The following is a 72,089-nucleotide window of genomic DNA, read 5'->3' on the forward strand; positions in this document are numbered from 1 at the left end:
ATATCTAACCATGGCATGAATATTAAGACATAAGTGGTTCAAAGCAATAGTTTATAATTTGACATAAAGACATCAATACTCAGGCATGCCAACAAACAATCATGTCTTTCAAAATATCAACGCTAAAGAAAGCTATCCCTACAAAATCATATAGTATTGTCATGCTCTGTCTTCTTAACACAAAGTATTTATCATGCACAACCCCGATGACAAGCCGAGCAATTGGTTCATACTTTTTAACATGCTTCATCTTTTTCAGCCCTCACGCAATACATGAGCACGAGCCATGGATATAGCACTACGGGTGGAATAGAGTATGATGATAGGGGTAAATATAGAGAAGACAAAAAGTAAGAAAGTCTCACATCGACGCAGCTAACCAACGGGCTATGGAGATGCCCATCAATCGATACCAATGCAAGGAGTAAGGATTGCCATGCAACAAATGCACTAAGAGCTATAAGTAAATGAAAGCTCAATATGAAAACTTAGTGGGTGTGCATCTAATCCTATAATGAAAAATTCCCACTAGTATATGAGAGTGACAACATAGGAGACTCTCCATATGAAAAACATGGTGCTACTTTGAAGCACAAGTGTGGTAAAGGATACTAACAATGCCCCTTCTCTCTTTGTTTATGTTTTCACTTTTCACTTTTTCCCTTTTCTTTCTTTCTTCTTTAGTTTATTTTTTCTTTTTTTTCTTTTTTCTCTCTCATTGTCCGGAGTCTCATCCCGAATTGCGGGGGAATCATAGTCTCCATCATCCTTTCCTCACTGGGGCACTGCTCTAAAAATGAAAATTGATGATCATCCAACTTCTATTTACTTATAACTCAAAAGAAATAAAAATTACAACTCGATACCTATGACAAAGTATGACTCTATATGAATGCCTCTGGCAGTGTACCAGGATGTGCAATGATCTAGCATAACATGTATGAAAAATGATGAACGATGGCTAAGCCACAGCTGCTATGTCAGCTATATGATCATGCAAAGCAGTATGACAATGAATGCTCAAGTAATCAAAATGGAAGCGATGGAAGTTGCATGGCAATATATCTCGAAATGTCTATGGAAGGGTCGTAATAGGTAGGTATGGTGGCTGTTTTGAGGAAGATATAATAAGGCTTATGTGTGATAGAGCGAATCATATCACGGGGTTTGGATGCACCGGCGAAGTTTGCACCGACTCTCGAGGTGAGAAAGGGTAATGCACGGTACTATAGAGGCTAGCAAATTGCAGAAAGGTAAGAGTGTGTATATTCCATGGACTCACATTAGTCATAAAGAACTCAAAAGTTTATTAGCCCTCGAAGCAAAGTACTACTACGCATGCCCCTAGGGGTATAGGTTGGTAGGAAAAGACCATCGCTCGTCCCCGACCGCCACTCATAAGGAAGACAATCAATAATAAATCATGCTCCAACATCATAGCATAACGAGAGACTATACATGCATGCTTCGGTAATCACAAACCTTAACACCAATATTCTTACTAACCACAAACATTTACTAGTACCTCCCACATATTCCATCTCTATATCGCAAAATTATTGCATGGAGTGAAAAATATCATATTCAGTGATCCATAAGTTTTATGTAGGATTTTATGACTAACCATGCAATTTGACCAATTCCTTTTGACTCTCTAAATAGATATAAGTGAAGCACGAGAGTTTAATTCTTTCGACAAAATACCAAGCTCTAATAAATATAAGTGAAGCAAAAGAGCATTCTACAAACAACGGTTTTCTATGTGAAGAGAAATAGGCAATCCAAACTTCAAATGATATAAGTGAATAAGGACATGAAGCATTCTATAAAGCCACACTCAAAATATATAAGTGAAGTGCAATGAGAATTCTCTAAATCAACGATGGAATATCTCATACCGGCATGGTGCATAAAAGAAAAATTAAAATCAAACACAAAAGACGCTCAAAGATCTGCACATATGACATGAACGGAACAAAGATGAAAACATACTGATACTTGTTGATGAAAGATGGGATGCCTTCCAGGGCATCCCCAACCTTAGACGCTTGAGTATTCTTGGATATTTATTTGGGGTTCCTTGGTAATCCCCAAGATTGAGCTATTTCCTCTCCTCCTTCTCCTCATATCGAGACCTCCTCGATCTTTGATCACTTCATCCACACAAAACTCAATAGAAAACTCGGTAAGATGCGTTAGTATAATAAAGCAAATCAATACTCTAAGTACCATTGCAAACCAATTCATATTTTGTTTTTGCATTTTCACTACTGTAATATAAATTTTCCATGGCTTATACCACAGATAAAAATCGATAGTTTCATCAAAACAAGCAAAACAATGTATCAAAAACAGAATCCGTCTTAAACAGGACAGTCTGTAGTAATCTGAACATTCACCATACTTATGTTACACCAAAAATTCTAAAAAATTAGGAAAAAATAAACAATTTGTATAGGAAGGCTGCACAAAATGTTTCAGAACCTTTTGACGTTCCAGTAAAAAATGAAAATTCACACGCTACAGCCAAAGTTTCTGTTTTTGCACTGCACATACCAACAAGCAATCTACTCATCCTAAAGGAAAATCTTGGCACATTATTTTTATAATACAATGGAATTGTACAAGGGATAATTATTTTTTTTTGAAAAGTTTCTGCAATTCGATATTCACAAAGTTTCCATGGGCATGAACAAAGTTCAAGGCATGCTCCCGATTCCACGGTGCTCGTCTTTCTCACTTTCACTTTCATTTTTGTGAAGTTTTAATTTCCCCTCTATATTTTCTCGTTTTTAGACTTTATAAAAGCACGCAACAGAAATAAATGACTCTCTAAAACTTCCCGCTTGTCTCCCTGGCAGCGCTTTCTTTAAGGCCATTAAGCTAGGCATAAGGTGCTCAAGTAATGGATCCACCCGGATCCCAAGGTATATCAAACCCAATTTTAATTAACAATGATTTGGCATTTAGTAGTGAGCACAAAGCAACATATATCATGCAATGACGAAGTCTAACTCTCTTCCTATGCATCGATATGTCATACAATAACAATTCATGCACATCAAGTAAAGGCCAATACATAGCATAAGCAGTTTCTTGCAATTTTATCGTGTTGGAAACATAGAGAGGTGGAGATATAGTTCCTCTCACATAATAATTACAAGTAGGAGCAGCAAGCACATGCATATTATATTCATCAAAATTATCATGTGCAACGGTAAAAGGCAACCCATCAATGTAGTCCTTATTAAGAGTAAACTTCTCCGATATAGTGTAGTTTGGAGAATTCAAATATATACTAGGACTATCATGTGTGGGTGCAATAGCAACAATTTCATTCTCAACATAAGGAACTATAACAAGTTCATCTCCATAAGCATAATTCATATTGGCGTCATGGACACAAGCATAGCGAGCATCAAGTTCATCGAAAAGGGATATTTCAAATGAATCAACGGGATCATAGCAACTATCATAGGATTCATCCTTCGGTAAGAACGAAGGAAGTTAAACAATGTATGAGTTGAAGAGTTACTCTCATTAGAAGGTGGGCATGGGTGATCAATCCGCTCTTCCTCCACTTGTTCTTCGCTCTCCTCATCATCTACTTCATCCAAGGAGCTCACGGTTTCATCAATTCCTTCTTCCATAGACTCCTACAAAATATTAGTCTCTTCTTGGACAGTAGAGACTTTCTCAACAAATGCATCAATATTGGAATTGTATTTATAATTATCATAGCAATATTTAAGGATAGAAAAAATTTCAGGTCTATAAACTGAATTATCAAAATCTTCAAACTTTTCAAACAACGATTCAATTTCATAAGCACCCTTAAAAGAAACAAATTCTTCTATTTGTTCCACATCATAATAATCATATATACCTCTAGCATAAGAATCCAAGGTTTCATTATCATTAAATTCACATGAAAAGGGAAGATGTGGAGCGTTCATCCTAGAGCAACAAGTATAATCATATCTCAAGCATAGCACCCGAGCATACCAATGCAACATATGAATTTGATCCCATAACATTTTCCCTTTATGAGTCAAGCAATAATCCCTAAAGTATTCACGTTGATCCAACGTTACTCCCATTATATAGTTGGATGGGGTTTTCACAGGATTATAAAAGTAGTGCATAATATTTAACGAGCGTTGAGGGTTTTAGGAGGTTTCTCATCTCCATGAGTAGCAAGTACAACTAAAGTTTTCTGGTGTTTCGTGCTCCATATCCATAACTAAAGATAGATAACAACTTAGAACATGAAATAAAAACTACTTAGTGATAAAGCAAACAAGCACACATGAGAATATTCACCCCACGCTATTGCTCCCTGGCAACGGCGCCGGAAATAGGTCTTGATAACCCACAAGTATAGGGGATCGTTTGTAGCTTTCTTTGATAAATAAGAGTGTCGAACCCAACGAGGAGCTAAAGGCAGAACGAATATTCCCTCAAGTTCTATCGACCACCGATACAACTCTACGCACACTTGACATTTGCTTTACCGAAAACTAGTATGAAACTATTTTGAAAGAATAAAACTACGAGTACTTTGCGAGAATAAAACTATGAATAAATTGCAAGGTAATAAAAGTTGATAGCCTTTGTCAACAAGAAAGTCATTTGTCCCTAGGCAGTCGATAACAAGTACCGGTAATTAGTCTTGTAATTTTACATGAGGGAGAGGCATGATTGGACCCCTAGCAAGCATCCGCAACTATTAAAGATCATTAAGGCCGTGAAACCCAAACATAGAATTAAGTATCAAGTCCACTTTACTCCCATATGCCATGACCGACTTATCCGCGTTTAGGCTGTTGTCACCCCCGCAACACCAACAATAAGCAAACCATGGACATATTGCAACACCCTACAGTAGGACAGCACCATAAATAAAATACACAATCATACCAACCAAGATCAAAATTAACCCATAGGACAAAATGGATCTCCTCAAACATCATAGGATAACCATAGATCATTGGGAAATAATATATGGAGTTGAGCACCATGTTTAAGTAGATATTACAGCGGGGGGAAGAGGTGTTACACCACTTCATAGATAGGGATAAAGTTGGTGTTGATGGTAGCAAGGTTGTTGATGTAGATTGCCGTCATGATCCTTGCCCCGGCGGTGTTCCAGCGCCACCGGGAGAGAGGGGGAGAGAGCCACCCTCCTCCTTCTTCTTACTTGGCCTCCCCCCTAGATGGGAGGAGAGTTCCCCCTCTGGTCCATGGCCTCCTTGGCGGCAGAGGGGCGGGATCCCCTTCGAGATTGGATCTCCCTCTCTGTTCTCTTCTATTTCGTGCCCACAGATCTGGCCGAAAACCATTTCTTATACTCCGGGAGATCCGTAACTCCGATTGCGCTGAGATTTTAACACGATTTTTTTCCGGATATAAGCTACCTTGCGCCCGAAGTAAAGCTCCAACCAACATACGGGGTGAGCACAACCCACCACCATGCGCCTGGCTCCTGGGTCGCGCCATGGTGTCTTGTGGGCTGTGTGGGCCTCTATTTGCATTGATTCCAAGTCCCAAAAATCACATATATTCCAAAATAATTCTCCGTAAAAATTTATTGCATTTGGACTTCGTTTGATATGGATTTTCTGCAATACAAAAAACATGCAAAAAACAGGAACTGGCAGTGGACACTAGATCAATAGGTTAGTCCAATAAATCATATAAAAGTTGCCAAAAAAATATGAAAGTTGTATAATATTGGCGTGAAACAATCAAAAGTTATAGATACGATGGAGATGTATCACTTATCTGTGGTGACAATAGGATATTCACGTGATCTACTTGATGTATGTTTTGGTATTCAACTTGCGGGTTCTGTGACCATGTGCTTATGCATAGGGGTTGGCACACGTTTTCGTCTTGACTCTCTAGTAGAAACTTTAGGGCACTCTTTGAAGTTCTTTGTGTTTTTTTGAATAGATGAATCTGAGATTATGTTATGCATATCGTATAATCAACCCCGCGGATACTTCTGGTGACAATGGAGTATCTAGGTGACATTAGGGTTTTGGTTGATGTGTGTCTGAAGGTGTTAATTGAGTACGAACTCCAGGGCTGTTTGTGACACTAATAGGAATAGCCCAATAGATCGGTCTGAAGATAACTTTGAGGTGGTTTCGTACCCTACAATAATCTCTTCGTTTATTCTCCACTATTAGTGACTTTGGAGTGACTCTTTGTTGCACATTGAGGGAATGTCATATGATCTAATTATGTTATCATTGTTGAGAGAACTTGCACTAGTGAAAGTATGAACCCTAGGCCTTGTTTCCAAGCATTGCAATACCATTTTTGCTCACTTTGCTACCTTGCTGTTTTTATATTTTTAGATTACAAAAACCCATATCTACTATCCATATTGCACTTGTATCACCATCTCTTCGCCGAACTAGTGCACCCATACAATTTACCATTATATTGGGTGTGTTGGGGACACAAGAGACTCTTTGTTATTTGGTTGCAGGGTTGTTTGAGAGAGACCATCTTCATCCTGTGCCTCCCACAGATTGATAAACCTTAGGTCATCCACTTGAGGGAAATTTGCTACTTTCCTACAAAACTCTGCACTTGGAGGCCCAACAACATCTACCAGGATAAAGTTGCAGAGTAGACATCAAGCTCTTTTCTGGTGCTATTGTCGGGGAGGTTAGTGCTTGACGGTATATCTTTAGATCTTGCAATCAAATCTTTTTGTTTCTTGTTTTATCACTAGTTTAGTCTATAAAAGAAAACTACAAAAAAATTGGAATTGAGGTTGCCTCATATGCTTCATCTTTTTGATGTCTTTCGTGAAAATAAGGATTCTGATAATTGTGCCAAAGTGTTAGAAGAAGAATGCATTAAAATGTTTGGCACTAAATCTTTGAATGATGAGCATTATTGCAATGTTGTTAGTATGAATTCTTTGAATATCCATGATGCTAATGATATGAGAAGCCACAAGTTTGGGGATGCTATGTTTGATGAAGATGATATTTTTTGTCCCCCAAGTTTTGATGAGCAAATTTATTATGATGATAGCATGCCTCCTATTTATGATGATTATATTGATGAAAGTGGGTTTGGAAGAGTGTCAACTTTAGGAAGTAATGATCCCACTATTTTGGAGGGTGTTGAATCTTTTCATAATATTGATAAAAGTGGATTTGGAGAGGTCATGACTTTATTTAATGATGATTCCACTATTTCGGAAGAGGTTCCAATTGATTATGAGAACAAAGTTGCTATCTATGATGATTATTGTGATGACATGTATGCTATAAAGAATAATGATAACCATGAAACTTGTCATCATAATTTTAATTTTCAATTGGATTATGCCTCACATGATAGTTATTTTGTTGAGTTTGCTCCCACTACTATGAATGAGAAGAATTTTGCTTATGTGGTGAGTAGTAAAATTTCTATGCTTGTGCATCATGAAAATAATGCTTTATGTGATGGTTATATTGTTGAATTCATTCATGATGCTACTGAAAATTATTATGAGAGAGGAACATATGCTTCTACATATTGCAATAATATCAAATGTCCTCTCTATGTGTTGAAAATCTTGAAGTTGCACTTGTTTTGCCTTCCTATGCTAGATGATTCTTGTCCCCATGAATTGTTTGCTCACAGAATCCCTATGCATAGGAAGAGGATTAGACTTAAATGTGCTAGTCATATTATTCATGATGCTCCCATTATGTTTCAATTCTTATCTTTTATGTGAGCATCATTGAAATCATCATGCCTAGCTGAAAAGGCATTAAAGAAAAGCGCTTTTTCGGAGACAATACAACACCTTTACCTACTGATTTAGTGTGTTCACATGATTATGCTACTGTAGTGATCATGTTTTATAGCTTTTGTTTCAATGAAGTGCCAAGTAAGACCTTTGGGATGATCTATGGTGATAGTTGATTTGATCTTGCTGAAAAACAGAAACTTTTGCGCTCCGGAAAACAATTCTCATTTTTAACATTAGAGTGATAAAATATTGATTCTTTTTGCAGAATATTAATAACAAATTTCTTAGGTCGTCCAAATTTTCAAAATTTTTGGAGTTACAGAAGTATTCGAGAGTCACATATTACTACAGACTTTTCTGTTTTTGACATATTCTATTTTCTATGCGTTCGTTGCTTATTTTGATGAATCTATGAGTAGTATCGGAGGGTATGAACCATGGAGAAGTTGGAGTATAGTAGATATTACACCAATAGAAATAAATAATGAGTTCACAATAGTACCAAAAGTGGTGATTTATTTTCTTATACTAACGGAGCTTATGAGATTTTCTGTTGAGTGTTGTGTTGTGATGTTTTCAAGTTTTGGGTGAAGTTTCGATGGAGTACTGAACAAGGAGTGGAAAATCCTTAGATTGGGGATGCCCAAGGCACCCCAAGTTAATATTCAAGGACAACCAAGCATCTAAGATTGGGGATGCCCCGGATGGCATCCCCTCTTTCGTCTTCGTTCATCGGTAACCTCACTTGAGGCTATATTTTTATTGACCACATGATATGAGTTTTGTTTGGAGTGTCATTTTATTTTATTAGGATTTTCTTGATTATATTTAGAGTAAATTTTTGCATATTTCATTTCAATAAAAAGGTGAAGTATAGCCTTTACCATGCTTATTTTGCAAGTCTATATGCTTCTGTTTGAAAGCAGAAAGTTTGCTATTATGTTTTGAATATTGGGAATAGTCAGAACATGATAAAATCTTGAAGCTTTTACACAATGAGTAACAACAAATTATCTACAGTGTGGTGATTTTTCAGAATTTTTGGAGTTAAAGAAGTATGGTTCCTCCTGCATTCTTTACAGACTGACCTGTTTTCACAGATTGCTATTATGTTTTCATTGTTTGCATGTGTTTGCTTGTTTAATGATTATATTTGAGGATAGGAGTGTTAAATATGCATAGGCATTTAGTAGGAAATATCAAATAATAATTTTAGTGATTTTCTACCATAGAGAATGATAAGGTTTATGCGTTGATTTATACTAACTTATCTCATGAGTTCTTGTTGAGTTTTTATGTGGATGAAGTTTTTAAGATTTAGGGAAACCGCGATATGAAAGGAATTAAGGAGACACAAAATATCAAGCTTGGGGATGCCCAAGGCATCCCTAGTCAATATTTCAAGAAGTCTCAAGCATCTAAGCTTGCAGATTCCCCGGTTGGCATCCCACCTTTCTTCTTCGACAACTATCGGTCAGTTTTGGTTGAACCTAAGTTTTTGCTTCTTCACATGATATGTGCTATCCTTGCAATGTCATTTTATTTTGTTTTGCTCGCTGTTTGAATAAAGTAATTAAGATCTGAAAAAAATTATGAGAAGGAGTATTCACATAGTTACATAATTATTCGACTACTCATTGATGGTCACTTATATCTTTTGGAGTAGTTTGTCAGTTGTTCTAGTGCTTCACTTATATATTTTTAGAGAACGGTGATAGTTTTATTTTGAAGAAATTTATGAACTCTCATGCTTCACTTATATTATTTTGAGAGTCTCTAAACATCATGGCAATTTATTTTGGTTATAAATTTAGTCCTAATATGATAGGCAACCAAGAGGGATATATTAAAAACTTTCATATAAAGTGCATTGAATACTATGAAAAGTTTGATTCCTTCTAATTGTTTTGAGATATAACTATGGTGATATTAGAGTTATGCTAGTGAGTAATTGTGAATTTGAGATATACTTGTGTTAAATTTTGAGATTCCCATAGCATGCAAGTATGGTGAACCGTTATGTGATGAAGTCGGAGCATGATTTATTTATTCATTGTCTTCCTTATGAGTGGCAGTCGGGGACGAGCGATGGTCTTTTCCTACCAATCTATCCCCCTAGGAGCATGCATGTAGTACTTTGTTTCGATAACTAATAGATTTTTGTAATAAGTATGTTAGTTATATATGACTAATGTTGAGTCCATGGATTATACGCACTCTCACCCTTCCACCATTGCTAGCTTCTCTTATGTCGCGCAACTTTGGTCGGTACCATACACCCACCATATACCTTCCTCAAAACAGCCACCATACCTACCTATTATGACATTTCCCTAGCCATTCCGAGATATATTGCCATGCAACTTTCCACCGTTCCGTTTATTATGACACACACCATCATTGTCATATTGCTTTGCATGATCATGTAGTTGACATCATATTTGTGGCAAAGCCAACGTTCATAATTCTTTCATACATGACACTCTTGATTCATTGCACATATCGGTACATCGCCGGAGGCATTCATATAGAGTCATATTTTGTTCTAAGTATCGAGTTGTAATTCTTGAGTTATAAGTAAATAAAAGTGTGATGATCTTCATTACTAGAGCATTGTCCCATGTGAGGAAAGGATGATGGAGACTATGATTCCCACACAAGTCGGTATGAGACTTCCGACGAAAAAAATTAAAAAATAAAAAAGGCAAAAAATGAGAGGGGCCAAAAAAACAAAAAAATGAGAGAAAAAGAGAGAAGGGGCAATGCTACTATCCTTTTACCACACTTGTGCTTCAAAGTAGAACCATCATTTTCATGATATAGAGTCTCCTATGTTGTCACTTTCATATACTAGTGGGAATTTTTCATTATAGAACTTGTCTTGTATATTCCAATGATGGGCTTCCTCAAATTGCTCTAGGTCTTCGTGAGCAAGCAAGTTGGATGCACACCCACTTACTTTTCTTTTTGAGCTCTCATACACTTATAGCTCTAGTGCATCCGTTGCATGGCAATCCCTACTCACTCACATTGATATCTATTGATGGGCATCTCCATAGCCCGTTGATATGCCTAGTTGATGTGAGACTATCTCCTTCTTTTTGTCTTCTCCACAACCACCATATTCTATTCCACCCATAGTGCTATATTCATGGCTCACGCTCATGTATTGTGTCAAGTTGAAAAAGTTTGAGAACATCAAAATTATGAAACAATTGCTTGGCTTGTCATCGGGGTTGTGCATGATTTAGTTACTTTATGTGATGAAGATGGAGTATAGCCAGACTATATGATTTTGTAGGGATAACTTTCATTGGCCATGTTATTTTGAGAATACATGATTGCTTTATTAGTATGCTTGAAGTATTATTGTTTTTATGTCAATATTAAACTTTTATTTTGAATCTTATGGATCTGAACATTCATGCCACAATAAAGAAGTATTACATGGATAAATATGTTAGGTAGCATTCCACATCAAAAATTCTATTTTTATCATTTCCTACTCGAGGACGAGCAGGAATTAAGCTTGGGAATGCTTGATACGTCTCCAACTTATCTATATTTTTTATTGTTCCATGCTATTATATTATCCATCTTGGATGTTTTATATGCGTTCATATGCTATTTTATATGATTTTTGGGACTAACCTATTAACCTAGAGCCCAGTGCTAGTTTTTGTTTTTTTCCTTGTTTTTGAGTTTCACGGGAAAGTAATATCAAACGGAGTCCAATTGACCTGAAACTTTACGACAATTCTTTATGGACCTAAATAAGCCCACAAAGTACCGGAGATGCACCAGAGGAGTCCTGAGTCCACCACAAGGGTGTGGGCGCACCCCCCTAGGGCGCCCCCAACCTTGTGCGCCCCTCGTGGACTCCTCTGACTTGTTCTCGATGCATACACCTCTTATATATCTCCAAACCTCCAGAACAAAACCTAGATCGGGAGTTCCGCCGCCGCAAGCCTCTGTAGCCACGAAAAACCAATCAGGAGCCTGTTCCAGCACCCTTCCGGAGGGGGAAACCATCACCGGTGGCCATCTTCATCATCCCGGCGCTCTCCATGTCGAGGAGGGAGTAGTTCACCCTCGGAGCTGAGGGTATGTACCAGTAGCTATGTGTTTGATCTCTCTCTCTCTCTCTCTTGTGTTCTTGATTTGGCACGATCTTGATGTACCGCGAGCTTTGCTATTATAGTTTGGTCTTATGATGTTTCTCCCCCTGTAGCTTCTTGGAATGGATTGAGTTTTCCCTTTGAAGTTATCTTATCGGATTGAGTCTTTAAGGATTTGAGAACACTTGATGTATGTCTTGCATGTGCTTATCTGTGGTGACAATGGGATATTCTCGTGATCTACTTGATGTATGTTTTGGTGATCAACTTGCAGGTTCTATGACCATGTGAACTTATGCATAGGGGTTGGCACAGGTTTTCGTCTTGACTCTCCGGTAGAAACTTTAGGGCTGTGTTGGTTTAAATAGATGAATATGAGATTGTGTGATGCATATCGTATAATCAAACCCACGGATACTTGTTGTGACATTGGAGTATCTAGGTGAGATTAGGGTTTTTGTTGATGTGTGTCTTAAGGTGTTATTTTAGTACGAACTCTAGGGCTGTTTGTGACACTTATAGGAATAGCCCAATAGATCGATCAGAAAGAATAACTTTGAGGTGGTTTTGTACCCTACAATAATCTCTTCGTTTATTCTCTGCTCTTAGTGACTTTGGAGTGACTCTTTGTTGCACGTTGAGGGATTGTCATATGATCTAATTATGTTATCATTGTTGAGGGAACTTGCACTAGTGAAAGTATGAACCTTAGGCCTTGTTTCCAAGCATTGCAATACCGTTTTTGCTCAGTTTTGTTACTTGCTACCTTGCTGTTTTTATATTTTCAGATTACAAAAACCGATATCTACTATCCATATTGCACTTGTATCACCATCTCTTCGCCGAACTAGTGCACCTATACAATTTACCATTGTATTGGGTGTGTTGGGGACAGAAAAGACTCTTTGTTATTTGGTTGCAGAGTTGTTTGAGAGAGACCATCTTCATCTGATGTCTCCCACGGATTGATAAACCTTAGGTCATCCACTTGAGGGAAATTTTCTACTCTCCTACAAAACTCTACACTTGGAGGCCCAACAACGTCTACCAGGATAAAGTCGTGTAGTAGACATCAGAGGTGCTCTCCATTTATGTTTTGCGGTCTCAGAAAGGTCTAGTGAGATAACACTATTGTCATATTATATCATGGTTGTTTTGACAAAGTGTTGTTGTTTAAGATATCTTATTTTTGCTCGCTAGTTGATTATGTCATTGATATGAATTAATATAATTTTTAAGAGTTATTGTTGACATGGTTAGTTATAAATTTGGCTAAAAACCTGGGTGCTGTTTAAGCTTATTTATCTAAACAAGAGCAAAAGAGTTCGTAAAAGTTTTTCTTTTTCACTTTTAGTTTATCAACTGAATTTTTTGAAGACAAGCAAAGGTTTAAGCTTGGGGGAGTTGATACGTCTTGTAACATCCCAAATTTTCAATTTGGAATGTTATACATAGATCATTCTTGCATATCATATTTTATTGCATTTCATCTCGTGATCCTCGAAATCCTAAGCAACTCAAGGACCTTTGGAGAGCGTTGGGGATTTCCCAGATTTCATATTTGATTTTTATCAAATATTGAAACAAGGACTTTTGGTTTTAATTATTTTTCTCTCCGAAAATATTTCATATTAAAATATATGAGAGGAGATAATATGACTTCTCCAAAATAATTGAAATATTGGAGTAAAAATATTAAAATCAAATATTTGATTTTATTTGGATTTTATTTGCATTAGAAAAATTGCACGTTTTCAAAATTCCATTTTAGGGCCAAGAAAATGTTCATCTCGTTCTAAATATTTTATTTAGACGGAGAAAATTTGTTTTGGCATTTTTAGATTTTTATTTTATTTTCTAGGATTTTTCTTAGTTTTGGCGGAAATATATATTTTTTAGAAAAAGGTTTTCGGACCCAGCTGGGCCGAAGCTCAGCCGGCCCGTCCCGGCCGTCTCCGTCGCGCGCGCCGCCGTGCGTAGCTCGGACGCCGAGGGGAGTCCCAGCCGGACTCCTCCCCGGGCGCCCCCTCGCCCAAGCAAGCCACCGCCCCCGCCCCCTTTAAAGGCCGCCGCCGAGCCCCGCCACCACCATCACCCCGCTGCCCCGCAGCCCGCTCCCGAGCCGCGCCCTGCCACCTCCCGCGAGCCGCCGCCGCCCTCGCTGCCCCGCGAGCCCTGCCGCCCCGCCACCCGAGCCCTGCCTCGCCGGAGCCACGCCGGAGGTACTCGCCGCCGTTCGGTTTTAAAAAAAACAATCCAGTTTTTTTTAGAAAAACCCTAGCCTGTTTTTTTCGGTTCACCGGTTTTTTTACGGTTTTTCTTTTTCGCGGACGTTCGTCCGGATGTTCGTCCGGACGTTTGTTTTAACGAACGGTTTTCGCCCGTTAGTTACAGACAACGAACGCTCGTTCGTTAGCCTATTCGTCAGTTTCCTTTTATCGGATTATTCCACGATTATTTCTGATCGCGATTTCTGATCCGATTTTCGTTATAGTTTATCTTTTAGCTCGTTAATCGGAATGAGGCGATTCAAGCGCCTAGATCTTTGTCTCGAGACCTTCTTTCCGCTTAACCAACTTGTACAAGTTTTTGCTACTATAAAATTTGACCTAGGTCCAGATTAGTAAACGGATCTTATTTCTTTCGCCGTTTGAGTTTCGTTGCTCCGTTTGATTTGATTCTTTTTGCAAACCGGAGTTCTTAAGTTGAACTTTCTGGTTAGATCTTCTTATTTGAGATTTACTCGTGTTTCTTAACTTGATTGCTTATGTAAGTTATTGTTTGTTTATGATAGAATCCCCGAAGTGCGAAGCGTGTTATTTGGAGTCTCTAGGTTACGCGGATCGTCAGCAAGGCAAGTAACACTTTGATCATATACCTTTATCACCCAGTTTTTATGCATTAGTTCCAATCCTCAAACATTTCATGGTTAGGATGTCATTAACATGTGGGTTGGGAAGTAGCTGATGAGGTAGAACCTATTACCCTGTTACATTCAAACCCCTGGGAGTTACTTCTACCCGTTGCTTATATTGTTATGCTATGCTCGTAGACGTGGTTTGGGTGAGTGAAATCCATGACAGATGTGAGATTGTTAATTAATGGTTCAACTTAAGGTGGCAACTTAAATACACATCTGGGTGGATTGAGGCACCTGGAGTACCCAGTGCTTCCTGTATTTTTGGAAATCCCAGAGTACCCGTGTCATCTTCCTATGGACCGCCACCCAGGCTCAAAGGGAGCTGAGATTATTCATGCTAGAAACTCACGTGTGCAGCCACAAGCTATTATGGGTTCTAGCATAGTTGAGTAAGTTACGTGAAGCTCTTGAAGAGGTGGATCAGCAGGTAGTGGGTTTGTAGGTTTGGTATGGTCTGCCCGGAGTAGAGAGTTAATGTTTCTGAAAGACTGTGTCTCGGTCATCCGTTTCTCAAACACCCTGTAGTGCGAGAAAACCAATGGCGGAGATTGAATCTTGTGGGGAAAAGTGCGCAAACCTCTGCAGAGTGTATAAACTAATCATGGTTAGCCGTGTCCCCGGTTATGGACAATCTTGAGTATCTAGTACTTGGAGTATCTTAAGTATCTCATCACCCTAAAAATAATATTGTTGGGTTGTTAATCACCTTAATTGGGATTGAGTTGGAGGAACCTTCTCAATGATGTTTCAACTACCATGATAGTTAAATTAAAATCTATTCCTTTGTTGTAGGGAAAAATTAGCTTTTCGCAAAACTATAACCATAGAGCTTTCCACCAGCCAAATATGCATGTAGTGATAGCATTATTCCGTTCCTGCTCTACTGTGTTATTTTGCCAGCATATTCCATGTCCTGACCCGTTTTCGGGCTGCAACATATTATGTTGCAGACTTTTCAGATGAGGAGTAAGGTTCGTTAGGTCATTGCCGTGCAACTCAGCTATGCCGTTGGAGTTGATGGACTCACTTTATCTTCCAAGCCTTCCGCTGATATCGTATTATATGGCCTTAAGCCATATTTATTGTAATAAGTTCTCTTTGGAGACATTCGATGTAATAAGTGTGTGATTGCTACTCTGTTATAAATCCTCGAGTATTGTGTGTGTCAGCATTACCGATCCAGGGATGACACTGAAGCACAGAGACTTGACCATTTGAGGTCGGGTCGCTACACGTCTCCATCGTATCTACACCTCCTAATGCTTTTCCTCATGTTTTGGACTCTAATTTGCATGATTTGAATGAAACTAACCCGAATTGATGCTATTTTCAGCAGAACTACCATGGTGTTGTTTTTGTGCAGAAATAAAAGTTCTCGGATTGAAACAGAACTTTGCGAGGACTTTTTATTCAATAAATAAGGATTTCTGGAGCCAGGAACCACCGAAGGGGGCACCTGGGTGGGCACAACCCACCAGGGCGCCCCCCCTCTAGGCGCGTCCAGGTGGGTTGTCCCCACCTGGTGGCCCGCGAACCTCAACCCTGAGACTATAAAATCACATATTTGGAGAGAAAGATCAGGGAGAAAGAATTATTGCGTTTCATGAGACGGAGCCGCCGCCACCTCCTGTTCCTCATTGGGAGGCCAGATCTGGAGTCCGTTTGGGGCTCCAGAGAGAGGGTCTTCGATCTTCGTCATCACCAACCCTTCTCCATTGCTAACTCCATCATGCTCCCCATCGGGAGTGAGTAGTTGCTTCGTAGGCTCGCTGTTCAATGAGGAGTTGGATGAGATTCATCATGTAATCGAGTTAGTTTTGTTAGGGCTTGATCCCTAGTATCCATTATGTTTTGAGATTGATGTTGCTATGACTTTGCCATGCTTAATGATTGTCACTTTGGGCCCGGGTGCCATGATTTTAGATCTGAACCGTGATGACCCACAAGTATAGGGGATCTATCGTAGTCCTTTCGATAAGTAAGAGTGTCGAACCCAACGAGGAGCAGAAGGAAATGACAAGCGGTTTTCAGCAAGGTATTCTCTGCAAGCACAGAAATTATCGGTAACTGATAGTTGTGTGATAAGATAATTCGTAACGAGTAACAAGTAACAAGTAACAAAAGTAAATAAAGTGCAGCAAGGTAGCCCAATCCTTTTTGTAGCAAAGGACAAGCCTGCACGAACTCCTATATAAAGTAAAGCGCTCCCGAGGACACATAGGAATTGCTGTCAAGCTAGTTTTCATCATGCTCATATGATCCGCGTTTGTTACTTTGATAATTTGATATGTGGGTCGACCAGTGCTTGGGTTCTGCCCTTCCTTGGACAATCCTACCACTTATGATTAACCCCTCTCGCAAGCATCCGTAATTACGAAAGAAGAATTAAGATAAATCTAACCATAACATGAAACATATGGATCCAAATCAGCCCCTTACGAAGCAACGCATAAACTAGGGTTTAAGCTTCTATCACTCTAGCAACCCATCATCTACTTATTACTTCCCAATGCCTTCCCCATCATCTATTTATTACTTCCCAATGCCTTCCCCTACTCCACACTTATAGCTCTTAGTGAATTCATTGCATGGCAATCCCTACTCCTCACATTGATACCAATTGATGGGCATCTCCATAGCCCGTTGGTTAGCCGCGTCGGTGTGAGACTTTCTTAATTTTTTGTCTTCTATATATTTACCCCTATCATCATACTCTATTCCGCCCGTAGTGCTATAACCATGGCTTGCGCTCATGTATTGTGTGAGAGTTGAAAACCCTCAAGCGCGTTAAAAAGTATGAACCAATTGCTCGGCTTGTAATCGGGGTTGTGCATGATAAATACTTTGTGTTAAGAAGACAGAGCATGAAAAGACTATATGATTTTGTAGGGATAGCCTACTTTAGCATTGATATTTTGAAAGACATGATTGTTAGTTGGGATGCATGAGTGTTGATGTCTTTATGTCAAATTATAGACTATTGCTTTGAATCACTTATGTCTTAATATTCATGCCATGATTAGATATATGATCAAGTTTATGCTAGGTAGTATTCCACATCAAAAATTATCTTTTTTACCATTTACCTACTCGAGGACGAGCAGGAATTAAGCTTGGGGATGCTGATACGTCTCCGTCGTATCTATATTTTTTGATTATTCCATGCCAATATTATACAACTTTCACATATTTTTGGCAAGTTTTTATATGATTTATTGGACTAACCTATTGATCCAATGCCCAGTGCCACTTCCTGTTTTTTGCATGTTTTTTGTATCACAGAAAATCCATATCAAACGAAGTCCAAATGCAATAAAATTTTACGAAGAATTATTTTGGAATATATATGATTTTTGGGAGTTGGAATCACCGCAAATGGAGGCCCATGATGTCTACTATGCAACTTTATTCTTGTAGACACGTGTTGGGCCTCCAAGCTCAAAATTTTGTAGGATAGTAGCAATTTTCCCTCAAGTGGATGACCTAAGGTTTATCAATCCGTGAGAGGTGTACAATGAAGATGGTCTCTCTCAAAAGACCCTCCAACCAAATACAAGAAATCTCTTGTGTCCCCAACACACCCAATACAATGGCAAATTGTATATGTGCACTAGTTCGGCAAAGAGATGGTGATAAAAGTGTAATATGGATGGTTGAAATATATTTTTATAATCTGAAAATAAAAACAGCAAGGTAGCAAATAGTAAACGGGCACAAAAACGGTATTGCAATGCTTGAAAATGAGGCCTAGGGTCCGTACTTTCGCTAGTGCAATCTCTCAACAATGCTAATATAATTGGATCATATAACCGTCCCTCAACATGAAACGAAGAATCACTCCAAAGTTCCTATTTAGCGGAGAACATAAGACAGAATTGTTTGTAGGGTATGAAACCACCTCAAGGCCATTCTTTCCGATCAATCTATCCTAGAGTTCGTACTAAAATAACATGAAGTTATTCTTTCTGATCGATCTAACCAAGATTTCGTACTAAAATAACACCAAAGAAAATTCAGATTCATAATATTCAATCCAACACAAATAACTTTAAAAAGTGCCCCAAGATTTCTACCGGAGAAACAAAGACAAGAACATGCATCAACCCCTATGCATAGATTACCACAATGTCACCTCGGGAATCCGCGAGTTGAGTGCCAAAACATATATCAAGTGAATCAATACGATAACCCATTGTCACCATGAGTATTCAATTGCAAGACATCTATCAAGTGTTCTAAAATCAATAAAAGTATTCAATCCGATAACAACGAAATCTCAAAGGGAAAAACTCAATTCATCACAACAAGATAGAGAGGGGAAAACACCATATGATCCGACTATATTAACAAAGCCCGTGATACATCAAGATCATGGCATCTCAAGAACACAAGAGAGAGAGAGAGATTAAACGCATAGCTACTGGTACAAACCCTCAGCCCCATGGGTGGACTACTCCCTCCTCATCGAGGTGGCCACCGGGATGATGAAGATGACCACCGGTGATGATTTCCCCCTCCGGCGGAGTGCCGGAACGGGGTCTAGATTGGTTTTCGGTGGCTACAGAACCTTGCGGCGGCGGAACTTCTGATCTACGTTAACCCCAAGGGTTTCTGGAATTTTGGGGAATTTATATGGTAAATAGGGGGTGCGGGAGGCCACCGAGATGGGCACAACCCACCTGGGCGCGCCTGGGCCCCCAGAAGCACCCTGATGGGTTGTGCCCCCCTCGAGGCACCCCCAGGTGCTTCTCCGGCCCATCCTGGGTGCTCTAGTCCATACAAATTTTCCAAAAAGTTTCGCGGTGTTTGGACTCCGTTTGATATTGATTTCCTATGATGTAAAAACAAGCAAAAACAGCAACTGGCACTAGGCACTGGGTCAATAGGTTAGTCCAAAAAAAAGTTGCTATAAAATGATTGTAAAACATCCAAGAATGATAAAATAACAGCATGAGTACTTCATAAATTATAGATACGTTGGAGACATATCAGCCCACACATCCCACAAGACACCAGGGCGCGCCCCAGGCCCCTGGCACGTGGTCGTGGGTTGTGTCCTCCTGGAATGTCGGTTGGAGCTCTACTTAGGGCGCAAGGAAGATTATATACGGAAAAAATCATGTTAAAATATCAGCGCAATCGGAGTTAAGGATCTCCCGGAATATAAGAAACAGTTTTCGGCCATATCAGGGGAACGGGAAGCAGAAGAGAACAAAGAGGGAGATCCAATCTCGGAGGGGCTCCCGCCTCTCCACCACCATGGAGGCCATGGACCAGAGGGGGAACTCTTCTCCCATCTAGGGGGAGGCCAAGGAAGAAGAAGGAGGGGGGCTCTCTCCCCCTCGCTCCCATTGGCGCCGGAGTGCCGATGGGGCTAGGATCGTGATGGTGATTTACATCAACAATCTTTCTATTGTCAACACCAACTTTCTCCTCCTCTATGCAGCGGTGTAACACCCCTTCTCCCCGTTGTAATCTCTACTTAAACATGGTTCTCAACTCCATATATTATTTCCCAATGATCTATGGTTATCCTATGTTGTTTCAGTAGATCCGTTTTGTCCTATGGGTTAATCGTGATCTTGGTTGGTATGATTGTATATTTTATTTATGGTGCTGTCCTACGGTGCCCTCCATCTCACACAAATGTGAGGGGCCCTCGGTGTAGGGTGTTGCAATACGTTCATGATTCCCTTATAGTGGGTTGCGAGAGTGATAGAAGCATAAACCCGAGTAGGTGGGTCATTGCATATGGGATAAAGAGGACTTGATACTTAATGCTATGGTTGGGTTTCACGACCTTAATGATCTTTACTAGTTGCGGATCCTTTCTATAGTTCCAATCATAAGTACATATGATCCAAGTAGAGAAAGTATGTTAGCTCATGCCTCTCCCTCATATAAAATTTTAAGAATGATTACCGGTACTTGTCATGGATTACCTGGGGTCAAATGACTTTCTTGTTGACAAAAGCTATCCACTTTTATTACCTTACAATTTATTTGTAGTTTTATTCACGCAAAGTACTCATAGTTTTATCCTTGCAAAATAGTTTCATACTTGTTTACGGTAAAGCAAACGTCAAGTGTGCATAGAGTTGTATCGGTGGTCGATAGAACTTGAGGTAATATTTGTTCTACCTTTAGCTCCTCGTCGGGTTCGACACTCTTATTTATCAAAGAAGGCTACAAACAATCCCCTATATTTGTGTGTTATCAAGACCTTTCCGCGGATCTAGCCGAAAACCGCTTCTTATATTCTGGGAGATCCGTAACTCCGATTGCACTGAGATTTTAACATGTTTTTTCCGGATATAAGCTTCCTTGCACCCGAAGTAGAGCTCCAACCGACGTTCCAGGAGGGCACAACCCACCACCATGCAGCAGGGGCCTGGGGCACGCCAAGGTGACTTGTGGGCTGTGTGGGCCTCCGTTTGTGGTGATTCCAACTCCCAAAAATCACATATATTCCAAAATAATTCTTCGTAAATTTTTATTGCATTTGGACTTTGTTTGGTATGGATTTTCTGTGATACAAAAACATGCAAAAAACAGGAACTGGCACTGTGCACTGGATCAATAGGTTAGTCCAATAAATCATATAAAAAGTTGCCAAAAATATGTGAAAGTTGTATAATATTGGCATGAAACAATCAAAAATTATAGATACGGGGGAGACGTATTAGCATCCCCAAGCCTAATTCCTACTCGTCCTTGAGTAGGTAAATGATAAAAAAGATAATTTTTGATGTGGCATGCTACCTAGCATAAACTTGATCATATATCTAATCATGGCATGAATATTAAGACATAAGTGATTCAAAGCAATAGTCTAATATTTGACATAAGACATCAATACTCAGGCATCGCAACAAAAAAACATGTCTTTCGAAATATGAACGCTAAAGTAAGCTATCCCTACAAAATCATATAGTCTTGTCATGCTCTATCTTCTTAAGACAACGTATTTATCATGCACAACCCCAATGACAAGCCGAGCAATTGGTTCATACTTTTTAAAATGCTTAAGCTTTTTCAACCCTCACGCAATACATGAGCACAAGCCATGGATATAGCACTACGGGTGGAATAGAGTATGATAATAGGGGTAAATATATACAAGACAAAAAAGCAAGAAAGTCTCACACCGACGCGGCTAACCAACGTGAGGAGTAGGGATTGCCATGCAACGAATGCACTAAGAGCTATAAGTGTGGAGTAGGGGAAGGCATTGGCTGAACAATTGGTGCCGAAATCAAGGCTTTATTAAGTATTTCAACTGCTTCTACAGAATCATCATCGAAAACAAAAGGAACATCTTTTTGCAAGAGATTACTGAGAGGCCTAGAAATTTTAGAGAAATCTTTAATAAACCTCCTATAGAAACCAACATGGCCGAGGAAACTTCTTTTAAGTTTGATATCTTTAGGACACAACATCTTTTCAATAGCATCTACTTTAGCTTTATCAACTTCAATACCTCTTTCAAAAATTTTATGCCCCAAGACAATAACTTCATTAACCATAAAGTGGCACTTCTCCCAATTCAGGACAAGATTAGTTTCTTCACATCTCTGCAAAACTCGGTCAAGATTGCTTAAGCAATCATCAAAATAAGTTTCATAAACGGAGAAGTCATCCATGAAAACCTCAACAATCTTATCACGAAAGTCAGAGAATATAGCAGTCATACATCTTTGAAAGGTAGCAGGTGCATTGCATAAACCAAAAGGCATACGTCTATAACCAAAAGTACCAAAAGGGCAAGTAAAAGTGGTCTTTTCTAGATCATCTTTTGACCCGGGTATTTGAGAGAAACCAAAATAACCATCAAGAAAGCAAAAATGAGTTTTTTGGGCAATCTTTCTAGCATTTGATCAATAAAATGTAGATGGTAATGATCTTTTCTAGTAGCTTTGTTTAATTTGCGAAAATCAATTACCATTCTATATCCTGTAATAATTCTTTGTGGAATCAATTCATTCTTATCATTAGGAACAACAGTAATACCTCCCTTCTTAGGGATACAATGAACATGACTGACCCATCTACTATCAGCAATAGGATAAATTATACATGCCTCCAGAATCTTTAATATTTCATTTCTTACAAGTTCTTTCATCTTGGGATTTAACCGTTGATGATTATCAACAACTGGTTTAGCATCAGGCTCCACATTAATTTTGTGCTGACATAGAGTGGGACTAATTCCCTTAAGATCATCAAGAGTATATCCAATGGAGACATGGTGCTTCTTCAGAGTTTTCTATAATTTGTTACTTCATCTTTGAAAGGTTAGCACTAATAATAACATGATATATCTTCTTTTCATCAAGATAAGCATATTTCAAAGTATTAGGTAATTGTTTAAGCTCAAACACAGGGTCACCCTTGGGTGGAGGAGGATCCCCAAGGATTTCAAAAGGCAAATTGTGCTTCAAAACACGCCCTTGATTAAAGAATATTTCATTTAATTCCTTTCTTTCATTCATAAACATATCATTTCCATGGTCTAGCAAATATTGTTCTAAAGGATGAGTAGGAGGCACGACAATAGAAGCAAGACTAATAATTTCATCTTTATTAGGCAATTCTTTATCATGGGGTTGTCTACGAAATTTAGAGAAATTAAAATCATGAGACATATCCCCTAGACCAACAGTAACAATATCTTTCTCACGGTCTATCTTAGCATTAACAGTATTCAAGAAAGGTCTACCAAATATAATGGGACAAAAGTCATCTTGTGGGGAATCAAGAACAAGAAAGGCTTCCATCTTCTTGATTTCACGCTGAATGCCATGGCGTACATGGCCCTCTTCTCCCACCTCTGCGAGGGCTTTGCCGGAATGCTTCCCAGTGATAACCCACAAGTATAGGGGACCGCAACAGCTTTCGAGGGTAGAGTATTCAACCCAAATTTATTGGTTCGACACAAGGGGAGCCAAAGAATATTCTCAAGTATTAGCAGCTGGGTTGTCAATTCAACCACACCTAGAAACTTAATATCTGCAGCAAGGTATTTAGTAGCAAAATAATATGATAGTAGTGGTAACGGTGGTAAAAGGTAACGGTAGAAAAAGTAATATTTTTGGTGTTTTATAGTGATTGTAATAGTAGCATCGGAAAAGTAAATAAGCAAAGAACAATATATGGATAGCTCATAGGCATTGGATCGGTGAGAGAGAATTATGCCAGATGCAATCGATCATGTAACAGTCATAACCTAGGGTGACACAGAACTAGCTCCAGTTCATCAATGTAATGTAGGCATGTATTCCGAATATAGTCATACATGCTTATGGAAAGAACTTGCATGACATATTTTGTCCTACCCTCCCATGGCAGTGGGGTCCTATTGGAAACTAAGGGATATTAAGGCCTCCTTCTAATAGAGTACCGGACCAAAGGATTACCACATAGTGAATACATGAACTCCTCAAACTATGGTCATCACCGGGAGTGGTCCCGACTGTTTTCACTTCGGGGTTGTCGGATCATAACACATAGTAGGTGACTATAGACTTGCAAGATAGGATCAAGAACTCTCATATATTGATGAAAATATAATAGGTTCAGATCTCAAATCATGGCACTCGGGCCCTAGTGACAAGCATTAAGCATAGCAAAGTCATAGCAACATCAATCTTAGAACATAGTGGGTACTAGGGATCAAACCTTAACAAAACTAACTCAATTACATGATAAATCTCATCCAACCCATCACCGTCCAGCAAGCCTACGATGGAATTACTCACGCACGACGGTGAGCATCATGAAATTGGTGATTGAGGAAGGTTGATGATGACGATGGCGACGGATTCCCCTCTCCGGAGCCCCGAACGGACTCCAGATCAGCCCTCCCAAGAGAGTTTAGGGCTTGGCGGCGGCTCCGTATCGTAAAACGTGATGAATCCTTCTCCCAGATTTTTTCTCCCCGAAAGTGAATATATGGAGTCAAGGTTGAGGTCGGTGGAGTGTCAGGGGGGCCACAAGGCAGGGGGCGCACCCAGGGGGGTAGGGCGCGCCCCCACCCTCGTGGACAGGTGGAGCCCCCCTGACGTGGATCTTCCTTCCAGTATTTTTGATATATTACAAAATAATTCTCCGTTGATTTTCAGGTCATTCCGAGAACTTTTATTTCTGCACAAAAATAACACCATGGCAATTCTGCTGAAAACAGCGTCATTCCGGGTTAGTGCCATTCAAATCATGCAAGTTAGAGTCCAAAACAAGGGCACAAGTGTTTGGAAAAGTAGATACAACGGAGACGTATCAAATCCCCCAAGCTTAAACCTTTGCTTATCCTCAAGCAATTCAGTTGATAAACTGAAATGATAAAGAAAAACTTTTACAAACTCTGTTTGCTCTTGTTGTTGTAAATATGTAAAGCCAGCATTCAAGTTTTCAGCAAAGATTATGAACTAACCATATTCACAATAACATTTAGGTCTCATGTTTACTCATATCAATGGCATAATCAACTAGCGAGCAATAATAATAAATCTCGGATGACAACACTTTCTCAAAACAATCATGATATGATATAACAAGACAGTATCTCGCTAGCCCTTTCTGAGACCACAAAACATAAATGCAGAGCACCTTTAAAGATCAAGGACTGAATAGACATTGTAATTCATGGTAAAAGAGTCCCAGTCAAGTCATACTCAATGTAAACTAATAGTAATGAATGTAAATGACAACGGTGCTCTCCAACTGGTGCTTTTTAATAAGAGGATGATGACTCAACATAAAAGTAAATATATAGGCCCTTCCCAGAGGGAAGAAGGGATTTGTAGAGGTCCGAGAGCTCGGTTTTAAAATAGATATGAATAATATTTTGAGCGGTATACTTTCATTGTCAACATAAACCGAGAGATCTCGATATCTTCCATGCTACACACATTATAGACGGTTCCGAAACAGAATGGTAAAGTTTATACTCCCCCTCCACCAACAAACATCAATCCATGGCTTGCTCGAAACAACGACTGCCTCCAACTAACAAGAGTCCCGGGGGAGTTTTGTTTGCAGTTATTTTGATTTTATTTGCATAAAGCATGGGACTGGGCATCCCGGTGACCAGCCCTTTTCTCGTGAGTGAGGAGTGGAGTCCACTCCTCTTGAGAATAACCCGCCTAGCATGGAAGATACAGACAACCCTAGTTGATACATGAGCTATTCGAGCATACAAAACAGGATGTTTATTTGAAGGTTTAGAGTTTGGCATATACAAATTTACTTGGAACGGTAGGTAGATACCGTATATAGGTAGGTATGGTGGACTCATATGGAATAACTTTGGGGTTTATGGAATTGGATGCACAAGCAGTATTCCCGCTTAGTACAGGTGAAGGCTAGAAAAAGATTGTGAAGCGACCAGCTAGAGAGCGACAACAGTCATGAACATGTATTAAAATTAATCAACACCGAATGCAAGCATGAGTAGGATATAATGCACCATGAACATAAATATCGTAGAGGCTATGTTGATTTTGTTTCAACTACATGCGTGAACATGTGCCAATTCAAGCCACTAGAATCGTTCAAAACAGGATACCACCCTATCATACCACATCACAACCATTTTAATAGCATGTTAGCATGCAAGGTAAACCATTATAAGCTCCTAGCTAATTAAGCATGGCATAAGCAACTATAATCTCTAATTGTCATCGCAAAGATGTTTATTCATAATGTGCTGAATCAGGAACGATGAACTAATCATATTTACAAAAACAAGAGAGGTCGAGTTCATACCAGCTTTTGTCATCTCAATAAGTTCATCATATAATCATCATTATTGCCTTTCACTTGCACGACCGAATAATGTGGATAATAATAATAGTGCACGTGCATTGGACTAAGCTGGAATCTGCATGCATTCAATTCAAGAGAGAAGACAAGGTAATATGGGCTCTTTTGTCAGATCAACAATAATGCATATAAGAGCCACTTTAACATTTTAATCATGGTCTTCTCCTCTCGACCCCCAAAGGAAAGAAAAAAATTAAACTATTTACGCGGGAAAGCTCCCAAAAAACAAAAGAAGAACGAGAAATATTTTTGGGTTTTCTTTTTAATTACTACCACAAGCATGGAAAGTAAACTAATTAAAAGCTACAACTAATTTTTTATTTTTCTTAAGGTTTATTAAACACACAAGAAGAAAGCATAAAAAGGAAAATAAACAAGCATGGATGATACAATGAAAGAGTATGAGCACCGTCAGCTAGCATGAGTGAGTGAACATGAATGTAATGTCGGTGGGAAATACGTACTCCCCCAAGCTTAGGCTTTTGGCCTAAGTTGGTCTATGGCCACGGCTGGCCTGGCGGATATCCAAAGTAATAGTTGGGGTCGTACTGAGAAGAATCCCCCTAGTGCCACTGGTTGGCGATCTCTTCCAGATTCCACTGATAAATAGATTGCCAGTGAGGATCAAATTGTGGTTCCGGCTCTGGCTCTGTAGATGGTGTGGGGTTTTGGTAGGCGTGAATGGCCTCTGGCGGAACAAGGTACTTGCCTGCAGATAAGTCAAACAACGAAGGAGTAGGCAAATTAATAGTCTCAGGGTGATTTTTATCAAATATCAGCTTGTACTTAAGCATCTTTTCATTATTTGTAACGCCCTCGATGCGGCTATATCTCCCAAGTGTCGAAGCACGACTTAGAGGCATAACCGCATTGAAAGCAATGTTGCAAGTGAGGTAATCTTCACACAACCCATGTAATACATAAGGGAAAGAGATACATAGTTGGCTTACAATCGCCACTTCACACAATTACATGAATATAACATTACATCATCCAGATACACACAAGGTCCGACTACAAAACCCAAAATAAAAGAAGACTACCCCAAATGCTAGACAGATCCCCGATCGTCCCAACTGGGCTCCACTACTGATCAACTGGAATGAAACAACACAACGAACAAAGTCTTCATCGAGCTCCTCCTTGAGCTCGGTTGCGTCACCTGCACGGTATCATCGGCACCTACAAACTGGTTTTGGAAGTAATCTGTGAGTCACAGGGACTCAGCAATCTCATACCCTCGCGATCAAGACTATTTAAGCTTATGGGTAAGGTAAAAGGTATGAGGTGGAGCTGCAGCAAGCACTAGCATATATGGTGGCTACCTTACGCAAATGAGAGCGAGAAGAGAAGGAAAAAGCACGGTCGAGAATCTATGATCAAGAAGTGATCCTAGACTACTTACGTTCAAGCATAACTCCAACACCGTGTTCACTTCCCGGACTCCGCCGAGAAGAGACCATCACGGTTACACACACGGTTGATGTATTTTAATTAAGATCAACTTCAGGTTTTCTACAACCGGACATCCAATATGCCCATAACTGCGGGCACGGCTTTTGAAAGTTCAAATCCCTGGAGCGGTGTCCCAACTTAGCCCATCACAAGCTCTCATGGTCTATGAAGGATATTCCTTCTCCCAAGACAATCCGATCAAACTCGGCATCCCGGTTACAAGACATCCTCGACAATGGTAAAACAAGTCCAGCAAGACCGCCCGATGCGCCGACATCTTGATAGGAGCTGCACATATCTCGTTCTTAGGGCAACACCGGATGAGCGCTCCGTACAACTAAAACCATCCCTCAAGTTTCCCCGAGGTGGCGCTGCGAAGGACTCTAGTTCGGACCAACACTTAGACAAGCACTGGCCCGGGGGGGTTAAAATAAAGATGACCCTTGGGCTGGCCTAACCCAAGGGAAAAAGAGGCTAGGTGGCGAATGGTAAAACCAAGGTTGGGCCTTGCTGGAGGAGTTTTATTCAAAGCGAACTGTCAAGGGGTTCCCATTATAACCCAACCGTGTAAGGAACGCAAAATCCGGGAACATAACACCGATATGACGGAAACTAGGGCGGCAAGAGTGGAACAAAACACCAGGCATAAGGCCGAGCCTTCCACCCTTTACCAAGTATATAGATGCATTAATTAAATAAGAGATATTGTGATATCCCAACAAAATATCCATGTTCCAACAAGGAACAAACTCCAATCTTCACCTGCAACTAACAACGCTATAAGAGGGGCTGAGCAAAGCGGTAACATAGCCAAACAATGGTTTGCTAGGACAAGGTGGGTTAGAGGCTTGGCTTAACAATATGCGAGGCATGATTAAGCAAGTGGTAGGTATCGCAGCATAGGCATAGCAAAAGAGCGAGCATCTCGCAAGCAAAGATAGAAGTGATTTCGAGGGTATGGTCATCTTGCCTGAAATCCCGCAAGGAAGAAGAACGAGTCCATGGAGAAGACACACGGACGTAGCCAACGTATCCTCACAAATGCAACGTTACCGGATTACCGAGAAGAAGTTCACTGGAAAGAAAGCAAACAACATAGTGAACAAACATCACATGAACATGGCATGATGCACAAACAAGTATGATGCATGTCCAGTTTAAAGAGGCATGGCATGGCAAAGTGCACAAACAACCCTACAAATTAAGTGGAGCTCAATATGCAACTCCGTTGCATATTGACAAAACACCACCTTGAAACGATGCATGTTATTTTCCTGTTCAATCGTTCTTTGTATGTACACCCTACGCTCAACCGGATAGGCTTCCCGGCACGCGAACCCAAGCTACGACGTTTCGAGGACGGATCCTCGCAACCGGTCGGGTGTGCCTATGGCCAAGTAAACCACCTTGCCGTTCTCGGCACGGCCGCTTGAACTGTTGAGCGGACTCGAAACAGAACAAGGGTGTTGCCAATAGCGGGAAGGCCACCTTACCGTTGTCGACGCGGCCGCTTGGACTGTTGAGCGGACTCGAAATAGAACAAGGGCGTTGCCAATAGTAGAAGGCCCCCATAGCGTGCAGTTTTTTCATACCAAGAGCACGATCTCCAAGGAAAGCAACCTTATAGATAAAAGAATTACTCAAAGTTTCGAATGACTTAGCTTTTTTGTCACCGCACGAGCATTTACTGCGTCCGCAAATGATGCCGCTCATTCGGTCGTCTTCTTCCTTGGGGCGGCGACCACGACAAAACCGTCGCGCCAACTAGACCATATTTCCACAACTGCGCTTCTCCTACCTGGCGCGCTAGAGATGTCAGTGGGAATGACACCTATGGGATCACTGGGACCCCTTCTATGGTTGGCGGGCGCGGGTTGTGCAAAGAGCGGGTCTAGTAGCCAGCGCAAAGATTGTTTACCCAGGTTCGGGCCGCATGGATGTGTAGTACCCTAGTCCTACTTTGGTGTATATTTGAGTGTTCTTGAGCTTCCAAACTAGCTGCGGTGCATGCGTAGTCCAAAATATCCGAATCCTTCTCCATTATGCCTCGGGCCTCCTTTTATAGTCAAAAAGGGGTCGCTAGAGTGGCACACAGGAGGTAGAAAGGTAAACAATGTACAAGCTTATTGCCTGTCATTAAGGGACAAGGCGCATTAAATGTGCCTCTTAGGTGTCCCGTTGCTTTATTGGGGACGGTAATGAGGCCCGTCCCATCCATCGTCGTTTCGCCTTGCTCCGACGCGCGTCTGAGCTGATGAGGCATGCAGCACCACGTAAGCTGGCAGGCTGCTGAGATGGCATGGTGGTAGGGTCTTCACGAAGATCTGCATGCCACCACGTAGGTTCTTGCTGAGTTGGCCTAGAGGCTGCGTGTCTCCATGCAGGTGCCTGCCTAGCTGGTTGGGCTGGCAGCTATATGGGAACGGCGGTGGGGTCTTGGCAGACGTGGGCCTGGCTGTGGCCCCGCAGGTGTCCTTGGCAAGGGTCTTGCCGGGGCCCCAACAAGGTTCTTGCCGTGGCATCGCGGTCGTCCCCGGCAAGGATCTTGCCGGGTGTCTTGTGGATTTCCTCGGCAAGGATCTTGCCGAGGATCGTCGCCTTCTGGTCCTCATCTGATCTTGTGTGCCTATGATCTTCTCGAAGATCTGCATGCCACCATGGAGGTGCCTCCCGAGCCTTGGTTCCAATGTGGTTGGTGGTGTTGGAACCCTTGGGCTCAAGGGTGGCGCGCTCTGTTGGCATTGGGCAAGTTGCCCTGGCAAGGCATTTGCCGGGGCTGTGGAGGCCGCCCCGGCAAGGGTCTTGCCGGGGGAGTCCACCTCGCCCTCTTGCTCTTTGTGTCTCTGGTCTTGGCGTTGTTCTAGTTGTCTTGTGCTTCTGCTTCCTTTGACCCGCTAGGTATGGCCATAGGCGCGGCTCTAATTGTCCGCGCACAAGTAAAGGGGTACAAAAGAGAGCCCCTACTTTTGTGCACCAACTGTCCTACTTGATTGACTTTGATGAGTATAGCGGTTACAAGAGTTGATCTACCACAAGATCGTAAAGGCTAAACCCTAGATGTCTAGCCTGTATGATTATGACTGCCTCTAAGGACGAAACACTCCAGTTTATATAGACACCGGAGGGGGCTAGAGTTATACAAAGTCGGTTTACAGAGAAAGGGATCGTCATATCCAAAAGCCAAGCTTGCCATCCACGCAAAGGAGAGTCCCACCCGGACACGGGAGAAAGTCTTCAATCTTGTATCTTTGCAGCCCATTAGTTCGGCCCATGTTACATAGCCCGGACACCTGAGGACCCCCTAATCCAGGACTCCCTTAGGGGGGCCTAGAGGGCTGGCCGGGGCGGCGACGGACCGGTGGTGGGGAGTGGTTTCGGGGCAGGCGGGGCGGTGATGAGGCATGGAAGCGCCGCCGGCCACGGGCAGTGTGGGCTGGCGGTTCGGCCGGTGGTGGATGGCGGCTCAGGGGGGTGGAGGTTGAAGACGAACTGCAGGCCCTCCCTAAACTACATGTGAAGTGCCTCTCTGCTTCCAGTGCGTTCAGTTTCGACAGTAACATTCAAATTCCATAGTAAATTTCAGTTTCGATAGTTAAGTTCAGAGTCAATAGTTTTTACCTCATCTGTTGTTGTTAGGTGTTTTTTGGTGATGTACATTTTACATCTATCACTTTTTGGTAATGTATTTTACATCATCTATTGGAGATGCTATTAGAACCCCACTTGAGATTGTCGAATTCAGGGCTCCGTAGACCCTTGGTTCGAACACTGGGGTGCGTACGAAGAACTCCTTCTCCCCAACCTACCGGCCCAACGATTCCACAGCTTAACTCGACGAACCCAAGGGACAAGAGACACAACAGTTTATGCTGGTTCGGGCCACCTTGCGGTGTAATACCCTACGCTAGTTTTGTGGTGGATTGCCTCGAGGGGCTGAGGATGAAATAGTACACTGGTAGAACAACCTCAAGAGGTAAGGTGTTCCTGAGCTCGATAAACTGGTGGGTGAGAGCATGGTGTGAATGATCCGCCCGTTCCATGGTGGTGGCTAAGTCCTATTTATAGTGGCCTTGGTCCTCTTCCCAAATGTAGGCGGGAAGGGTGAGGGAGTCCTGGACTAAGGGGTCCTCGGGTGTCCGATCTATTAGATATGGGCCGGACTGATGGGTCGTAAGGATACGAAGACCAAAGACTCCACCCATGTCCGGATAGGACTCTCCTTGGCATGGAAGGTAAGCTTGGCGACAAACTATGAAGATTCCTTTCTTTGTAACCGACCTTGTGTAACCCTAGATCCCTCCCGTGTCTATATAAACCGGAGGGCTAGGTCCGTAGATAGGCTGAATGCTCATAATCATAGCCAGACTAGACTTTTAGGGTTTAGTCATTACGATCTCGTGGTAGATCAACTCTTGAAATATTCATATTCATCAAGATCAATCAAGCAGGATGTAGGGTATTACCTCCATAGAGAGGGCCCGAACCTGGGTAAAACATTGTGTCCTGATGACCCACAAGTATAGGGGATCTATCATAGTCCTTTCGATAAGAGTTTCGAACCCAACGAGGAGCAGAAGGAAATGATAAGCGGTTTTCAGAAAGGTATTCTCTGCAAGCAATGAAATTATCGGTAATAGATAGTTTTGCGATAAAGTAATTGGTAACGAGTAGCCAGTAATAAAAGTAAATAAGTTGCAGCAAGATGGACCAATCCTTTTTGTATCAAAGGACAAGCCTGGACAAACTCTTATATGAAGGAAAGCTCACCCGAGGACACATGGGAATTATCATCAAGCTAGTTTTCATCTCGTTCATATGATTCGCGTTCGGTACTTTGATAATTTGATATGTGGGTGGACCGGTGCTTGGGTACTATCCTTACTTGGACAAGCATCCCACTTATGATTAACCCCCATTGCAAGCATCCGCAACTACAACATAAGTATTAAGGTAAACCTAACCATAGCATGAAACATATGGATCCAAATCAGCCCCTTACGAAGCAACACATAAACGAGGGTTCAAGCTTCTGTCACTCTAGCAACCCATCATCTACTTATTACTTCCCAATGCATCCCTCTAGGCCCAAAAAATGGTGAAGTGTCATGTAGTCGATGTTTACATGACACAACTAGAGGGATGACAACATACATCTCATCAATATATGGAACGAATACCAAATTCACATGACTACTAATAGCAAGACATCTCCCATGTCCCCAGGAACAAACGTAACTACTCACAAAGCATATTCATGTTCATAATCAGAGGGGTATTAAGATGCATAATGGATTTGAACATATGATCTTCCACCAAGTAAACCAACTAGCATCAACTACAAGGAGTAATCAACACTACTAGCAACCCACAGGTACCAATCTGAGGTTTGGATACAAAGATTGGATACAAGAGATGAACTAGGGTTTGAGATGAGATGGTGTTGGTGAAGATGTTGATGGAGATTGACCCCCTCCCGATGAGAGGATCCTTGGTGATGACGATGGTGATGATTTCCCCATCTCGGAGGGAAGTTTCCCTGGCAAAACAGCTCCGCCGGAGCCCTAGATTGGTTCCGCCAAGGATCCGCCTCGTGGCGGCGGAGTTTCGTCCCGTAAGCTTGCTTATGATTTTTTCCTCGACGGAAGACTTGATATAGCAGAAGATGGGCATCAGAGGGCGACCAGGGGGCCCATAAGGCAGGGGGCTCGCCCAGGGGGTAGGGCGCGCCCCCACCCTCGTGGCTGGTGGGTGGCCCCCTCTGGTACTTGCGCTCATTATTTTTTATATATTCTGGAAATAACTTCCGTGAAGTTTCAGGACTTTTGGAGCTCTGCAGAATAGGTGTCTAATATTTGCTCCTTTTCCAGCCCAGAATCCCAGCTGCCAGTATTCTCCCTCTTCATGTAAACCTTGTAAAATAAGAGAGAATAGGCATAAGTATTGTGACATAATGTGTAATAACAACCCATAATGAAATAAATATCGATATAAAAGCATGGTGCAAAATGAACGTATCAATTCCCCCAAGCTTAGACTTCACTTGTCCTCAAGCGAAAGCCGAAATCGAAAAATATGTCCACGTGTTTAGAGATAGAGGTGTCAATAAAAATAAAATACGGACATGAGGGCATCATGATCATTCTTAGAACATCAATATATATATATATTGTCATATGATCTCTTATGCTAAAGTAACAATTCAATCACAATTTCAAGTATGAATTATAAACCTCATTGAAAACTAACAAACTCTAATCTCAGTCATTGAGGCAATTGCAACTTATCATAACATAGGAAAGAGTCGATATAAGAGCTTTTCAACAAGTCCACATACTCAACTATCGTTTAGTCTTTCACAATTGCTAACACTCACGCAATATTTATGGGTATGGTGTTTTAATCGGACACAGAGAAAGATATGGGCTTATAGTTTTGCCTCACAATGTTTTACCTCAAGGGTAATGTCAACAATAATAGCTCATGCAAACTCACATCCAATTAGCTATATGCATCTGGATCTTTCCAACACATTGTGCTTGCCAAAGGATAAAATGTAAAAAGGAAAGGTGAAAATCACCATGACTCTTATATAAGGTAGAAGATAAAAGTAAAAGATAGGCCCTTCACAGAGGGATGCAGAGGTTGTCATGTGCTTTTATGGTTGGATGCATAAAATCTTAATGCAAAAGAACGTCACTTTATATTGCCACTTGTGATATGGACCTTTATTATGCAGTCTGTCACTTTTATTTCTTCCATATCACAAGATCGTATAAAGCTTATTTTCTCCACATTAATAAGTCATACATATTTAGAAAGCAATTTTTATTGCTTGCACCGATGCCAACTTACTTGAAGGATCTTACTCAATCCATAGGTAGATATGGTGGACTCTCATGGCAAAACTGGGTTTAGGGATATTTGGAAGCACAAGTAGTATCTGTACTTGGTGCAAATAAATTGGCTAGCATGAGAGAGAAAGGCAAGCTCAACATGTTGGATGATCCATGACAATATAATTTATCTCAGATGTAAGAAAACATAACCCATTGCGTTGTCTTCCTTGTCCAACGTCAACTCTTAGCATGTCATACTTTAATGAGTGCTCACAATCATAAAAGATGTCCAAGATAGTATATTTATATGTAAACCTATCTTTCTTTATTACTTCCTATTAATTGCAGCAATGACCAAAACTATGTTTGTCAACTCTCAACAACTTTTATTCATCATACTCTTTATATGTGAGCTCATTACTCTCCATAAGATCCATATGATCTCTTTATTTCTTTTTATTTCTTCTCTTTTATTTTATTCCCTCAAGATCATAGAAAAATAATCAAGCCATTGACTCAACACTAATATTTATTATATATAGCTCATGGACTCGATTACATAGAAGGATCATAAAGAAAAACTCACAAATAGATCATACTAAAACTTTATTCTACTAGATCAAGATATTTTCAAAAGGATCGAACTAAGAAAAATGGTAGAGATAAAAGTGATGGTGATACGATACCGGGGCACTCCCCAAGCTTGGCAGTTGCCAAGGGGAGTGCCCATACCCATGTGATTATGTCTCCTTCGGTGGTGATGGTATGATATTCTTGGCGATGATGCCCCTGAGGATACAATTCTCTTCCTCGAGCTTATTGACTTGTTGCCTGAGGTTCATTATTTCCTTATGGAGCTTGCCAGTGACGGCTAAAGCTCCTTTCACCCAAGGATGTTGCATAGCTGCGGGAAAACAAGTAACACTCTTTTTCATAATTTCATAAGAAAGGAATATAACATTGGAAGGGATAACCGAGTTTGGAATAGCTGAGCTCTGTGGTTCCCCCATCGTGAATCCTGCCCAGAAACGAGAACTAACTTCTTGATCCTCCTCCATGGCATCTATCCTTTTCAAGTCAACTTCCATCTCTTCTTCCGTTGAGGGCCCAAAGTGATAGGCATCGATGTTTGCCCCTGGACCTGGTGTCGGATGAGACACCCGACTCTCCCCGACTAACTCTTGAGAAGACATCTTGCTCTAATCTGCGATAGAAATAGCTCAAAACAAAGACAGGAGATATTTGCATGATACGGTGGTCAAAATCTTCGGGAGATTATATAATGAATTTTTACCACCCAAAAGAAGTATTATGCAAGAAAATGGAGTCCGGAGAGCACACGAGGTGCCCACGAGGCAGGGGGCGCGCCCTCCACCCTCGTGAAAGCCCCGTGTCCTTTCCGGTCTGCTTCTTATTTTCCTATTTTTTATATATTCCAAAACGGAGAAATATTTCCATTAGAACTGTTGTGGAGTCGGTTTACTTACCGTACCACGTACCTATTCCTTTTTGGAGTCTAAAACATTTCGGAAAGTGTCCCTTATGTATTCCTCCAGGGTTATGGTTTCAATAATATTAGTTTCAACATTTATGGGATTACCTGAGATATAATGTTTGATTCTTTGACCGTTCACCAACTTCGGATTCGTGCCTTCGAAGTTGTTGCTTTTTATGGCACCAGAACGATAGACCTCCTCGATAACATAAGGACCTTCCCATCTAGAGAGGAGTTTTCCTGCAAAAAATCTTAAACGAGAGTTGTATAGCAATACATAATCGCCTACATTATACTCACGCTTTTGTATCCTTTTGTCATGCCATCGTTTAACCTTTTTCTTTGAATAGTTTGGCATTCTCATAGGCCTGGGTTCTCCATTCACCGAGTGAGCTAATGTCAAATAACCTCTTCTCACAGGCAAGTTTGAAGTCATAGTTGACCTCTTTAATAACCCAATATGCCTTATGTTCTAGTTCAAGAGGTAAGTGACAAGCTTTTCCATAAACCATTTTATATGGAGACATACCCATAGGATTTTTATATGCAGTTCTATAAGCCCATAATGCATCATCAAGTTTCTTGGACCAATTCTTTCTAGATCTATTAACAGTCTTTTGAAAAATTAATTTGAGCTCTCTATTACTGAATTCTACTTAACCACTAGACTGTGGATGATATGGAGATGCAATTCTATGATTAACATCATACTTAGCAAGCATTTTATGAAAGGCGCCATGAATAAAATGTGAACCACCATCAGTCATTAAATATCCAGGGACTCTAAACCTCGGAAAAATAACTTCTTTAAGCATCTTAATAGAGGTGTTATGATCAGCACTACTAGTTGGAATAGCCTCTACCCACTTAGTAACGTAATCAACAGCAACTAAAATATGTGTATACCCATTAGAGGAAGGAAAATGTCCCATATAATCAAAGCCCCAAACATCAAATGGTTCAATAACAAGTGAATAATTCATAGGCATTTCTTGACGTCTACTAATATTACCAATTCTTTGACACTCATCACAAGACAAGACAAACTTACGGGCATCCTTGAAGAGAGTTGGCCAATAAAAACCGGATTGCAATACCTTGTGTGCAGTTCTATGTCCAGCATGGTGCCCTCCATAGGCTTCAGAGTGACACTTGCGTAGGATCTGTTCCTGCTCATGCTCAGGTACACAACGTCTAATAACACCATCTACTCCTTCTTTATAAAGATGTGGGTCATCCCAAAAGTAATGTCTCAAATCATAGAAAAACCTTTTCTTTTGCTGGTATGTGAAACTAGGTGGTATAAATTTAGCAACAATATAATTAGCATAATCAGCATACCATGGAGCAGTATGAGAAGCATTTATGACATTTAGTTGTTCATCAGGAAAGCTATCATCAATAGGTAGTGGGTCATCAAGAAGATTCTCTAGCCTAGACAAGTTGTCTGCAACGGGGTTCTCAGCTCCCTTTGTATCAATGATATGCAAATCAAATTCTCGTAACAGGAGAACCCATCTAATAAGTCTATGTTTAGCATCTTTCTTTTCCATAAGATATTTAATAGCATCAGTGTGAATATTTACTTTAGAACCAACAATATAAGGTCTGAACTTATCACAAGAAAATAAAACTGCTAAGAATTCCTTTTCGGTAATAGCGTAATTTCTTTGGGCATTGTCTAGAGTTTTACTAGCATACTGTATAACATTCAATTTTTTTATCAACTCTTTGTCCTAGAAGAGCCCCTACAGCATAATCACTAGCATAACACATAATTTCAAAGGGTAAATTCCAATTAGGTGGCTGAACAATAGGTGCAGAAATCAAAGCTTTCTTAAGTATTTCAAAAGCTTCTACACAATCATCCTCAAAGACAAAAGAAATATCTTTTTGTAATAGGTTAGTCAGAGGCCGAGTAATTTTTGAGAAGTCTTTAATGAACCTTCTATAAAAACCGGCATGACCCAGAGAACTTCTTATACCTTTGATGTCCTTGGGACATGGCATCTTTCCAATAGCATCAACTTTAGCTTTGTCAACTTCAATACCTCTTTCAGAAATTTTATGCCCTAAGACAATACCTTCATTAACCATAAAGTGGCACTTCTCCCAATTCAAGACAAGGTTAGTTTCTTCAAATCTCTGCAAAACTCGATCAAGGTTGCTGAAGCAATCATCAAAAGAGGATCCATAAACAGAGAAATTGTCCATGAAAACCTCACAAATCTTTTCAGAAAAGTCAGAGAATATAGCCATCATGCATCTTTGAAAGGTAGCAGCTGCATTACATAAACCAAAAGGCATACGTCTATAAGCAAAGGTACCGAAAGGGCAAGTAAAAGCGGTCTTAGCTTGATCATCAGCTGACACAGGTATTTGAGAGAAACGAGAGTAACCGTCTAGAAAGCAAAAATGTGTATGTTTGGACAATCTTTCTAGCATTTGATAAATAAAAGGCAAAGGGTAATGATCCTTTTTAGTATCTTTATTTAATTTTCAAAAATCAATTACCATCCTATAACCTGTAATAATTCTTTGTGGGATCAATTCATCTTTATCATTAGGAACAACGGTAATACCTCCCTTCTTAGGGACACAATGGACATGACTTACCCACTGACTATCAGCAACGGGATAAATTATACATGCCTCAAGAAGCTTTAATATTTCCTTTCTTACCACTTCCTTCATCTTAGGATTTAGCCGTCATTGGTGATCAGTAACTGGTTTGGCATCCTTCTCCAAATTTATTTTGTGTTGACATAGAGTGGGACTAATGCCCTTAAGATCGTCAAGAGTATATCCATTAGCAGCACGGTGCTTCTTCAGAGTTTTCAATAATTTATTTTCTTCATGCTCTGAAAGGTTAGCACTAATAATAATAACAGGATATATCTTCTTTTAATCAAGATAAGCATATTTAAGAGTATCAGGTAACGGTTTAAGCTCAAACACGGGATCACCCTTGGGTGGAGGAGGATCCCCTAGGATTTCAAAAGGCAAGTTGTGTTTTAGAATAGGTCCCTGTTTAAAGAATACTTCATCTATTTCCCTTCTTTCATTCATGAACATATCATTTTCATGGTCGAGCAAATATTGTTCTAAAGGATCATTAGGAGGCATAGCAATAGAAGCAAGACCAATAATTTCATCCTTACTAGGTAATTCCTCATCATGGGGTTGTCTATGAAATTTAGAGAATTTAAACTCATGAGACATATCACCCAGACCAATAGTAATAACATCCTTTTCGCAGTCTATCCTAGCATTAATAGTATTTAAGAATGGTCTACCATATATAATGGGGCAAAAGCTATCTTGTGGGGAATGAAGAACAAGAAAATCAACAGGATATTTAACCTTCCCACACAAGACTTCAACATTTCTAACAATCCCAATCGGTGAAATAGTATCTCTATTGGCAAGCTTAATTGTAACATCGATATCTTCTATCTCAGCAGGTGCAATATCGTGCATAATTTGTTTGTATAAGGTATGAGGTATTGCACTAGCACTAGCACCCATATCACATAAGCCATGATAACAATGATCTCCTATTTTAACAGAAATAACAGGCATGCCTATAACAGGTCTAGGGTTTATCCTTAGCACCAGTCTTTGCAATTCTAGTAGTTTCTTCACAGAAAAAATAACATGCCCATCAATATTATCGGCCAAGAGATCTTTAGCCAGAGCAATATAGGTTCAACTTTAATTTGCTCAGGGGGTTTGTGTGCCCTAATATTACTCTGCTTGACTACAGTTGAAGCTTTAGCATGATCATTAATTCTAACAAGGAAAGGTGGTTTCTCAACATAAGCAGTGGGAACAACAGGATCATCATAAGTGATAGTTTTTTCTTCAACTTTAATAGGTGCAACTACTTTTGTTTCAATGGGAGGATTATATTTAAACCACTTCTCCTTAGGGAGATCAACATGAGTAGAAAAAGATTCATAGAAAGAAGCTACTATCTCAGAGTCAAGTCCATATTTAGTGCTAAACTTACGGAAAACATTAGTATCCATAAAAGATTTAACACAATCAAACTTAGGTGTCATACCTGACTCCTTACCTTCGTCGAGATCCCAACCTTCAGAGTTGTGTTTAATCCTCTCCAATAAATCCCATCTGAATTCAATAGTCTTCATAATAAAATAACCAGCACAAGAAGTATCAAGCATGGAGCGATTGTTGTCAGAAAGCCAAGCATAAATTTTTTGAATAATCATTTCTCTTGAGAGCTCATGATTGGGGCATGAATATAACATTGACTTAAGCCTCCCCCAAGCTTGAGTGATGCTTTCTCCTTCGTGAGGCCAAAATTATATATATAATTACGATCCGATGAACAAGATGCATAGGATAAAACTTCTGGTGAAATTCCAATTTCAACCGCTTATAGTCCCTTGATCCCATATCATCACATAGCCTATACCATGTCAATGCATCTCCCTTCAAAGATAAAGGGAAGACCTTATTGATAACATCATCGGGCATACCTGCAAGCTTAAATAGTCCACAAACTTCATCCACATAGATTAAGTGCAAATCGGGATGCAATGTTCCACCTACAAAAGGATTAGCTAGCAGTTTCTCTATCATACCCGAAGGAATTTCAAAGTAAACATTTTCAGAAGGTTCAGTAGGTTCAGTGGTAACTAATTGTGGTTCCGAACGAGGTGAAGATACCCCAAACAAAGCCCTCAGAGGATTATGTTCCATAGTAACAAGTGACAGTAAATTTAAGAACACTATATAAGTTTTTCCTTACCAAATTCCACCTACCAAAGGCGCTTCACTCCCCGGCAACAGCACCAGACAAGAGTCTTGATGACCCACAAGTATAGGGGATCTATCGTAGTCCTCTAGATAAGTAAGAGTGTCGAACCCAACGAGGAGCAAAAGGAAATGATAAGCGGTTTTCAGCAAGGTATTCTCTGCAAGCACTGAACTTATCGGTAACAGATAGTTTTGTGATAAAGTAATTGGTAACGAGTAGCAAGTAATAAAAGTAAATAAGGTGCAGAAAGATGGCCCAATCCTTTTTGTAGCAAAGGACAAGCCTGGACAAACTCTTATATGAAGGGAAGCGCTCCCGAGGACACATGGGAATTATCGTCAACCTAGTTTTCATCTTGTTCATATGATTCGCGTTTGGTACTTTGATAATTTGATATGTGGATGGACCGGTGCTTGGGTACTGTACTTACTTGAACAAGCATCCCACTTATGATTAACCCCCATTGCAAGCATCCACAACTACAACAGAAGTATTAAGGTAAACCTAACCATAACATGAAACATATGGATCCAAATCAGCCCCTTACGAAGCAACACATAAACGAGGGTTCAAGCTTCTGTCACTCTAGCAACCCATCATCTACTTATTACTTCCCAATGCATCCCTCTAGGCCCAAAAAATGGTGAAGTGTCATGTAGTCGACGTTTACATGACACAACTAGAGGGATGACAACATACATCTCATCAATATATGGAACGAATACCAAATTCACATGACTACTAATAGCAAGACTTCTCCCATGTCCCCAGGAACAAACGTAACTACTCACAAAGCATATTCATGTTCATAATCAGAGGGGTATTAAGATGCATAATGGATTTGAACATATGATCTTCCACCAAGTAAACCAACTAGCATCAACTACAAGGAGTAATCAACACTACTAGCAACCCACAGGTACCAATCTGAGGTTTGGATACAAAGATTGGATACAAGAGATGAACTAGGGTTTGAGATGAGATGTTTTTGGTGAAGATGTTGATGGAGATTGACCCCCTCCCGATGAGAGGATCGTTGGTGATGACGATGGTGATGATTTCCCCCTCCCGCAGGGAAGTTTCCCCGGCAGAACAGCTCCGCCAGAGCCCTAGATTGGTTCCGCCAAGGTTCTGCCTCATGGAGGCGGAGTTTTGTCCCGTAAGCTTGCTTATGATTTTTTCCTCGATGAAAGACTTGATATAGCAGAAGATGGGCATCGGAGGGCCACCAAGGAGCCCACGAGGCAGGGGGCACGCCCAGGGGGTAAGGCACGCCCCCACCCTCATGGCTTGTGGGTGGCCCCCCTCTGGTACTTCTTGCGCTCAGTATTCTTTATATATTCTGGAAATAACTTCCGTGAAGTTTTAGGACTTTTGGAGCTGTGCAGAATAGGTCTCTAATATTTTCTCCTTTTCCAGCCTAGAATCCCAGCTGCCGGCATTCTCCCTCTTCATGTAAACCTTGTAAAATAAGAGAGAATATGCATAAGTATTGTGACATAATGTGTAATAACAGCCCATAATGCAATAAATATCAATATAAAAGCATGATGCAAAATGGACGTATCATGTCCCCTGTCTCCTGTTACCATCGATCCTAGGCGCACAGTTCGGGACCCCCTAGCCGAGATCCGCAGGTTTTGACACCGACATTGGTGCTTTCATTGAGAGTTCCACTGTGCCGTCCCCAAAAGGTTTGATGCCCCTTCAATCATCAACAACGATGCTGTCCAAGGTGAGACCTTCCTCCCTGGATTGACAGATCTTCACGTTCGGCAGCTTCGCACTACGGGCCAACTCGCTTGGCCATCTGGAACCGATCGATAGCTATGCCCCTAGCCACTAGGTCAGATTTGGGAGCTTGAACTACGTTGAGAACATCCGTGGAGACTAGGTCTTCACCGGATTCGAGACCGCGGCAACCACTCCTGGTCACCCCGATGGACATGACCTAAATTTGTCATCGGACCGCATCCAGGAGATAGCTCCTGTAATCGCTCTGGCCTTAGATCCGGAGCATACTGCGCCATCCAAGGACCGGAGGCTCAAGCCCACCATAGAGGCCACAGATTCCCCGGTGTTGGAGCCGCACATGGACTTAACCTCACACGATATCTATGTCACTGGAACTCTAGACTCGTCTCCTGCAATAAGTTCTGAACCGTGTGAGTGCGCGGACGCCGAACTTGATTGTTTATCGATCTTCGAATTCAGTGCCGCAGACATCTTCCAGCACTCGCCTTTGGGCGACGTGCTAAACTCATTAAAAAATATATCCTTAGCGGGGAGTTCGCAGCCGAACTATATCCGGTTCGAGCTAGAAGCTGATGACAGGGAATTTCGTGATAAATCTATCCTTAGCGGGGACATACTAGATCGATCTACGGATCGCGAGGACATGCCCGGACACACGACGACAGCCACCTGTTCGGACGTGACAAACCTAGTCATACGTGGGCTGAAAGCCGCAGACGGACCCCATCAGAGCTATGTCGCGATATGTCCCGATATAGAGGCGCCGCACACCCTCATTGCTTCACCGACGAAGTCATGGAACATGAATTCCCAGAAGGGTTCAAAACCATGAATATAGAATCATATGATGGCACCACAGACTCCGCGGTATGGATCGAAGACTTCATTCTCCACATTCATATGGCCCGCGGCGATGACCTTCATGCCATTAAATACCTCCCCTGAAGCTCAAAGGACCAGCACGACACTGGTTGAGCAGCCTGCCCGAAAACTCCATCGGCAGCTGGGAGGACTTGGAAAAATCCTTCCTTGATAACTTCCAAGGTACATACGTTCGACCTCCGGACGCCAATGACTTAAGCCATATAGTTCAACATCCCGGAAAGTCCGCCAGGAAATTCTGGACCAGGTTCCTAACTAAAAAGAACCAGATAGTCGACTGTCCGGATGCCGAAGCCCTAGCGGCCTTTAAACACAGCATCCGCGACGAATGGCTTGCCCGCCACCTCAGCCAAGAGAAGCCAAAGTCCATGTCGGCCCTCACGGCACTCATGACCCACTTTTGCGCGGGCGAGGATAGTTGGCTGGCCCGTAGCAAAAACAATGCAAGCGACGCCGGCACACCTGAAGCTAAAAATAGCAACGACAAGTCTCGACGCGACAGGTACAAACGTCGAAATAACAATGACAACACCGAGGATACGGCAGTCAATGTCGGATTCAGTGGCTCGAAGCCTTGTCAGCAGAAGAAGCCATTCAAAAAGGACAATTCGGGCCCATCTAGCCTAGACAGCATACTCGATTGTCCATGCCAGATTCATGGCACCCCAGACAAACCACCCAATCATACCAATAGAGATTGCTGGGTTTTTAAATAGGCCGGCAAGTTAAATGCCGAAAACAAGGATAAGGGATCGCAAAGCAAAGACGATGACGAGGAGCCCCGGCCGCCGAACATAGGGGGACAGAAGAAGTTTCCCCCTCAGGTCAAAACGGTGAACATGATATACGCTACCGACATCCCCAAGAGGGAGCGCAAGCGCGCACTCAGGGACATCTACGCGATAGAACTAGTCGCCCCAAAATTTAATCCATGGTCGTCATGCCCGATCACTTTTGATTGCTGGGATCATCTGACCAGTATCTGTCACGGCAGTTCAGCCGCACTAGTGCTGGACCCAATAATTGATGGGTTCCACCTGACGCGAGCCCTGATGGACGGCGGCAGCAGCGTCAACTTGCTTTATCGGGATCAAACCCACAATGACTACCTTCAAAGGAGTCATACCAGGTGTAGAGGCCCGCTATACGAGCTCAATCACGCTCGAGGTTGTCTTCGGATCTCCGGACAATTTCCGAAGAGAGGAGTTAATCTTCGACATAGTCCCCTTTCGCAGCGGCTATCACACACTGCTTGGACGGACCCCATTCGCCTGATTCAACACAGTGCGACACTATGCTTATCTCAAGCTCAAGATGCCCGGTCCACATGGCATCATAATAGTCAATGGAAATACAGAACGCTCCCTCCGTACAGAAGAGCACACAGCTACCTTAGCAGCAGAAGTATAGAGCGGCCTTCTCAAGCAGAACCTTAATTCGGCTGCTGAGCCCTCGGACACCGTCAAGAGTGTCCGAACTACCCTACAGCAGGACAGCTTGGCTCGTCACGATCTAGACTAGCAATTTGGCCTCTGTCTCAGTCCTGGTCAAGTAGTGGCATTCGCACCACGCGTACATAACAACACACTCAAAATTTCATGGGCATCGACGGAGGCATAGCTAGTTTGTGATCCATAGTACGGCTTAACCGACACCGGATACACACATACTTTCACTTTTTATTCGTTTCCTTTTCAGGTTTCAATCCCGTAGGACCTGATCACCAGCCCTCTTGAAGGATAAACACACCAAGACGGCGAGAAACGCAGACGTACGGGGGATTTTCAAGGTGGTTTCGTTAAACAATCACTCTACCTATTTTTCAGGACCCACATGCAGCTCTCCCTTGGTTTTTGGCATATTAAATAGCTTGTTGCTTATCGCACTACTTGTATCAATGCGCCTCGACGTATTAATCACATTACAATGAAAACAGTTCGCAGCTGGAGCTTTAAAGCCCCAGCTTATCACCTTTGCACCTTTTCTGTTTTCTTTCTTTCTTTTTTTTCTTCCTTTTCTTTCTCCCCTGTGGGTAACCCTATAAGGTAGCACCCGTACACTTTGGTATGTTTGATGTTCGCCAGGGGTTTCACATCACCCCACACTACGGCAACAAAAGTCTGAACAATTTCTATAAGTATAGTTCGGCACACCGAATTTAGCACTATATGCATTGGCTCTGAATCATATCTTTGGTCAATAGTTGGGTTGCCCGGCTCCTGTGCTTTCTACCTTACGTTCTGCTATATCGGCTAAGGTAGTAAAGGGAGAACTACTGCGATTGTGCCTTGGTTTATCCAAAGGAGCACCTCAATACAGAAAGCCGAAAACTGACTGTCATGATGCGGCGGGAGTCGGTCAGCTGTTCGGAGGTTGCAAATCGTTGGAGATTTCTTCCGCATTACATGAAGGATCGGTACTTCCCGACCAGACACTTATAGCACTCTGGTTCGGATACTAGGGGTTGCACCCATATTTTTATTGTCAAACTCCTATGGATAAGTGAGGGCGTTAAAGCCACATTGTCTGATTGCCTGGTTCATTGCGCTAAACAACTCCTTTAAGGACCATATAATTGGATCAAGATTGTTTAGATGCCATCCCGAACACCTCCATACTACCTACGTGGGGGCAGAAGCCGATGACTGGTTAACCCTCAGATTTCATACAACACGGTTGCAAAGGAGGTAAAATTTAAAAACATAACAAGCATTATATTACAAACCCACTTTGTTCTATCATACAAGGCAGAAGGAACTCGAATACATTCAATCAAAGATAATATCCTGCGAACACTGCGTTGCTACAATGCGAGACCCCTCTAGGACATCTGCAAAATAGCGCTCAGGTGTGCGGTGCTCCTTGCCCTCTGGCGGCCCCTTGGTCAGCTCGACGACGTCCATCTTCGCCCACCACATCTTGCAGCCGGCGAAGGCCATGCGCGCACCTTCAATACAGGCTGATCGCTTGACGAAGTCCAGCCGAGGACAGGCATTCACCAGCCGCTTCACAAGCCCGAAGTAGCTGCCGGGCATAGCTTCGGCTGGCCACAGCTGGATTATAAAATCCTTCATGGCTACTTCGGCCACCCTATGCAGCTCCACCAGCTGTTTCAGCTGATCGGTGAAGGGCACGGGATGCTCTGGCGCAAGATACTGCGACCAGAATAATTTCTCTGTGGAGCTCCCTTCTTTGGCTCGGAAGAACTCCGTGGTGTTGGACACACTGCACAGCAGATCTGCGAAGGCTCCTGGAGAACTCTGAATCCTGGTTAGTAAGAAATACTTCTTCTTCATATACTTGCTTTGTATACTAAACACCTTACCCGCTGTGATCTTCCTGGCCTCTTGGATCTCCTGGAGGGCACCCTGGGCTTCAACCCGGGCCGCTTCTGCGCTTTGACAAGCCTTGGAGAGTTCAGTCTCTCAAGCCGAAACATCGCCCTCCAGGGTCTCGTACTTCTTCACCGCGTCCTGGAGCTCTTGCTGGACCTCATTCAGCTAGGCCTTCAGCTTCTTGCGAGCGGCCTGCTCCTTGACATCTTTCCCCTCGGCTTCGGCCAGGGCCTCTTTCAGGGTCGCGACCTCGATCGTCGCCCCTACACGTATAATGACACTACGGTCAGTATATATCATTTACTCTTTCCGAATATATAGCGAGCCGTTGCATACCTTGCTAGTCTTCCAGCTGCTTCCTCGCCTGGCCAAGCTCTTCTTCGGCCCGCTCCAGTTTCTGCTTTAGTCTGGAGACTTCGGCAGTGTGAGAAGTCGCGGCAAGCAGCAACGCCTTCTTATTCACATCAGATAGACTTGGTTAGTTTCCTGCGAAATTTAATTGATCCTCTATCTGGCTTTTCTTTCTGAACACCGGACAGTGTCTCAGGGGCTACTGTCTATGTGGAGATTTTCTCGGTTAAACACCGCTTACCTCAAAACCTATCAGCAGGCTGCTGCAAACTTTGGTCAGTCCACTTTTAACGGACTGAACCTTCTCAATCACCGTACCCATAAGGATACGGTGTTCTTCCACAATGGAAGCGCCTTGTATCGCCTCCAATAGATTGTCCGACGCCTCTGGTTGGACTGAGGTCGCCGGCGGGACGGGCACGCCTCCTTCTCTTGAAGGAAGCTGCTTGTCGGACTCTAGGGCCGTATGGGTCTCCGGATCCATGCTCATATGGTGGCTGAATTGAGCACGGCTCCCATCGTCAGTCTCCATGGGGGCCTTCTCCCCATGTGTCCGGCAGCCGAGGTATCGCCCTCCGGTGCTGCCTTGACGGCCTCCTGAACCTCCCCCTGGCCTGGGAAGGTCCTTTGGGAGAGCACCTCGTTGTCTCCCTTGGCCTTAGGAGAGTAAGCGGCCGGCGGTGTCTCGCTGGCCATCTCCTTTGAGTCCAACGAGCCTCTTGATGAGGATCGCTGGGAGCTATCGTGGGCTGGACTGCAATAGCATAATTAATCATGTCAATACAACAAAGAGGAGAGGTTAGATTTATGGGCATGTATGAGTCTTCGCACTTACGATGCAACCCGAGGCTTAGTGCGGGGGCGTCGCTCCGGACTGCTGTCAACGTCCCATGCGGAGTTGCCCACGAGCGGGCCTTTCCCCTTCTTGGGCGCCTCCACCTCCAGAATTGTGGAGGCCGCCCTCTTCTTCCTCCCCCCATCAGGGGGAGAATCGCTCTCCTCCTCCTCCTCAACGTCATCGTCTTCGACGACAGAGGAGTGGCTCTTGTCTTCGGATGTCGCGTCCAAAGCACCCTTGCGGTGGGGGCCACTCCGGACCCCCTTGGCCTTCCCCATGGCATTCTTCACCGGCGCCATATAGGGCGCCGCCACCACCATCTTCGCTACACACGGGATAAGTGGTTCTTCAGGCAGCGGAGCCGGACATTGGACCCGCTTCGCCCTCTCCATCCAGTCCTGAAGAAGCAATGATAATAAAAGCTTAGATATCATCCTTGAAACAAGCAAGTAGGGGATGCGTTAAAAAAACATACCTCGTTGGCGAGGTGGTTAATGTCATGCATGCGGTCCGAATCTGTGGCCGGCGGTGTCTCGTTGCCCTTGAAGGGCAACTTCCAGGCATCTTTGTGAGTGGTTTCAAAGAGCCTCTTCTGGGTATGGTGCTTCTTCGGATTAAACTCCCATATATGGAGGCTTCGGCTTTGGCACGGGAGAATCCGGCCAACTAGCATCACCTGGATTATATCGACAAGTTTGACATCCTTGTCCACCATGCTTTGAACGTGCGTCTGCAGCGCTATCAACTCATCTAGCGAACACTAGTTCGGGCTCTTCTCGACCCAGGAGGTGAGTCGCATGGGAGCACCGAAGTTGAATTCGGCAGCTGCGGCCCAGGTGGCGTCGCGGGGTTCTGTGATGTAGAACCACTGTTTCTGCCATTCCTTTACAGTCTCCATGAAAGTGCCTTTCAGCTAGGAGACATTGGCCAGCTTACTCACCATGGCTCCTCCGCACTCCGCGTGCTGGACATCCACCACCTTCGGCTTCACGTTGGAGACCTTGAGCCACAGCCCGAAGTGGGTTTGGATGTGGAGGAAGGCCTCACACACGACGATGAACACCGAGATGTTGAGGAAGGAGTTTGGGGATAGATCATGGAAGTCTATCCCATAATAGTACATCAGCCCGCGAACGAAAGGTTGGAGTGGAAACCCTAGCCCACGGAGTAAATGAGGGATGAATACCACCCTCTCGTTGGGTTTCGGCGTGGGGACGACTTGCCCCTGGGCGGGAAGATGGTGGGTGATTTCCTTCGCCAAGTACCCGGCCGCCTGAAGCTCAGTAATGTCCTTCTCCTTGACGGAGGAGGCCATCCACTTGCCTTGGCCTCCGGATCCGGACATGGTTGAGGGCTAGCTTGAGTGGGAAGAAGATGAGAACTTGGGCGCTGGAGCTCAAGAGTGGAAGGGTAGAAGAGAGAGAAGGCGTGGGAGAAGAAGGGGAATCCTTATGCCCTTATAATGGCAATGAATATCGAACACCTCCCCACTCGCCCTAAAACTCGCCTATTCTCAAGGGCTGTGTAAATGGCGCGGTTGGGTTACCACGCCCGCATTGATGAAAATCCTGCAATAAGGGGACACGATCTATGCTTTGACAAGATGTGCCAATGGAAACCGCATCTCGAAACGCGGAACGGCGGACAAAAACGATTCCATATAGCGACCGAACAGATGTGATGTCATCTTGCAAAAAGTTGTCAGCAGATGGGACTCGTGAAATACTATATTCCTTGCGGTTGTGTGTGGTACTTATGTTGCAGATCTGGACACCTTTGTTTCATCCGAAGACTATCCTGGACTATTCGGAAAGTAGAACCTGCCTTGCTATGCCGAAGACAATCTGCGCGCCGGACACATCGTCATTAAAGCCTGGTTTAGGGGCTACTGAGGGAGTCCTGGACTAAGGGGTCCTCGGGTGTCCGATCTATTAGATATGGGCCGGACTGATGGGTCGTAAGGATACAAAGACCGAGGACTCCACCCGTGTCCGGATAGGACTCTCCTTGGCGTGGAAGGCAAGCTTGGCGACAAACTATGAAGATTCCTTTCTTTGTAACCGACCCTGTGTAACCCTAGATCCCTCCCGTGTATATATAAACTGGAGGGCTAGGTCCGTAGATAGGCCGAATCCTCATAATAGTAGCCATACTAGACTTTTAGGGTTTAGTCATTATGATCTCATGGTAGATCAACTCTTGTAATACTCATATTCATCAAGATCAATCAAGCAGGACGTAGGGTATTACCTCCATAGAGAGGGCCCGAACCTGGGTAAAACATTGTGTACCCTATCTCCTGTTACCATCGATCCTAGACGCACAGTTCGGGACCCCCTACCCTAGATATGCCGGTTTTGACACCGACAAAGGGATCCCACAACGGCCAAATTCAAAGGGGGACAACTGGTACAAGTTATCCTGACAAAAGTAGTCTTCGCCTGCAAATATTTTGGTGGTGACGCTGTAGTGGGCTCTGCGATGACCTCCATCATGTCGTCCTGGCGGTCTTGGTCTTGTTGCACCAATATGGAAACCTTTGCTTGATTCCTCAGGACTCCGCACCTGCGCTTGCCCCCTTGGCACCAAAGGGGATAGTGGTACGCTGCGCCCGCCTGGCCTTGGATAGAGGTGCACCTTGCCTAGATATCTCCGCTCCTCCAGAGCAAGCCTAGTGAGGCCGCCCCCTGGGGATGTCTTTGTGTTGTCCGCCTTGCGAGGCTTGGCCCCTCGCGAGGGTCTTGGATCGTGCTGCTGAAACTGGGCCATACCTGGCCGCTGGTGGAGCCACGCCGTGGGCTGCAGGCAGGCATGTCTGGGTACCCCCGTTCCTAGGACGCCAACAGTAGCCCCTGGGCCCAAGGCACGCTCAAGCTTGGCTTCGAGGTGAAGCCAAAGGGCAAGTGCGGAGCGCCGCGGGCCCCAACCGCCTACGGCCTTGGTCGACGCGTGGTGATTTGTGGGACGTGGGCGCCTCCGCATCCCCATGTTGCCTCAGCAACCGTTCAACTTGACAAGTCCCTGCTACATGCAGAAGAAACCATCATTATGTGCGATCGTGGAGGCCATCGGTTGGCCTCCTTTCGGCTATAAATGAGGGGGGGGGGCAGAGCCCCATCACTCATCTTCGTCCTCTCGCCGCCCGCTCCTTCTTCCTCCTCCTCGCCTGGCCATCTTGCCGCAGCTCCCATGGCGCCAACGAAGAGGTTCTCAGCTGCGAAGAAGGGGATGGCTCGTCTGGAGGGGCCTGGCTCGCCCGCCCAAGAGGGGGTGGGGCTGCCCTCGCAAGCACGCTGCGGCTCCTGCTGTGGCCCCTCGGGGGCGTGGGCGTACTCCTTCAGGGAAAGGTGTCGTCCTCGGTGGACGTAGCGGTGCTTCCTCTCACGGCGGGGGCCACTCGAGGCGGGACAGCCCTTGCGCTGAGGGGAGGCGCGCCGTGGTCGCTCGGCCTCCTCGGCCGTGCTTCCATTCAGTGGAGTTGCTTCTGGAGTTCGTCGTGTGGTCGGGAAGGCCGGCCGGCACTTGGCTCCAGCTTCCGTGCTCCTTCGCCGGCGAGCTACCGGCCACGGGCCTCGATGCCTTCTGGCTGCTAGCCGACGGCTGCTGCAGCAAGCCATCATGGGCGGTGGTGGGGGTTTCCATCGCGGCCAATGCGGTCCTGACCCGCGGCTGGCAGACGTTCGCCCACGCGCACAGCCTAAGCAGGAGGTGCACCCTCCACTTCAAGTACGACGGCGTCGCGACCCTCTATGTGAGGGTGTTTGGGGAAGATGGCCGCCGTGCAGGGTGCTACCATGAAGACAGCGACGATGACGGTGGGCTTGGCCTCGACGACGGCCTCGACGGCACGGAAGGCGAGCTTGCCCTTGGCAACGGTCGCGGCTTGTTCAGTGGCGGTGGCTCCTCCTCCGGCGAGAGCGCCAGCAGCGGCGGCTACGACCAACCGCCACGTCGCCGGGTCGCCTCATGGATGGAAGTGGATCTTCCCTCCACGCTCTAGTGAAGCGCGAGGAAGGCTCTGGCTGAGTCTGAGGGGCCCCTTGGAGCCAGCCCTCATGAGCTGCTACGGTTGTGCATGCCACTTTTGTTTATCCTTTCCTTCCTTCCTGCATTTTTAAAAAACAAGCATGGGGCCCTACGGGGGCGCGTAATGAACTATGGTATTTTATGCTGCTATGTTATGTTTATTGCTCTGATGTTATGCTGCGGTGCTCAATCTCCAAATGGGTACAGTGGGATACTTAGCTTGATACGCTTGCAGTAGTTACCCTCCTCGTGAGGGCACGCGTCCTACTATCAAGTGAGGCCCTTCTTGCTGCCGGCTCGGGAGTCTCCGACATCAGGGAGTGTCACGAGGCTGCGGAGTCGTTAGAAAGCTCTGTTGAGTGTCTTATTCTTCTTTGTGCGAGCCCTCAGGCGTGAGTCTGTCATGGCTCAGTGCACCACATCGCAGTACCCAGGGGGTATGGACATCAAGAGGATGCATAAATGACGAGCTTGCTCGAGGGCGTCTCTCGAGGATAGAAAAAGCCGGAGCTCCGAAGGAGCGGGGCTACGGCGAAGTGTGTTTGCTGTGCAGGGCGAGCCCGTCGTACGCACACACCTGCCCAGCCCCCACGCGCTAGACGCGTGAGAAGGAGTGACGGGCAACTACCGCTCCTCCAGAACCAAGACCAAAACACAAAAGAGAAAACGGAGGGGGAAGTCGGTCAGGCAACTGAAAGCATGCGAACTCCAAATTCATTAAAAGGTTGCAAACCAGGTACAGAAAGCAAATGAACAGCTACATCTGGCACCTACCATAGTCCTCTCACCAGCGCAGAGCTAAGTGTTGCCACTAGGACGTGGGAGGGAGCTCCCGAGGCTGGAGGGCTGCACTCTGCAGACTCCAGGGCATGTACAGCCCCACTCATTATTATGTGAGAGTGTCACGAGAGGAGACCTTCACAGGAATGGGGCCTTGCTTCATGGGTAGAACCTTCGGAGGTGCTGGATGTTCCAGGCGTTCTGGATGGGGATCCCGTCCTGCATCTCCAGGCGCGCGACGCTAGGCCTGGAGACGCGGGTGACCCTAAACGGGCCCTCCCACATGGGTGAGAGCTTATGCAACCCTTCCCTGGAGAGCACCCGCCGTAGGATGAGATCTCCCACCTCGAGCATCCTGGAGCGGACGCTGCGGCAGTGGTACCGCCGCAGCGCATGCTGGTACCTTGCCACTCGGAGCGAGGCTTGACGGCGGCGTTCCTCCCCCAGCACGAGGTCCATCCCTACTTGAGCTACTCCATCGATAGAAGCATCCACCAAACCAGGCATCCGGACTCCTGACCGTCTTTCGCCACCTCAGATCTCCTTCCCTGTCTTTGACACCCACTGCAAATGCATCACCATCATCGACTCAGCAGATGAACCTGAGGAGTACACGGGTCCACAAGACAGGTCGCACTCTTTTGTTTCTGTTTATGTTTGCATTGCTTAATATTACCTGCTAATTTATCGTCCTGTTCACCTCTTAGACTCCAAGTCAGGTACAAATTAATGTTCAAGCCTAAGTTTTAAAATTACTTGTGAGGAACATATCAAGGCAGCTATGAATAGTATCTCTGTCTATTATCTGGTTCACCTATCGTATGCCTATGTTGTTCATCTTGGGTGGGAAACAAATAGTAAAGAAACCATCATCTATATTTTTATTAAATTAAAACTATCATCGGCCTGCTATCATTATTTTTGGATCCATCCACTGGTTGTTACCATCACTCTAGATTTCTGCATGCTCTCCTTACATAATCTCACTATAATTTTTTCGTATGCATGTCAGATATTGTACACGGTCATGCTAAACATGTAGAGAAAAATAGAAGAGTTTTGCGCGGAAATACAATGTCATGCAGACATCGCTCCACGGTGGGTTCAATGATAACCCCCCCTCTCTAAATTGTAATCCAGAGGAAAATATTTGTTCTGAGGTGGATTCAGACGTAGCTGACCACTCCTATTTACCCCAAGGTGTTTGCTCTAACTTGGCATGATAATGTTGCTCATATCATGCATATGTTTTCTTGTAGTGCCTACTTTCGACATCATATATGTCATTTTCTTAGTTTAAGTATGTTCTGTAATGCCACCTACTTAGTTTCTATATCATATATGGGAATTATGCAGTCTCATCTCTTTTAGGTAGCCATAATATATGTGAAATATGCAATGTCATCCTGTCTAACTAGGCATCATATATTTGAATGATATCTTGCCCATCCTTTTCTTCATTACATTTCCATTTGTCAGCAATGTTTGTACAGTAAACTACTCTTCCTGTGAATCAGCCATTTGAGTGGGTAATGGAAAAATCTGGAGTGAAAACAAGGTCTTCACAGCAGACAGTGCTACCTATCAAAGCAGATCTCTTGCTGGGTCCCGATAGCTCCTCAGAGATGGATTGAGGGACAGATGACTAGTCCTATTCCTCCACCGAGGTGTATGCTCTAACTTGGCATGGTTATACTGCTTATATTGTGCATATGGTGTCTTGCATTGCATAGTTTAGACGTCATATACACAATATTCAACACCATGTTCGTAGTTTAGACATCATATATGTGAATGCCCTCTGCTTAGCATATAAATCACATATGTGAATTAAATCATGCGATCCTGATTACTTAGATAACATGTATGTGAATTATGTCATGCAAACCTGTTTACTAAAGACATCATATAATTATCTCATGCCATCCTATTTAGTTAGTCATCATATCTTTGAATTATGTCATGATATGCTATCTAGTTTAGATAGACATCATATATGTGAAATTATGTCATGCTATCCTTTTTAGTTAAACGATATACATGTCAACTACTTCATGCCCTCTTTTTTCCACACTATCTTTGCATCTGTCTCTCCTACAATGTTTGTACATTCAACCATGTTTCCTGTTTATCATCCATTTGAATTGGAGGGGGTGATGGCAGTATCTAGTAGAGTAAAAACAGGGTCTTCAAATAAAACAGTGCTACCTCTTGGTGGCGATAGCACTCTGGTTGTACATGCACGGGAACCAGCCCTACCACACATATCCTAGACTCTCGCAGATTGTACCTCTGTTGTGATGGACAGAGAACCCGCTTCACCCAATCTAACCCCAACCCCAGCAGATAGTAACCCAATTCCTGTTGACACATCACCATCTCCACCACAGAGCTCCCAAACAAGAGCAGTTAGTAAGGCAGCTCTAGTGCCCAAAGCGCTAGTACTACCACGGCGAACCCCAACTCCACCAGTTAGTACAACTATTCCTGTGGAGCAAGCACAACCAGCAAGTCGTAGTTTAGCATCTATCACATTTGATGTTGTTAAATCCTATGTGCGTATCTTCCTATCATGGAAATATTATATTGAGGATGAAGGAAAATTCCATTTGCAGGTGTTTGTCCAGGAGTTATGTGTAAGTAATGTTATTCATGGCAATTACTTTGCTTTGTCCCATACATTCTACCTCCATGATGCTTATAATACAATAAATTTTCCCATTTTTCTCTATAGAGAAGGACCGATTTGGAAACTCAGGATGAGGTAACCTGTGCTAATACCTCTGCTATATTCAAGAATTCTTGGTGGCAGTATCAGAATTACTTGAAGAAAACGTACTTCACTTGCAAAGAAACTCATCAAATTCCCTTACGTTCTCCTGAGACACCTTTACTGGACAATTACTGGGAATGCCTTGTTCTGTACTGGTCCCGAACCAAGAATGTGGTAAGGTCTATGAGCTCATTTTCTATTTTTAAGTACTATATTCTTGCATCTTACTGTACTCTATTCATGTAGAACAAGTGCTTAAACCTGAAGAACAACTGTTCTCATTTAAAATTCCATTGTTATAGTGCATACTGATTTACTCTTGTATCACTGTATTTCCTCATACAAACTTATTTTTATATTGATGGATCCAATCGAAACTCCAATGGTCCAACAGGTATGTTTATGCATGTTTCTTTAACAGGTTTTCTCTTATAAATAGCTCTGTTGATTTCAATTTAAATTGTGTATACAGTTGACTTCTCATATCATGCACATTACTAGCATCACAACATGTAGACCCATGGTACCCATCTGAAATCTTGTTGTGTCGTGTAGTTTTCCCACGCTTTGTATTCTTTCGATGCTGCTTTGTCTTGAACTGATATGATTTGAACTATGTCTCTGTTTTGATTTGGCAAGACAATGCAGTGATGATAGGACATACATATATGTTTGTTTGATGCTTTTATTATGTACTACTTGGCAATAGAAGACTTGGTAGTTTAATCCTGTCCACCTTACTAATGAATTGGTTCACCGAAATGATTTTCATATACTAGTACATGCTAAACCTGATATGTGTCTGCTTGTTTCTTCTTTTAGAATGTTGATAGAATATTGGGGAAGAGTGCCTTATTAAGCAATGGTAAATGAAGTAATGCAGATAAGGTTCAGGATAGTGAGACATCCTTGTTGGTCTCCAACAAAGCTGATAAAACAACTAAGGAAAACTATCTTGAAGACAGTGAGACGACCCCAAAGTCCTGTCTTGGTTTAGTGTTCGAGTTACTGGCCACTACCGCTTGCACAAGCTATTCAAACTCACTGTCTGAATCAATACGGTTTCTTGAGTCTAAACTACAAGCTGAAAGACATCGATCAGCTGTGCTACGACAAGAAGCAGAAGGACTACGGAAGTCCCTGGAGCATTTAGGTGCATACTTACTGGTGCAACAATAAGCATTGGAGGATTTTAGTGCTAAACAGGACAAAGGTAATAATATTGCTAAGCTTATTGCCAACATGGTGGATACCCAGGATAACATTTCTTGAGCTCTTCTGAAGTTGTTTCAATTATGGACTTGTTTTGTTGCCACGTTTATTTGCATTGGTGGCCAATTTAGACGGCTAGTGTATGTAATATGCTACTTTGTTCCCTATATTTGCACTGGTGGCAAACTTTGATGTCCAGTGGATGTAATATGTATAATAGCCATAATAGCCTAGCATTAGTTGCTTGCTTATTTATTTTCTTATTGTCTTGTTTAGTTGTTTACTTGTAGTCACTTTAGTTCTTTTTTCCATGTTTTTCTAGTGGCCACAATAACCTATTTTTATAACTAGGCAACAATAACCATGGCAACACACGGACTGCTGTGACCATGGTCCTACTACCTGTTGTAGTGACCATGGCCCTCCACGGGCTGTACAATCCATGGGCCTTCTACGGGCCGTATAATCGTTTCGCCAAACATGGGTAGTACTATTCGTGGACCAATAATAGACCGTAAATGGGCTAGAGTGGAAATCGTCTGTTTTATGGCCTGACCATAATGGGCCATTAATAGGACGTATTTGATGATGCTATGAAAACAACCCAATGGGTTAACGACCCACAAATAGTCCAACTATATCAATGATACGTCCATTTTGCATCATGCTTTTATCTCGATATTTATTGCATTATGGGATGTTATTATACATTATGTCACAATACTTATGCCTATTCTCTCTTATTTTACAAGGTTTACATAAAGAGAGAGAATGCCGGCAGCTAGGATTCTGGGCTGGAAAAGGAGAAAATATTAGAGACCTATTCTGCACAGTTCCAAAAGTCCTGAAACTTCACTGAAGTCATTTTTTAGAATATATAAAAAATACTGAGCACAAGAAGTTCTAGAGGGGGGCCACACCCCGCCCATGAGGGTGGGGGGTGCCCTACCCCCCTGGGCGCGCCCCCTGCCTCGTGGGTCCACTGGTGGCCCTCTGATGCCCATCTTCTGCTATATGTAGTCTTTCGATGATGAAACAATCATAAGCAAGCTTTCGGGATGAGACTCCGCCGCCACAAAGCGGAACCTTGGCACAACCAATCTAGGGCTCCGACGGAGCCGTTCTACCGGGGAAACTTCCCTCCGGGAGGGGAAATCACCGCCATCGTCATCACCAATGATCCTCTCATCGGGAGGGGGTCAATCTCCATCAACATCTTCACCAACACCATCTCCTCTCAAACCCTAGTTCATCTCTTGTATCCAATTCTTGTCTCTATGTCCGGGATTGGTACCTGTGGGTTGCTAGTAGTGTTAATTACTCCTTGTAGTTGATGCTAGTCTGTTTATTTGGTGGAATATCATATGCTCAGATCCTATATGCATATTAATACCCCTCTGATTATGAACATTAATATGCTTTGTGAGTACTTATGTTTGTTCCTGAGGACATGGGAGAAGTCTTGCTATTAGTAGTCATGTGAATTTGGTATTCATTTGATATTTTGATGAGATGTATGTTGTCTCTCCTCTAGTGGTCTTATGTGAACGTCGACTACATGACACTTCACCATTAGTTGGGCGTAGAGGAAGGCATTGGGAAGAAATAAGTAGATGATGGGTTGCTAGAGTGACAGAAGCTTAAACCCAAGTTTATGCGTTGCTTCGTAAGGGGCTGATTTGGATCCATATGTTTCATGCTATGGTTAGGTTTACCTCAATACTTTTGTTGTAGTTGTGGAAGCTTGCAATAGAGGTTAATCATAAGTGGGATGCTTGTCCAAGTAAGGACAATACCCAAGCACTGGTCCACCTACATACCAAATTATCAAAGTACCGAACGCGAATCATATGAACGTTATGAAAATTAGCTTGACGATATTCCCTTGTATCCTCGGGAGCGCTTTTCTCTATATAAGAATTTGTCCAGGCTTGTCCTTTGCTATAAAAGGGATTGGGCCACCTTGCTGCACTTTATTTAATTTTGTTACTTCTTGCTCGTTACCAATTATATTATCACAAAACTATTTGTTACCTATAATTTCAGTGCTTGGAGAGAATACCTTGCTGAAAACCGCTTATCATTTCCTTCTACTCCTCGTTGGGTTCGACACTCTTACTTATCTAAAGGAATACGATAGATCCCCTATACTTTTGGGTCATCAAGACTCTTTTCTGGCGCCGTTGCCGGGGAGTGAAGCGCCTTTGGTAGGTGGAATTTGGTAAGGAAAAATTTATATAGTGTGCTGAAATTTACTGTCACTTGTTACTATGGAAAGTAATCCTCTGAGGGGCTTGTTCGGCGTATCTTCACCCCGACCAGTAGAGCAAAGAGTTGATCCTCAACCTATTGAACCTACTGAAAATGAAAATGTCTACTTTGAGATTCCTTCGGGTATGATAGAAAAACTGCTAGCTAATCCTTTTGCAGTAGACGGAACAATGCATCCTGATGAGCACCTAATATATGTGGATGAAGTTTGTGGATTATTTAAGCTTGTAGGTGTGCCCGATGATGTTATTAAGAAGAAGGTCTTACCTTTATCTTTGAAGGGAGATGCATTGACATGGTATAGGCTATGTGATGATATGGGATCAAGGGACTATAAGCGATTGAAATTGGAATTTCACCAGAAGTTTTATCCTATGTATCTTGTTCATCTTGATCGTAATTATACATATAATTTTGGCCTCACGAAGGAGAAAGCATCACTCAAGCTCAGGGGAGGCTTAAATCAATGTTATATTCATGCCCCAATCATGAGCTTCCAAGAGAAATAATTATTCAAAATTTATATGCCCGGCTTTCTGATAACAATCGCACCATGCTCGATACATCTTGTGCTGGCTCTTTTATGATGAAGACTATTGAATTGAAATGGCATTTATTGGAAAGAATTAAACGCAACTCTGAAGATTGGGACCTCGACGAAGGTAAGAAGTCAGGTATGATACCTAAATTTGATTGTGTTAAATCTTTTATGGATACCAATGTTTTCCGTAAATTTAGCACTAAATATGGACTTGACTCTGAAATAGTAGCTTCTTTCTGTGAATCTTTTGCTACTCATGTTGATATCCCTAGGGAGAAGTGGTTTAAATATCATCCTCCCATAGAAGTAAAAGTAGCTGCACCTATTAAAGTCGAAGAAAATACTGTCACTTATAATGATCATATTGTTCCTACTGCTTATGTTGAGAAACCACCTTTTCCTTTTAGGATAAAAGATCATGCTAAAGCTTCAACTGTGGTTCGTAAAAGCTATATTAGAACTTATACACCTCCTGAACAAGTTAAAGTTGAACCTAATATTGCTATTGTTAAAGATCTCTTGTCTGATAATATTGATGGGCATGTTTATTATTTCTGTGATGAAACTGCCAAAATTGCTAAACCTTGTGCTAAAGATAAACATAGACCCGTGGTAGGCATACCTGTTATTTCTGTTAAAATAGGAGATCATTGTTATCATGGCTTATGTGATATGGGTGTCAGTGCTAGTGCAATACCTATTGACTTGTACAACGAAATTATGCATGATATTGCACCTGCTGAGTTAGAAGATATTGATGTCATAATTAAACTTGCCAATAGAGATACTATTTCACCAATTGGGATTGTTAGAGATGTTGAAGTCTTGTGTGGGAAAACTAAATATCCTGCTGATTTTCTTGTTCTTGGCTCCCCACAAGATAGCTTTTGTCCCATTATATTTGGTAGACCCTTCTTAAACACTATTAATGCTAAGATAGATTGCGAAAAGGATGTTGTTACAATTGGTTTAGGTGATATGTCTCATGAATTTAATTTCTCTAAATTTCGTAGACAACACCGTGAAGAGGAATTGCCTAGTAAAGATGAAATTATTGGTCTTGCTTCTATTGCCGTGCCTCCTAGTGATCCTTTAGAACAGTACTTGCTAGACCATGAAAATGATATGTTTATGAATGAAAGAAGGGAAATAGATGAAGTATTCTTTAAACATGAACCCATCCTGAAACATAATTTGCCTATTGAAATCCTAGGGGTTCCTCCTCCACCCAAGGGTGATCCCGTGTTTGAGCTCAAACCGTTACCTGATACTCTTAAATATGCTTATCTTGATGAGAAAAAGATATATCCTGTTATTATTAGTGCTAACCTTTCAAAGCATGAAGAAGAGAGATTATTGAAAACTCTGAAGAAGCACCGCGCTGCTATTGGATATACTCTCGATGATCTTAAGGGCATTAGTCCCACACTATGTCAAGACAAAGTAAATTTGGAGAAAGATGCCAAACCAGTTCGTGATCACCAACGACGGATGAATCCTAAGATGAAAGAAGTGGTAAGAAAGGAAATACTAAAGCTCCTTGAGGCAGGTATAATTTATCCCGTTGCTGATAGTCAGTTGGTAAGTCCTGTCCATTGTATTACTGTCGTTCCTAATGATAAAGATGAATTGATTCCGCAAAGAATTATTACAGGTTATAGGATGGTAGTTGATTTCCACAAATTAAATAAGGCTACTAAAAAAGATCATTACCCCTTACCTTTTATTGATCAAATGCTAGAAAGATTATCCAAACATACACATTTTTGCTTTCTAGATGGTTATTCTGGTTTCTCTCAAATACCTGTGTCAGCTGATGATCAATCTAAGACCACTTTTACTTGCTCGTTCGGTACTTTTGCTTATAGACGTATGCCTTTTGGTTTATGTAATGCACCTACTACCTTCCAAAGATGCATGATGGCTATATTATCTGACTTTTGTGAAAAGATTTGTGAGGTTTTCATGGACGATTTCTCCGCCTATGGATCCTCTTTTGATGATTGCTTAAGCAACCTTGATCGAGTTTTGTAGAGATGTGAAGAAACTAACCTTGTCTTGAATTGGGAGAAGTGTCGCTTTATGGTTAATGAAGGTATTGTCTTGGGGCATAAAGTTTTTGAAAGAGGTATTGAAGTTGATAAAGCTAAGGTTGATGCTATTGAAAAGATGCCATGTCCCAAGGATATCAAAGGTATAAGAAGTTTCCTTGGTCACGCCGGTTTTTATAGGAGGTTCATTAAGGACTTCTCAAAAATTTCTCAGCCTCTGACTAATTTATTACAAAAAGATATACCATATGTTTTTGATGATGATTGCGTAGAAGCATTTGAAATACTTAAGAATGCATTGATCTCTGCACCTATTGTTCAGCCACCTGATTGGAATTTACCCTTTGAAATTATGTGTGATTGTAGTGATTATGTTGTAGGTGTTGTTCTAGGGCAAAGAGTTGATAAGAAATTAAATGTTATTCAATATGCTAGTAAAACTCTAGACAATGCTCAGAGAAATTATGCTACTACTGAAAAAGAATTCTTAGCAGTTGTATTTGCTTGTGATAAGTTCAGACCTTATATTGTTGATTCTAAAGTAACTATTCACATGGATCATGCTGCTATTAAATATCTTATGGAAAAGAAAGATGCTAAACCTAGACTTATTAGATGGGTTCTCTTGCTACAAGAATTTGATTTGCATATTATTGATAGAAAGGGAGCTGAGAAACCCATTGCAGACAACTTGTCTAGGCTAGAGAATGTTCTTGATGACCCACTACCTATTGATGATAGCTTTCCTGATGAACAATTAAATGTCATAAATGCTTCTCGTACTACTCCATGGTATGCTGATTATGCTAATTATATTGTTGCTAAATTTATACCACCTAGTTTCACATACCAGCAAAAAAAAAGTTTTTCTATGATTTGAGACATTACTTTAGGGATGACCCACATCTTCATAAAGGAGTAGATGGTGTTAGTAGACGTTGTGTACCTGAGCATGAACAGGAACGGATCCTATGAAAGTGTCACTCCAAAGCTTATGGAGGACACCACACTGGAGATAGAACTTCACATAAGGTATTGCAATCCGGTTTTTATTGGCCTACTCTCGTCAAGGATGCCTGTAAGTTTGTTGTATCTTGTGATGAATGTCAAAGAATTGGTAATATTAGTAGACGTCAAGAAATGCCTATGAATTATTCACTTGTTATTAAACCATTTGATGTTTGGGGCTTTGATTATATGGGACCTTTTCCTACCTCTGATGGATACACACATATTTTAGTTGCTGTTGATTACGTTACTAAGTGGGTTGAAGCTATTCCAACTAGTAGTGCTGATCATAACACCTCTATTAAGATGCTTAAAGAAGTTATTTTTCCAAGGTTTGGAGTCCCTAGATATTTAATGACTGATGGTGGTTCACATTTTATTCATGGTGATTTCCGTAAAATGCTTGCTAAATATGATGTTAATCATGGAATTGCATCTCCTTATCACCCACATTCCAGTGGTCAAGTAGAATTGAGTAATAGAGAGCTCAAATTAATTTTGCAAAAGACTGTTAATAGATCTAGAAAGAATTGGTCCAAGAAACTTGATGATGCATTATGGGCCTATAGAAATGCATATAAAAATCCTATGGGTATGTCTCCGTATAAAATGGTCTATGGAAAAGCATGTCACTTACCTCTCGAACTAGAACATAAGGCTTATTGGGCTATTAAAGAGCTCAATTATGATTTCAAACTTGCCGGTGAGAAGAGGTTATTTGACATTATCTCACTCGATGAATGGAGAACCCAAGCCTACGAGAATGCCAAATTATTTAAAGAAAAAGTTAAAAGATGGCATGACAAAGAATACAAAAGTGTGAGTTTAATGTAGGTGATTATGTATTTCTATACAACTCTCGTTTAAGATTTTTTGCAGGAAAGCTTCTCTCTAAATGGGAAGGTCCTTACGTTATCGAGGAGGTCTATCGTTCCGGCTCCATAAAAATCAACAACTTCGAAGGCACAAATCCGAAGGTGGTGAACGGTCAAAGAATCAAACATTATATCTCAGGTAATCCTATAAATGTTGAAACCAATGTTATTGAAACCGTAACCCCGGAGGAATACATAAGGGACACTTTCCAGAATGTTTCAGACTCCGAAAAGGAAGAGGTATGTGGTACGGTAAGTAAACCGACTCCAAAACAGTTCTAATGGCAATTTTTCTCCGTTTTGGAATATTTAGAAAAATAGAAAAATAAGAAGCAGTCCGGGAAGGACACGAGGGCTCCACGAGGGTGGAGGGCGCTCCCTACCCCCTTGGGCGTGCCCCCTACCTCGTGGGCACCTCATGTGCTCTCCGGACTCCGTTTTCTTGCATGATACATATTTTGGTCGGTAAAAACTCATTATATAATCTCCCGGAGGTTTTGACTCCCGTATCACGCAAATATCTCTCATATTTGTTTCGAGCTGTTTTTCTGACAAATCTAGGTTGTCATGTCGTCTTCAAGTGCCCCCAAGGAATTTTTTTTCGAGAAGGTCATCAACCCCTACCTCACGGAAGTGCTCCAACACCCTCAAACCATTGAGATGCATGAGGGGGTGCTGCACATCCGCGATGTTGAGGGACCAACGAGGACTGGAATCTTGGAGATAAGGCTCGAGGCAATGGAACAACAAGTTTTCAAGTGCCAGGAGATGGTGGAACGCGGACTCGACACCAACCATATGATGATCGCAGAGTTCGCCAACGACCACAAGCTAGATGCCAAGAACATTGGGGAGACCATCTTCAAGCTTCATGAGAAGATCGAGCACCTGCAAGCCCAAATCTATGACCTGCAGAACCAAAACTGTGAGTATGAATATAGATTCAAGAGGATGAGTTTGGCTGCAGATTTGAGGATCGCGGAGACTCGTTCATCCTTCTATGATGGCGAGCCAATGCCTTGGAAGAGGGACGACAAGCCTACATCATCAACAACTCCACCCTCTCCACCAACAAAGAAGAACTGAGTATCTGGTATGGGCACTCCCCTTGGCAGCTGCCAAGCTTGGGGGAGTGCCCCGGTATCGTATCACCATCACTTTTATCTTTACCGCTTTTCTTAGTTCGATCCTTTTGATAATATTTTGATCTAGTACAATAAAAGTTCTTAGTATGATCTAGTTGTGAGTTTTTCTTTATGATCCTTCTATGTAATCGAGTCCGTGCGCTATATATAATAAAGATCAGTGTTGAGTCAAGGGCTTGATTATTTTGCCATGATCTTGAGTGAATAAAATAAAAGAGAAAGAATAAAAAGAAATAAAAGAGATCATATGGATCTTATGGAGAGTAATGAGCTCACATATAAAGAGTATGATGATTAAAAGTTGTTGAGAGTTGACAAACATAGTTTTGGTCATTGTTGCAATTAATAAGAAGTAATAAAGAAAGAGAGGTCTTCACATATAAATACACAATCTTGGACATCTTTTATGATTGTGAGCACTCATTAAAATATGACATGCTAAAGAGTTGACGTTGGACAAGGAAGACAACGTAATGGGTTATGTTTTCTTACATCTAAGATAAATTATATTGTCATGGATCATCCAACATGATTGAGCTTGCCTTTCCCCCTCATGCTAGCCAAATTCTTTGCACCAAATAGAGATAGTACTTGTGCTTCCAAACACCCTTAAACTAGTTTTGCCATGAGAGTCCACCATACCTACCTATGGATTGAGTAAGATCCTCCAAGTAAGTTGTCATCGGTGCAAGCAATAAAAATTGCTCTCTAAATATGTATGACTTATTAGTGTGGGAGAAAATAAGCTTTATACGATCGTGTGATATGGAAGAAATAAAAGCGACAGACTGCATAATAAAGGTCCATATCACAAGTGGCAATATAAAGTGACGTTCTTTCGCATTAAGATTTTGTGCATCCAACCATAAAAGCGCATGACAACCTCTGCTTCCCTCTCCGAAGGGCCTATCTTTTATTTTTATCTCCTACCTTGCATAAGAGTCATGGTGATCTTCACCCTTCCATTTTAAATTTTATCTTTTGGCAAGCACAACATGTTGGAAAGATCCTGGTATATATGGCTAATTGGATGTGAGTTTTCATGAACTATTATTGTTGACATTACCCTTGAGGTAAACGTTGGTAGGCAAAACTATAAGCCCCTATCTTTCTCTGTGTCCAATTAAAACTCCATACCCATAAGTATTGTGTGAGTGTTAGCAATTGTGAAAGACTATAAGATAGTTGAGTATGTGGACTTGCTGAAAAGCTCTTATATTGACTCTTTCCTATGTTATGATAAATTGCAATTGCTCCAATGACTGAGATTATAGTTTGTTAGTTTTCAATGAAGTTTATGATTCATACTTGAAATTGTGATTTAATTGTTACTCTAGCATAAGAGATGATATGAAAAGAATTATATAAGTTGTTGTTCTAAGAATGATCATGATGCCCTCATTTCTGTATTTTATTTTTATCGACACCTCTATCTCTAAACATGTGGACATATTTTTCGATTTCGGATTTCGCTTGAGGACAAGCGAGGTCTAAGCTTGGGGGAGTTGATACGTCCATTTTGCATCATGCTTTTATATTGATATTTATTGCATTATGCGCCGTTATTACACATTATATCAAAATACTTATGCCTATTCTCTCTTATTTTACAAGGTTTACATAAAGAGGGAGAATGTCGGCAGCTGGGATTCTGGGCTGGAAAAGGAGAAAATATTAGAGGCCTATTCTGCACAGCTCCAAAAGTCCTAAAACTTCACGGAAGTCATTTTCAGAATATAAAAAGATACTGAGTGCAAGAAGTTCCAAAGGGGGGCCACACCCTGCCCACGAGGGTGGGGGTGCGCCCTACCCCGCTGGGCGCGCCCCCTGCCTCGTGGGCCCCCTAGTGGCCCTCCGATGCCCATCTTCTGCTATATGGAATCTTTCGATGAGGAAAAAATCATAAGCAAGCTTTCGGGATGAGACTCTGCCGCCACGAAGAGGAACCTTGGCGGAACCAATCTAGGGCTCCAGCGGAGCTGTTCTGCCAGGGAAATTTCCCTCCGGGAGGGGGAAATCATCGCCATCGTCATCACCAACGATCCTCTCATCGGGAGGGGGTCAATCTCCATCAACATCTTCACCAGCACCATCTCCTGTGAAACCCTAGTTCATCTCTTGTATCCAATTCTTGTCTCTAAGTCTGGGATTGGTACCCGTGGGCTGCTAGTAGTGTTAATTACTCCTTGTAGTTGATGCTAGTTGGTTTATTTGGTGGAACATCATATGTTCAGATCCTACATGCGTATTAATACCCCTCTGATTATGAACATGAATATGCTTTTTGAGTAGTTATGTTTGTTCCTGAGGACATGGGAGAAGTCTTGCTATTAGTAGTCATGTGAATTTGGTATTCGTTCGATATTTTGATGAGATGTATGTTGTCTCTCCTCTAGTGGTGTTATCTGAATGTCAACTAGATGACACTTCACCATTATTTGGGCCTAAAGGAAGGCATTAGGAAGAAATAAGTAGATGATGGGTTGCTAGAGTGACATAAGCTTAAACCCTAGTTTATGTGTTGCTTCGTAAGGGGCTGAGTTGGATCCATATGTTTCATGCTATGGTTAGTGAGCGAGTCCTGGATTAGGGGGTGTCCGGATAGTCGGACTATACCTTCGGCCAGACTCCTGGACTATGAAGATACAAGATTGAAGACTTCATCTCGTGTCCGGAAGGGACTATCCTTGGCGTGGAAGGCAAGCTTGGCGATACGGATATGTCGATCTCCTACCATTGTAACCGACTCTGTGTAACCCTAGCCCTCTCCGGTGTCTATATAAACCAGAGGGCTTTAGTCCATAGGACGAACAACAATCATACCATAGGCTAGCTTCTAGGGTTTAGCCTCTTTGATCTCGTGGTAGATCTACTCTTGTACTACCCATATCATCAATATTAATCGAGCAGGACGTAGGGTTTTACCTCCATCAAGAGGGCCCGAACCTGGGTAAAACATCGTGTCCCCTGCCCCCTGTTACCATGCTCCTTAGACGCACAGTTCGGGACCCCCTACCCGAGATCTGCCGGTTTTGACACCGACATTGGTGCTTTCATTGAGAGTTCCTCTGTGTCGTCACTTTTAGGCCCAATGGCTTCTCCGATCATTAACAGCGATGCGATCCAGGGTGAGACCTTTCTCCCCGGACAGATCTTCGTATTTGGCGGCTTTGCACTGCGGGCCAATTTGCTTGGCCATCTGGAGCAGATCGAAAGCTACGCCCCTGGCCATCAGGTCAGATTTGGAAGTTTGAGTTACATGGCTGACCTCCGCGGAGACTTGATCTTCGACGGATTCGAGCCACAGCCGAGCGCGCCGCACTGTCACGATCGGCATGACCCAGCTCTGCCGCCGAACAGTGCCCTGGAGGCCGCACCCGCATCAGTTCCGACCCTTAATTCGGAGCCAACTATGCCAATCAAGGATGGGTGGTTGGACACCGCCTCGGGGGCTGCAATCTCTACGACGATCGAGCCGAACACCAGCCCTATTCTCTACGAAGCCCGTGACTCTAAGGATCCGGACTCCTCTCCAGACTCTAAGCCCTCCGCGCCCCTACCGATCGAACCCGATTGGGCGCCGATCATGGAGTTCACCGCCGCGGACATCTTTCAGCACTCGCCCTTGGGCGATATTCTGAATTCACTAAAGTCTCTCTCTTTTTATCAGGAGAGCCCTGGCCGGACTATGGTCAGCAAGGTTGGGATGCGGATGATGAAGAAATTCAATGCCCACCCACCACCCACTTCGTAGCCACTATCGATGATTTAACCGACATGCTCGACTTCGACTCCGAAGACATCGACGGTATGGACGCCGATGCAGGAGACGATCAAGAACCAGCGCCTATAGGGCACTGGAAAGCCACCTCGTCGTATGATATATACATGGTGGACACCCCAAAAGAAGGCAATGGCGATGGAACAGCGGAGGATGACCCCTCCAAGAAGCAGCCTAAGCGCTGGCGTCAGCGGCGCCACTCTAAATCCCGCCAAAGCAAAAACGGTGATTCCGGCACGGGAGATAATAACACCCTGGACAGTGCCGAAGACAACCACCTCCAGCAAGATTCAGCACAGGAGGATGGAGAAGCCAGCCCTCATGAGAGAGCGGCAGATAGAGAGGTCGAGGACGATAATTATATGCCTCCCTCCAAAGACGAGGCAAGCCTCGACGATGACAAATTTGTCAGGCCGGAGGATCCCGTCGAACAAGAGCGTTTCAAACGCAGGCTTATGGCCACGGCGAGCAGCCTCAAGAAAAACCAGCAACAGCTTAGAGCTGATCAATATTTGCTAGCCGACAGATGGACTAAAGTCCTTGCGGCCGAAGAGTATGAACTCGAACGCCCCTCCAAGAGCTACCCAAAGCGCAAGTTTCTACCCCGATTAGAGGAGGAAGCACCTAAATCTACCTCACCAGAGCATGATGCGGCCGATCGGCCACCCCGTGGCCGCGACAGAGAGGCCTCTTGGCCCTCCACTCAAGCCGCACCCCGGCGCCGCTCAAAAAATACCAAGGCACGGGAAAATGCACCAGACATGCGAGATATATTGGAGGACAAGGCAAGGCAAACAAGATCGATCTACGGATCGCGTGGGCACCCCACGACACGAGACAGTAATCGTCACTCCGGATACAGTAAATCCGGCCGGGCTGAACATAGTAGACAAAGCTCGTTTGAGCTGCGTCGTGATATAGCCCAATACAGAGGCGCCGCACACCCACTATGCTTCACAGATGAAGTAATGGATCATCAAATCCCCGAGGGTTTCAAACCCATGAACATCGAATCATACGATGGCACAACAGATCCTGCGGTATGGATTGAGGACTATCTCCTTCATATCCACATGGCCCGCGGTGATGACCTACACGCCATCAAATACCTCCCACTCAAGCTTAAAGGACTAGCTCGGCATTGGCTTAATAGCTTGCCAGCAGAATCAATTGGTTGTTGGGAGGACCTGGAAACTGCATTCCTCGACAATTTCCAGGGCACTTATGTGCGATCACCAGACGCCGATGACCTTAGCCACATAAATCAGCAGCCATAGGAATCGGCAGACAATTCTGGACACGGTTCCTAACCAAGAAAAATCAAATCGTCGACTGTTCGGACACAGAGGCCCAAGCAGCCTTCAAGCATAACATCTGCGACGAGTGGCTTGCATGGCACCTAGGACAGGAAAAGCCGAAATCTATGGCAGCTCCCACGACACTAAGACTTGGTATAATACTCTTGCTCCTGGTTGTGTGCGTAGTCCCCAGGATATGATTTATTACTTCTCTAAAAAATAATTTCCTGCTCATAAGAAATAAGCTACCTTAAAGGAAATATTTAACTTTGTGCAAATTGAAGAAGAGAGTCTCCCACAAGATTGGGGGAGGCTTCTCCAATTTCTTAATGCTTTTCCTGATCATCCTCTGTCAGGACCCCGATTCCAAGTCACATCGATCTAGCCAGTAACACCTCATATCACTTTGCGGCCTCACGCACGGTATCCCACGGGTGTCGCCTTACCATGGCCCGGGACCGTTTGCGCCTTTTGGCTCACGTATATGATAGTGTCGCTACCATCCATATGATAGAGAACCCGGGCCGACATGGCTAGTCGTGAACCCAAAGCGGCACAGACCTATGGAGACAGGCATACAAGAATCACATCGAACATGTCGGTCATCAACGAGTGATTCCGGGCTGTAGCACTGGGCTAACAGGACTCCGATGAACCCCGGGCTACAGCAGGCTAGGCAGGACTCCAAAAGTCACCGTGTGACATTTCCCCGAAGGGACAGACATAGGGACAAAGTGAAACACATGCCGGCCAGTCAAGTGTCCTGAACAGTAGTGCTGGGCTAGCAGGACTCCGGTGAACCGGGCTGTAGCGGACTACTATGGCTCGAGGAGCACTAGACTACATTTCCCCATATGAAAGGCTGCCAAGGATAAACAACTAGATTGTCGGATCCCACTCATACCAAGCATTTCAAACATACACACAATATGCCCGATATGAGTACATACAACATGGCATCACAACAAAACTCTACAACTCAAGTACTTTATTTAAAGGCTCCAGAGAGCCATACATAACATGTTCATACAGATAGGGGTCACATGACCCGACACTCAAGTCATACAAACATACAAGCACATGCGGAAGCAACTAGTCTGAGTACAGACTCTAGAAAGAAAGAAGGCTTCTCGAAGCCTGTCTAACTACATAGGGCCCTCCATGGCCAGGATCACCACCTGGGTGGCTAGTCACTCGTCGACGTCAAGGTCTACATAAAACCCGTCGGAGGGGGCAGTGTTGTCGTCTGAAAACAATAAATAAGCAAACATGAGTACAAATGTACTCAGCAAGTCTTACATCAAAACCTACTATACATGCTTATTCTCAAGAAGGCAGTGGGGTTGGTGCAGCAAGCCAGCTTTGACTCTTGGCTAAGCTATCCTACGGAACTCCACCAGTAAAATGGTTTTCGCACACGAGTCCACTACTCACCAACGCAATACTCCACCGGGGATCCTCCCTCGTCATCCTACGAGAGGGCCATCCTCGGTACTCACACTTATCTTGAGTCTTTTAGTAGTATCCATTAACTTGTCTATGAACTGTATAGGCAACCAAGTAGTCCTTTACCATGGACGCGGCTATTCGAATAGTTTATACCCTGCAGGGGTGTACTTCTTCATACACGCTTTCACCACTTACCGTCGTTTACACGACATGTACTCGGCAACCTTCAAGCGGAAGCCCAACGAGGGTGTCGGCCACGGCCTACCTAAACACTTAAGTCTCTAGTACAGGTTTATCGCCTATCCAGGTTCCATCCGCAGGGAGTCCGGCCGAGGTTTCCACATACGGCCCCGAACGATGTGAACAGGGTTCCCGAGACATCAAATGGGTGACTCGGTACACTGTGCCACGGTGTATCTACCGCAACATAGCCCACCCCTTAGGTCAGCGCTACGCACGGCCGCCAACACATAATCTACAAGCACCAGAAACTATTTGCAACTCCTGGACAGAGTACTAG

Source organism: Triticum urartu, chromosome 4A, assembly GCF_056163025.1.
Source record: "Triticum urartu cultivar PI428250 chromosome 4A, HENAU_Tu73, whole genome shotgun sequence".
In the NCBI taxonomy this organism is placed as follows: Eukaryota; Viridiplantae; Streptophyta; class Magnoliopsida; order Poales; family Poaceae; genus Triticum; species Triticum urartu.